The sequence below is a fragment of the Balaenoptera borealis genome (genome assembly GCF_965194805.1).
Source record: "Balaenoptera borealis genome assembly, chromosome: 2".
NCBI classification, from domain to species: Eukaryota; Metazoa; Chordata; class Mammalia; order Artiodactyla; family Balaenopteridae; genus Balaenoptera; species Balaenoptera borealis.
In genome coordinates, this window is record NC_138867.1 from 166,505,705 (window position 1) to 166,566,751 (window position 61,047).

A 61,047-nucleotide genomic window follows, 5' to 3' on the forward strand; every position below is an offset into this window, starting at 1 on the left:
GGAATTCATGGAAAAGACTCTGACAAGTACAGGTGTCTGTTAACTGACTATACTGCTGAACTGCATGCATAAGCATTTTCAGAACTCTAATGGAAAACTGCTGAATTCATAAAAGTGCTAACAAAAGATCAAGATGAATAAAAAATTAATTACATGGGACTGAGTGAACGGATGAGGATGATTATAATTTTTGTGACTTTCTGTTTGAATAAAAAAAAATCCCACAAGGACTCAGAGGCAAAAAATATACAAATCAATTTTCACTGCAAAGTAAAGGAGCTGTTACAGTGGAGGACTACTGGACTGAATGTCAATATTATGACATAGTATGAGTGTGTTTCGTGTTTGGTAATTGCAATCATTGTTGCTTTTGTTGTGGTCATCCATTTACAATGCTTGGTGTCAGTTTATTTATCTCTTGTAAAAATAGAACACAGTGTGTGTGTGTGTGTGTGTGTGTGTGTGTGTGAAAAAATAAAAATAAAAAATAAAATAAAATTTTTAAAAAGTTATAACTATGTTGAAGAATTTTAAAAGAAAAACAAACAAACACAATGAGCATGGAACGCAAAGATATATAAAAATATCAACTGGAATCCTGGAGCTAAAAATTATAATATCAGAAATGAAAAATTCATTGGAAGAGTTAAATAGCAAATTAGCAGAAGGAAAAACCAGGGATCTTGAAAAACAACAATAGAAACTATCCAACTGAAACATACTAGAAAAAAAGGCTAAAGGAAAAAAACCAACCCCAATTTTTAAAGTGGGCAAAAGACTTGAATAGACATTTCTCCAAAGATGTACAAATGACCAGTAAGTACAAGTAAAGATGCTCAGCATCACTAACCATGAGGGAACTGCAAATCACAATGACAAGAAGATACTATCTCACACCCATTAAGGATGGATAGTATCAGGGGGGAAAAAAGAAATAACAAGTGTAGACGAGGATGCAGAGAAATTGGAAGCCTTGTACACTGTTGGTAGGAGTGTAAAATGGTGCAGCTGCTATGGAAACAGTATGAAATTTCCTTTAAAAATTAAAAATAGAATTATCATAGGATCCAGCGATTCCTTTAGGAATTTAAATCAGCGACTCAAATATATATATATATATATCTTTGATATATATGATCCAGTGATCCCACTCCTGGACATATATCTGGACCAAACTATAATCCAAAAAGATACATGCACCCCAATGTTCATAGCAGCAGTATTTACAACAGCCAAGACATGGAAGCAACCTAAGTGTCCATCAGCAGATGAATGGTAGCAACAGGTAAAGAAGATGTGGTATATATATACAGTGGAATATTACTCAGCCATAAAAAAGAACAAACTAATGCTATTTTCAGCAACATGGATGGACCTAGAGATTATCATACTAAGTGAAGTAAGTCAGGCAGAGAAAGACAAATATCATATGATATCGCTTATAAATGGAATCTAAAAAAATGACACAAATGAACTTATTTACAAAACAGAAATAGACTCACAGACATAGAAAACAATATTAAGGTTACCAAGGGGAAAGGGGGGAGGAATAAATTAGGAGTTTAGGATTAAAATATACACACTACTATATATAAAATAAATAACCAACAAGGACCTACTGTACAACACAGGGAACTATACTCAATATCTTTTAATAACCTATAATGGAAAAGAATCTAAAAAAGAAAAAATATATATATATATAGATCACTTTGCTGTACACCTGAAACTAACACAACATGGTAAATCAACTATATTTCAATAAAAAAATTTTTTAATAAAAATTGAAAAAAATTCTAAATTTTCTGTTTAGTGTATTTTACCACAATTAAAAAAAATAAAATGGTTAAAAAATAATGAAGAGACTTTCAGGAAAGTATGGGATATTATCATGTTGTTAATATTCGTAATATTCATATCATCAAAGTCCCAGAATAGAGAAGAAGAAATAAAGACTTTCAGACATACCAAAGCTGAAAGAATTCATCACCAGTAAACCCAGAGTAAAAGAAATGTTAAAAGAAGTCCTCCAGGCAGAAGGGAATTGATACCTGATGATACCTGATGAAAATATGAGATCATAAATAATAAATATATAATATTTTTCTTTCTATTTAAATGTCTTTAAAAGATAAGTGACTAGCTTATACAAAAGTAATGACAATATATTGTGGGGTTTATGATATGTACAAATAAAATGAATGACAACAATAGCATAAAGGCTGCGAGGGAAGAATGGAGGTAAACTCTTGTAAGGTTTTTATATTGTACATGAAGTGGTATATTATCAGTTTAAGGTAGACTACTATGAGTTAAAGATGTATACCATAAACCCTAAAGTCAGAAAACAAAGAGATGCACAGCAATAATACCAAGAACAATAATAACCAGAACTGGCAAAGGACTCATACCCAGAATATATAAAGAACTACAAATAAATAAGAAAAAGGTAGTACTAAGAAGCAAAAGACTTGAAATCCAAATGGACCATTATAAAAATGTGCTCAAACGCAACATTAATTAAGGAAAAGCTAGCAAAAATCATAAAGAGATACCACTACAAACCAACTAGAATGGCTAAATTTAAAAATTAAAACTGACAATAAGTGTCAGTGAAGATGTGGAGAACAGGGAGCTAGTTATACTGCTGTGGGGTGCAAAATGGCACAAATAATGAAAAAAAATAGTTGGTACCATCTACAAAGTTGAAGATACATATACTATGACCTAATAGTGTCACTCCTAGACACATAACTTAGAGAAGAGGGCACATGTACACCAAGAAACATATAAAACTATGTTTGTAGCAGCAAAAGTTGGAAACTGGTAACAACTCAAACTTCCATCAACAGTAGATGGACAAGTGAACTATGCTGTATCACCCAGAAGACTATGCAGTAATGAAAATGAGTGAAGTATAGGTCTTCATAGCAGTATACATAAATCTCACAAAAGATGCTGAGCAAAAGAATATATGTGTGATGAATCCATTTAAATAAGGTTAAAAAACAAGCAAAACATATTTGGGCAATAAAATGATAAAGAAAAGCAGGGAAATGATAAAGCCAGGATTTGGGGGTTAGGGAGGGGAAAGGGAGGGCTTCTGGAAAGCTAGTGCGATTCTATATACCTTGATCTGGAGGGTTGAAACATAGGTGTTTGCTTTAAAATTTACATTTATAATACATTGATATATACTTTCCATATATTAAAACTAAACAAAAATTGAAAGAAAATCAATATATGGTTGAGGAAAAAAATCTAACTTTGTTTATTTGGTTGCTTACTTTCCCCAACATTACTTATTAAACCATCTATATGTGATTACAACTTAATATATTCCATTCTTACTTGCACTTGAGATTTGGTAACTGTTGTTATCAACAATAGTTTTTGGCAAGGATGAATGGACTTTTGCGGGGGGTGGGTGAAGGGGAGAGATAGTAAAAGTGTGAACTAAAAAGCAGGAGAGGGAGATAGTCATCCTCATGGGATTTGTTTTTAAATAGGAAAATTCTAGAGACAGAAACGAAAAGAGAGAGGAAGTCTGTGAGAGGTTTGCCAAGTCAGAGAGCAAAGTGTCACCTGATAAAAGGACTTATTTATGAATGAGCTCAGAGCAAAACTATTTGGAGGAAATCTAAAGAGGACATGCCTGCAGGATGGAGGTTGGTTATACTGGGTGCCTGGCCCAAGGGTACAGCCTCCATCTACACCACGTAGGCGGTAACATAAAGTTTGCTGAATGTTCTCAAATATTTGATATATTGCTATTTTTAAATATGTTTATTGCTCGCTTTTTCTTACTTTAAACATAGTATTTATTTTTTAACATCTTTATTGGAGTATAATTGCCCTACAATGGTGTGTTAGTTTCTGCTTTATAACAAAGTGAATCAGCTATACATATACATATGTCCCCATATCTCTTCCCTCTTGGTCTCCCTCCCTCCCACCCTCCGCATCCCACCCCTCTAGGTGGTCACAAAGCACGGCGCTGATCTCCCTGTGCTATGCGGCTGCGAGTGGCACGGACATATATACACGACCAAACGTAAAATAGATAGCTAGTGGTAAACACAGCATTTATTGATGGAAGAAAATTACAGAAAAATATGTAGTGCCACATTTTGTCCAACCTTGACGGCGGGATTCATTCCCTTTTTAGCGCACAATGAAGGACTGGCCGGAGCAGCCCCAGGGCCGGCCTGAAGGGCTGCGGTTGATTTGGAAGTGGGGCACGGACCAGCCTTCCCTCCACAGTGCAGAGCCAGCAACCCTCCTGTCTAGGCGGGAGTCTCCCTAGGTTGCAGGGCGGGACTGAGAGGTGCGAGGGCTGCTTTAGATGCCAGGCCCTTTCCCGGGAGCCCCGCCCAGGCCCCGCCCAGGCCCGGCCGAAGCCCCGCCCCGGCCCCGCCCGCGCCTTGCCGCGCGCCCACACTCAGAGCCCGAGCCGCGGTCGCTCATCTGACCCGAGCCACAGCGGCCGGAGATGCAGCGGGGTGCCGCGCTGTGCCTGCGCCTGTGGCTCTGCCTTGGACTGCTCGACAGCGAGCGTGGTGAGCCCTCCGCCTGCCCCAGTGTACAGCTGGCCACGAGGGGGGACGTTTTCCCTGGGCAAATGGTGGGACCTCACCGACGGGAGGCGGGCGGCGGACAGGGCCCGCGGGACCCTCCGGCACGAGACAGGGTCGGGAGCCAGGGATTCAGACACCGGAAGGAGCACGGCGAGTCGGGCCGGGCTTGCCGGGGTGAGGAAAGGGCGGGGACGGGGCGCGGGGCTGCACCGCAGCTTAGAGGTGGTGCCCAGTCCCCGACTGCGCTCCGCAGTCTGTGGCTCAGCTCCCTTGGGCCTGGGCCCCTTCGCGCTGCACCCTCAGCCTGGATCCTTCGCTTGCTTACACGCTTTCCCGCGGAGTCCAGGCACCGCACTGCTCTCCTCGGACCCGGGAGCACTGGGGATTGTCCCCCCGCGCAGAGGCTGCAATCCCCGCCGGGTCATAGACCTGGGTGCGCACTTCCCGACACCTCTAGTCTGCGCTCGAGATCGGTCCTCCAGAGGGAACTCTGGTTGGTGTCTACCTTCCCCAGGCCAAGGACTGCGGGGGTGGGGGCTCGGGATCGTGGGAGATAGGCGCCGTGGGGCGGATTGGGCGCAGGTGCCTGTTGGAACTTGAGGCGAATCTTGAGTCGGCCACTCGTAAGTGATCAGCATGGCAGAAGAGGCAGAAGGCCGGCCCTCGCCGTATTTGAGGGGGTAGGACCCTGGAAGGCCAAGCTAAGGATCTTGGATCATAAGGCAGGGACCGACAAGGACGGGTCTTAAACACAGGAGAGGCAAGGTCTGGTTTGTGATGGGAACATGACTGGAGGTTGCTGCTGAGGGATTGGAGGGAAGAGAGTGTGGGGGATGAGGGAGGGAGCAGAGGGGTATGGTTGTTTGGAGATGTCAGGATAAAGCATCAGGAATGAGGGGAGGATGAGCTGGAAGCCCATGCAAGATCTGGTGACCCTGGAAATCAGAGGGTGGAGGAGGGGTAATGGGTCCCCAGTGGTTGAGGGAGGAGTTCTGGGAGGTCTGAAGGGAGAGATGGGGACCTCGCTATTTTTAAACACCATGGGCATTGAATAGTGGCTTTACATGCTTCATTTCAAGGGAGTGTTAGACCCATTTTACAGATGGGAACAATTAGAGCATGGACACTTATAACTTCCCCCAAAGTCCCCGGGAAGCCAGTAGTAAGGGAAATGGTCAACCCAGGTCTTTGGAATAACAGAGCTCTGTTCTCTGTGCCTATATGGGCTGAAGAGCTGGGTATAGTGGAGGTGAGGAAGGCGTGTGTGAACCTAGGGGGAGGAAGACGTCTGTCTGGCCTCCAAGTCAGGGCAGGTCTGAGCAGAGGGGCTGCCACTTGGCCCTTCCTCTCTCCCCTGCACCCTGCCCAGGACCAGGCTGTCACAGGTGCTCAGCATGTGTTAAGTGACTGAATGAGTGTGGGGAAAGAAGTGAATGGCGCCATGGCTGGGCTTCGGGGCAGAGGAGTGGGAGATCCCACCTTGAGGCGACATCCAGCAAGCACTGGGTGTAGTGTCCAAGGCTCAGGAGAGAGGCTGGGTTGGAGAGCTGGAGAGGAAGCAGAGCAAAGGGTCTAGGATGGGACCCTCTCCCCCAAGGAGGGGACCAGAGAGGGAGAGCCTTCCAGGGAGACGGGAAACATTCTGCATGCAGGGTTTGCGGAAAACCAGGAGAGGCTTGTGTCCTGGTGCTCCTGAGTGGAGCAGAGTGGGAGGCGGAGGAGGGAGGGGGTATGAGGTAAGTCTTTCAGTGAGTGCAGGTGATTCTTACCAAAGTTGGGCAATGAAGGAGAAGAGAGAGAATGAAGCTAAGGGGCCCATGGAAGCGGGCTGGCCCAGGCTGGACCAGGGCATGGCTCACGGGGAGATGTCCCATGGAGAACAGACCATTGCCGCTGTCCCTGAGCCTTGCATTTGCACCACCCATTTCTGGGCTGAGGAGGACCCGAGGAGCTGCCAGCTAGATGGGGGATACTGGAGCAGAAGCATAAACACTCCAGTGCAGCCAAGTGTCAGTGCAGCCAGAGTAGGAGGCCAAGTGCTGGCAGGTGAGCAGCCTGGCCGTGAAGCTGACCCTCAAAGGTGTGATGTTGGTCCCAGAACGAGACTCTTGTCCTAGCTCTACCCCTAAATTCCTTGCTATATTACCTGGGCCCCTCTCTTCCTTTCCTTGTGCCTCAGTTATCCCATGCATAGGAGTGCAACAAGCTGGCAAGCACTGAGGGGCTGTGCTTGGGGGTGGGCTTTTTGCCCCAGTAGTGTCCCTGTAGAGAAGGTAGGTGGCAGAGGTCACCTCCAACAGACTTTGTCTCTCGGAGCTTAGTCTAGAGAGAGGCTGTTTCTGCCTCTGAACCTTGGGCAGTCAGCTCAGGGACATGTCAGGGAAGGAGACAACTGCTGGGAAGCTTGGTTGGCCCAGCCTGAGGATGCTGGCTCCTGCCATGGGCTGAGGCACACATGACCATCCCAGCTCTTCGCTGTCCCTGCTCCTCAGCCCTGAGCCAGACCCAGGTGTGGACAGAGGTGTGTGTGTGGGGGGGGGGGGGTTGGGGATGCAAGTCAGTGCAGGCAGAATGTGGGGGCTGGGCCCATCTTACTTGGTGCCTGTGGATCAGTGGCTCAGTGCTCTGGGGACTCAAGTGCAGGTGCTGCTCACATCCCCAGCATGCCGGAGGCACCGGGTCAGTGTAGCTGAAGGCTCTCTGCCTCCCCAGAGCCCAGTGCCCACATGGCCAGGCACCAGACTGGGCATGAGGTATAACAAGGGGACTGTCTGGCCAGTTCCTTGCTGTGCCATCCCCACCCTGACCCCCAGGCAGTGGCACCCCAACCCAGGGAAGGGGACTGCAGTTCTGTGCAAGTTGAAAGGTATAGTGTCTGCTCTGGGCAGTCTAGGGAGGATTTGGACCAAGCGCATCCTGCAGGGGTTTCCTGAGTGCCAGACTAGCAGGAACACAAACATGGTATCGTAGCCCAGGGGTGAAAGTGCTCAGTGACCCAGTGAGGCCCAGCTGGTGGCTGTGTGCTGCACGGGGTTGCTTCTAGCTTGGGGCTTCCTGGAGGGGTCTGCAGACTCCAGGGAAAAGGATTCCAGGTAGGGCAAAGACCCCCTCAAAGGCCCAGAGGCAGAAGAGTCAGATGGTGATCAGATGAGGCTAGACTCCTAGGGGCGGAGGGGTGAGATGGAGGAGACAGGCAAGTGGAGGTGGCAGGAGCCAGCAGCACACCTGGAAAGGGGAGGTCTGAGCAGGGAGTCACCTGGTCAGATTCCCCTGAAGGCATCACCAGAAGGGTAAGACCAGATGCAAGCCCACAGCAAGGAGGCTGTGGGTGAACCCAGGAGATACGCCAGGGAAGGAGGCAGCAGGGGATGGTGGAGAGAGAGGGACGAGTGCCAGTCTCTGGCTTAAACAACAGACAGGTCATGAAATTGTTTACCAGATGGGGACCCTGAGAAGAGGAGGAAATGTGGGGAAAGATGAGACACTCCACTAGGGAGGCAGGGCCTCAAGTCGAAGGCAGGGAAGAGGAAAGTTGGGAGCACCTGAGTGTGATGAGGCAGAGGGGAGTCAGGGAACCCAGGGAAATTAAGTGGGGTCTCAGCCATGAGGGGAAATTCTTCTCTATGTCTAGCTTACACCCCTCCCGCTGCCGCTTGGGTGTCCCCCCACCGCCCCGCCATTGTAGATTTCTCTCCACTAGGGCCTAGCCTGTGGCCCTGAGATACCCCTCAGAGAGGGGGGATGGGTAGGGAGAGGGGTCCGGAGAGCCTCTCACACTCCTTGCACCGACCTCTGAGCAAGACACAGCCGACGTGTCCAGCTGGAGCCAGGGATTCCTGAGTTTCGATCCTTTTCAGACACTTGCTTCCTCTGGGATCTCGGTTTTCCGGTCACGCCAAAGGGAGAAGTCTGGGAGCAGGAAGATGCGGGCTTTGGCGCTGGCTGCCGCTGAGGCTGGGTGTGGCCGACAGCAGGCACGCTGCTGCTGGCTGGCTCTGGTGCCCCAGGCCACCCCCATCCCCGAGGCCTGGCTGGGGTGTGGGTGGCCCAGTGAGCAGGCACAGGTTTCAGGGTGGCAAGTGGGGGAGCCCCGCCACGTGGCCAGCGAGGTCAGCATGGGTTCATGGGAAAGGACTTGTCAGCCACAGGAGAGGACATCCTGCCTGCATTTCCCTCTTCCTGCAGCAGGAGCCCATGGCCCAGATTTAGCAGCGCTGGGGGGCCACCTCTGAGCCAGCTGGGCTGTCTGATAACACCACCCGTCCTGCTGCCACAGAGCAGAGCCCTGATCCCAGAAAGGCCAGGGCTACTGCCTGGCACAGTTGGCTGCACCCACAGCTGTGCTGCACTGGGAGCTCCACATCTACCAGGGTGCCCTTCCTCCCCATCTCACCCCCAGGGGGTACTCAGGCAGCCCACGGTCCCACTCAGCCTCTCCAACACTCCCTGCTTCCCAAAATTGCCTCTATGCTGCTTCAGCAGGACCACTCTAAAACACAGATCTGAGCCTTCCTCGGGCCACCCGCCCCCGCCGGCCCCTCTTGGGCTGGTAGTACAGACCCTCCTGCTAGGGTCCCAAGGGCAGCCGTATGTAGCCCTACATCCACCTAGCCTGCACCCATCACATACCCCAGCCTCAGCACATGACCTTTCTCCTGCTCCAGATACGTGCAGAAAGCTGCTGAGAATTCCAGGCAGAAGGTGATGCTGCTCCAAGTGGGAGGGGCCTACTAGGGCGGGAGGGGGGCTTCATTCCCACTCCCTGTGTGCCCCAGGAGCACGGAATCTAGGCTTTCAGGTAGGTTCAGGGGAAGCTCTTATCCTTATCCAACCTAAAGCACCATCCTCAAAGCTACCCTGAATTCTACCAAATGGAGTTTCGTTTGTATGAGGCAGCACTTATGTGCACACAGGCACGCACACACACTTGGAGTGTCTACCACTGAGCCACACCTCGGTCTGAAATGGTTAATCAAATTTCTTCACACTAGGGTGTGTGAAGATTTTAACCTTGTGACGTAGGCTATTGTGCCCATTTTAGAGATTAGAAAATTAAGGCCAGAGGAATGAAATGGTTCCATAGATGCTAGAGCAGCTTTGAGGGAAGTGACAAGTGTCTGGTGCCTGGTGCCAGATGGCATAGGGACTGAGGGGCAAGAAGGGGCAGGCATGGCAGGTGTTGTCCACATTCCCCAGGGAAAGCACTAGAGAGGTGGGCATGTGGGGTCCTAAATTTCTGACCACCTCATGGACATTTTCACCTTGATGTCCTGTACAGCTTTCAAAAGCAGCATGCCACTAGACACATTGCTTTCCCCCAGGCCTACCCCTGGCAGATGTGCCTACTTCAGGGCAGGACATCTGCACCTCCATCCCTTGCCTCCACACCTGCCCACACACTGTGTGCTGTTGCTTTGTTCCCTGGATCCTCAAAGCCAGTCAAGAGCAATCCAGGGTCAAGTCCATGCTGGGGATGCCACCTTGAAAAGGCTCTCATCCTTGCACTGAGGAACTGTCATGTGCAGTGAGTCAAGGCGCTGCATGAAGCTGTGGAAACATGCAGAGAGGCCCCCAGGAGGGGACCTAAAATTGCTACCCTGGGGCTGGAGCAGGCACCAGGCAAGTGATGAGGGTGACTGGTGAGTCCCTTGAGAAGATCAGGTTCCATCCCTAAGCAGCGGAGAGGCAGGAAATTGTTTTAGGCAGAAGAGGGATTTGTGTTCTAGAAGGCTCCTCTGACCAGTGGGAAAGGCCTGGACCAGTGGGGAGACACTGGTGTGGTGAGCCAGAGGAGGGATTTTGAGGCTGGCCAGGCAGTGGGGTGACAAAGAAGGGGACTGGAAAGGGCAGCCCCAGAATGTCTAAGGGTGGCACTCGGGCTGGAAGGCATCTACTGCTAAGCGTCTGAGCTCTGCAAGTGCAAAGCACTTTGCCAAGTGGCAGGGAGAGGAGAGGGGCAGGCCTGGTGCTTCCAGCCACCCTGCCGTTGGTGCTGTTTCTGAGGAAGTATAGAGTAAGTAGCAGCTTCCCATAATCCTGTCCCCCAAAGATAACCTCTGACTAGCAAGTTAACCTCTGTGCCTTAGTTTTCTCATCTGCAAAATGGTAAGAATAGTACCCACCTCAGGGGGGCAATAGAGGGGTGTGGTATGCACAAATGCATAGGCTGTGCTGGCATACAGAAAATATTTGCTCTTGTCTGTTGTTGTAACAGGGTGTACTGGGGTAAGCAGAATTTGGGGGTCAAAGTATATGAGCATTTTTTTTTATTACTGTGAGTGCCTGTTTGTCCACATCCTTGCCAACACTGGGAATTCTCTATACTTTTAACACTTGCTCATCTGGGCTGGCGATACTTCTGTGCCCTGTGGCTCGTTGTCCTCCTCAGTGGGTGGTGTGGTATGAGGGCTGGGGGCGCCTGGCAGGAGACATCTGGGAAGCAGAGTCCCCTGGGGCTGGAGCTCAGGAGAGCTGCCAGGGAGGGTGGGGGGCTCAGAGGTAGGCTTGAAGCCCTGGGGCTGTGCCACCTCCAGGAGGAAAGAGCACACCTTGAGCAGCTCCAGTTAAATGAGCCACCAAGAGCCTAAGGCTGGGCCTGTGACCCAGGGCCCTTCTCTGGAGCCTCATTCCTCCACACCATGCTCCATCTGTTCCACCTACCTGACAGTCCAAGGTCACCCGCACTCTGGTCTTTGCACATGTCCCTCTGCCCTCTGTGCCCTCCTCCTGGACCAGCAAGCTCCTGTTCAGTCTACAAAGCCTATTTCAACTCACAGGAACACTCCTTCCCACTGGCAAGGCTTTCTCTGACCACCCCCCCACCTTGGCACTGTGACCAAAGCACAGAGTCACAGTGAGATGCAACTGCTGTGACATGCAAAAGAGTCGGCAGGCGGTGACAGCGAAGGTCTCAGTGTGCCTGAGCCAGCAACAGTTTATTCTTACAATGGTTCTTAGTGTGGTATTATAGTGGTCTGTGGTTCCCAATAAACTTGGGGACAATTCTCATTTCATAAGCTTGCAGCAGGGGAAGTGACTTGCCCAAGGTCATACAGTCAGAGTGACATTGTAGGGCGTGCAGCTGGGCTCACGGAGCTTCGGGCACTCTCTCTCAGAACAGCCCCTCCCATCTCAGCCCTCTCAGTCCTGCAGAGTGGGAGGTGGGAGGACTGATGGACTATTGACCTCACCCTTGACCTCTGGAGGCACAGCGGCTGCCATCCAGGTGGGGGTGGGGGGACTCCAAGACAGAACACCCCTGAGCCTTCTCCCAAGGTCTATGCACAAGCCTGGCCCCAAGAATGAAGGGAGAGGGCCTTAGAGCCAGCTCCCCAACTCGGCCCAGCCCTGGGACTGATGCATGGAGACCCCAACCTGGCCTCACCTGCCCCCAATGCTTTCCCCTCAGCTTGCCTTCAGTCTGCAGCCATGGGCCTGGCCCTGGCTTCCTCTGTCCTCCAGGGCACAGCTGCTAAGGAGAGTGTGGACCAGACTAGCAGGACTGCAGTACAGCCCCTGTCACCCACCAGGTGACCATGACATTTCCTTGAAATAAGGAATTGCAAATGCAAAAACCACTACTGCTACACTCTGCCAGGGTATGTAGGGGCACCCCTGAGCTTGCACACCATCCTGACATCATCCCTGGGTTGGTTGTGCTGGACCTGAGGACAGAGCCATGGGCCAATGACATCCTGGCCCCCAGGAGCCACCCAAAGGTACAAACCTTCCCCATGTGGTGGGTGAGGGCCTGGTGTGCTCAGCAGGTGGATACTGGGTGGTGTGGCTGGTGTCTTGACTGTGTGGCAGAAGCATTGGGAGGTGAAGCTGGTTAGAAGGGGGGCCTGTTGGGCAGGGCATCGGCCTGGAGGCCGGGCCAAGGGCATTCACAGCTCCAGAGGGCCACAGGGAGCCAGTGAGGGTGTCCGCTGGGCTGAGGGACAAATTGGAGGCCAGGAAGGAGACTGCTAGGGAGCAGAGAGGTAGGGAGACTGGCACTCGGGGTGGCAGTGGGAGAGAAGGAGATGGAGAGATGTGACGGCTGAGTCCCAGGCAGAGATGGGCCTGGACTTGGCCAGACTTGGGCTCCTGCACAGCTGCTGGTTATCACTAATGTGGAGCCTGGAGCCTCAGTTTCCTCATTGCTGACTGGACTCGTGATCCCTCCCTCCCTCCCAGGCTACGTGAGGATCAAATGAGGCAGTGACTGCTGGGCTGTGGTTCAGTGCCTAACCCACAGGACTTCCCACCCCTCCTGCCTGCCCCTCACCCAGGATCCTGGTGTGCTGCTTCCACAGCCAGCGCCTGTGGCTGACCCCAGGGTCTCACTGCCCAAGGCTGCTGACAGCACAGAGAAGAGGAGGTATGCTCTCTGGCCTCCCTGACCTCGGCCTGGCGCCTGCCCGGATTGCTCTGCTCAGGCTAGGGGGCCAGGGCTGCTGGCCAGGGGAAGGAAGAAGCCAGTTCCTGGGTCAGGAACAGGAAGGCAGGGGGAGTGCGGCAGAAGTCAGGATGACAGTGCTTCCTGCTTCGGGAAGGGAAGGACAGCGGGGACAGACAACAGCCAGGCAGGAAGGATGCGCCTTCTTTGGGGTTTCAGGTGGGGGCTGGGCAGCACGGAGCCTCTGGGCATGGCAAACTAGGCCTGAATCTGCCCCAGCTGCTGAGCAGCCTGGGGTACAGATGGTCACCAAGGACCCTGGCCTTTAAAACCAGAAACATCTTTTCCAAAGGAACAACAAGGTTTGACAAAGTTCCAACCCAAAGAAAGACCTCAGAGGTTTGTTTAGCCAACCAGTCAGCCACTCATCCCTCCTTCCATCCACGTACTCTTCCATCCATCCATCCACCCATTCTTCCATCCATCCATCCATTCATCCATCTATCCATCCTTCTGTCCATCTGTCTGTCCGTCCGTCTATCTGTCCTTCCATCTAGCCATTCTTTCTTTCTTCCAACTTTCCATCCTTCCATCCATCCATCCGTCTGTCCATTCAGCTAGCCATCTTTCCTTCCATCTTTCCACCCATCCATCCATCCACTCAACCTTCCATTCACCCACTCATCCATCCATCCATCCATTCGTCCATCTGTCAATTCGTTTATTCATTCAACAAGGATCTATGGAAACTTGACTCTCTGTCAGGTGAAGTGCTAGGCATGGAGTGGGGTAGAAAAGAGGACTGTTTGGGTCCTTACCCCATTGAAACTTACTGTCTAGTAGAGGAAATGAAAAAACATAACTTAAATAAAAAAGTAAATAACAAAATTACATATTGTGATAAGAAGAATGAAATAAGCAACCAGGAGGTTAAGGTGGAGCTTAAAGGAGGACTTTTAGGTTTTGGAGGGGGTGAGGAGGTCACGTCTAGGCTGAGGCCTGAAGACGAGAAGAAGCCAGCTGTGCAAGGCATGTGAGAGGAGACAAATCAGGAGGAGAGGTGTGTGTAAAGGCCCGGGGGTAGGAAGGAGCATAACATGTCATGGAACAGCCTGGAGGCCATGGTGGCTGGAGGACAAGAATAGGACGTGAGAGTGGACCAAGAGAGTGTGGAGAGGGGGGAGGGCCAGGCCACGGTCAGAAGTTTGGACTTTCTTCAAAGTGTAGTGGAAAGTCACTGACGAAATTTAAGCAGGAGCATGATTTGGCCCCTTTGTGTTATTAAACTATCACTATCAACTGTGTGAAGGATTGGAGGAGGGCAAGAGTGGGCCAGGGGGCCACGTTGGGGGCGAGTGCAGTTGGGTAGGCTCCAGCAGGAGAGTGGGGGCTGGCTCTGGGATGCTTTGGTGGTGGATGGATGGGCCGGGGTGGGAGAGGTGGGCATCCACAGGAGCTCCCATTTGGGGAGATGGGAGCTATCAAGGAGATAGCTTTGGCAGGGGTGGAGAGGATGTGAGTCTGGAGTTCAGCATCAGAAATGTGGAACTCAAGGTGTCTGTGGGGTGGCCAAGTGAAGTGGCAGCTGGATACTTAAGGCTGGAGTTGAGAGAAGGGGTCTGGGCTAGAGGTAGAGATTTCGGAAGTAAATGGACGCTTAGGAGAGAGACTGGTAGAGAAGAGAAAGTGAGGAGCAGCAGCACTTGGTGTTGGGCAGAGGGGACAGAAGACGAGGGGAGAGTGAGCTCACAGAAGCTAGCAGAAGAGGGAACAGCTCTGCCCCCTGCCCTGGAGGGCCTCCTACAGCAGCATGGAGGTCACAGGATACCTTGACCAGTGGCTCCATGAAACAGGGGAGGGGGCTGCACCCTGTGGGAAGATGAGCGAATGTGAGAGGAAGGAGTCAGCGAGCAGAGCTTTTGCTAGGAATGGGAGTAGAAAAGAGGAAGGCAATATAGGATCAAGGAATTGAGGAGTTTTTGTTTGTTTATAAGATGGGAGATGATTCCATAGAGAAAAATTGGTAATCAGGAAAGAAAGAAATTATCTACAGTGGTCAGATCTGGGGGGTTGGGATTCCTAGCTTGATGGAGGGCTTTGCCTGGGGAGCAGGAATGTCCGAGAGTTTCCAGGGCCTAGGGCAAGGATGTGGGATTTAGATGTGGGAAGATGAGGTGTCTCCATCTGATGGCTCTACTTCCTTAGTGCTGAGAGTGAGAGAGGAGGCAACACCCTGAACTGCAGCCCGGGGGTCATTTAGGGTCTGCCAAAAGGAAAAGAAAGGGGAGGCAGCAGCATGGGGCTCTGGCTTTGTGCTGCAAGCCGAGCCACTGAGGGACATGGGTGCTGCAGGGTTGTGGTGGAGAGCAGGGGCAAGGGAGCATTCAGAATGATGGGCCATGAGACATGCAGTGCCAAAAGAGAGGTGAGGCCAGGAGGAGGTAACAATGCAGAGGGGTCCTTGACCTCAGAGTTTTGACGAGGTTGAAGAACTTAGCAGTGGTGAGACAATGGCACCTGGCAGGAGGCAGAGGAGGCAAGGAGAGAAGTGCAAGAAGATTGGCACTCAGTGATGGCACAGCTTCTGATGGGGACCAGGTCCAGGGTATGCCCAGGAAGTGAGGGGCTGAGGGGAGGAGGGAGGGCAGTGGAGATGAGGACTGCAAAGGCCAGGGTGCTGGTGACTCACCTGTGTGGATGTCGAAGTTATGAGGAATGGCCTGAGTTGGGGTGGAGGGGCCTGAAGAGCCCGGAGCAGAGAATGAGGGGAAGTGACCAGGACAGCAGCTGATGACAGCTTTAGTGGGGAGTGGCTGGTGCTGCTGGAAAAGGGGAAGTGACCGCAAGGAGTTCTCCGACGTGTGCAATGGGAGCAGTAATCACCCCAGGGGCAGTGGTGTCCTCAGAAAGCCAGGTTTCAGTTAAGGCAGGAAGGATGGAGGAGGACAGTGATGTCTGCAGTGAAGACTACTGATCACACAGGGTCCAGTGGAAGTGACTGAAGAAAGAGAAGCACTGGGGAAATTCAGGGCACGTGGCAACAAAGGAAAGGCTCTCTCAGATGGGTGAAAGGGTTGGCAAACACTATAGATCCTCCCGTTTAGCACAGTGATGGAGATGCTTCCTTTGGTGATATGGTGGCCTCTAGGGAGGAAGCTCCTATAGGCTCCATCCCCCATCCATCCACTCAACCCACCCACCCTCCCACATATCCATCCATTTATTCATCTGACCATCCATCTTCCATCCTACCATTCTTTTTTTTTTTTAATTTTTATTTATGTATGTATTTATTTATTTATTTATTTATGGTTTTGTTGGGTCTTCGTTTCTGTGCGAGGGCTTTCTCTAGTTGCGGCAAGTGGGGGCCACTCTTCATCGCGGTGCGCGGGCCTCTCACTGTCGCGGCCTCTCTTGTTGCGGAGCACAGGCTCCAGGTGCGCAGGCTCAGTAATTGTGGCTCACGGGCCCAGCTGCTCCGCGGCATGTGGGATCTTCCCAGACCAGGGCTCGAACCCGTGTCCCCCGCATTGGCAGGCAGATTCTCAACCACTGAGCCACCAGGGAAGCCCCATCCTACCATTCTTGAATCCATCCCCTCAATCTTTGGTGTGCACCTCTTTTGTACTAAGGTTAGAAAGATGAATAAAATACAGCCTCTGTTCAGATGTGACCAGAAAACCACAGTTCAGTCCAATAAGTGTTCTAACAACATGAGCCTAGGAGGCCAACACTGCCTGAGTAACAGTGACTGCCCCATAGAGAAGGGACTCATGAACTAGACCCTAAAGAGGGAGCTCCACAGGAGGGAAGGAAGTACAAATGTCCAGGGCAAAAAAAATTAGCAGACAGAGACTTCAAGATATGAAAAGCCTGGCACCTTGGGACAATGGTGAGAGGTCTGTTCCTCTCAGATGTGTCAGGATTTGAAGCTGGAGAGAAGGGGAGTAGGCAGAAGGGAGAGGGCTGGGGTCCCCCACTTTATCTTGGAAGCAAAGAGGAGTTGCACAAGGAAGCTGGGCTGACAAACGCCATAGCTCTGTCGCCGGGGTGCCGGGTGTGTGCCCTGGAGGAGCACCCCAGACAAGGGGACCCTTGCTTGGCCTCCCCAGGGGCCCCAGGGCAACGCTGCAGGCCTCACCATGGGGCATACATAACCCAGGGCAGGTGGGTCCTGGCCGCTGCACCTCTCCTCTGGTGCCCACATGCCAGCCTTACGCCTGACCCCTGACTGGTCCACAGGGACAGCCAGTTCTTTCATCCCCTCACAGGTCCAAACCCAAGTCCATCATTCCCTTCTCCCCCTACTTACATAGCTCAGAGGCCAGTTTGCCTAGCATGGCTTTATTCACTTTCCACTGCCTGGAAAATTCTACTTCTCTTTCGAAGCCCATCTTAGTGGTGTCCGCCTCGGATTCCTTCCTGGCCCCTCACCACCAGAGGGGAGCCTCCCCACTGTGGGGCTCCTCCACCCCAGCAGCCCTGGGGGTACCTGGTGGGGAGGTGTGTTGGGGGGGCTGGTACCACCCTTCGGGAGGAGTGGACCTGGTGGCAGAGCCCAGGGCTACTTTCCCATCTCGGGGCCCCAGGGTGGGGCCACTGTCCTGAGTGCCAGGAGTGGGTGCACTGGATTCGAGTTAAGGAGAGACTTCACAGTGTTCACAGCAGCTGGCTAGATGAAGGGCTGCCTTCTTACGGCTGTGGTGTAGTCCAGCTGGAGGGTCTCAGTTTCCCTGGCTGTACTAGATACTAGTGTGATTAGATGCTGGATGAGGGCCTTCTGCCTCTGACCTACGGTGGTGTGGTACCTAGAAAAGTTTGGCCAGCAGAAGGCACAGAAGGGAGAGGCCAGCCAGGCCCTGGCAGCCAACTTGTCCAGGTGTTGCTGAAATGAGACCTTGGGGTGCAGAGTGTGCTGTCCTGGTGCCTCTTCCTAGGGCAGCTTGGGGTCAGGGTGGTGTAGAACCAACTATGGTGGGGATTCCCCCAGCCTCTGCCTCCCACCATTAGCTGCCAGGGCAAGACCCCAAGCCTCAGGGAGCTGGGCTGGGAAGGGCAGAGGAGCTGAACCTGTGGGACTGGGGGCTGGGGCAGGATAGTAGGCTGTGCCCCCCAGGAGGACAGGGACTTGGGGGAGGGACAGGACGCAGCCCTGGGCCTCCGGCCACACAGTCCTCTCTTCCTGTTGTCTCAGGATGGTCCTGGCAGGATGCATCTGCTAGAGTTCCAGGTCCAGACCTCCCCTGGGGCCTGCTCCCACCCTCCCCCAGGATCACACACACACACACACACACACACACACAAGTTCACATGCGTGCACACGCAGACATGTCAATGACACACACACAAAGTCACAACACTCACATATCAGTCCTATAAACACACGTCTATGCACACACGGAGACAACACACACACGCGCACGTGCACACACACATGCACACACTACACACACTATCCTGCTGGGAGGAGGATGCGGGGTAAGGAGCTGCGTGGGCAGCAGGGCCAAGGTCCTGGAGGGCCACAGGAGGGTGTTTAACCAGGCGAGGCAGTTATCTGTTTGGGGATTAGCCCTTTTGGAGGAATGGGGGGTTCAGGCAGGGGGAGCAGGGAGAGGAGAGCTGGGGCAGCCAGAGAGCGCCTTGGGGGTGAAGAGAAACTGATGGAACCAAGGACATGTGAGCTGGATTCCATGGGACATGGGAGAGGGCGAGGTCACAGGCAGAATTCCAGGGAGAAACCGAGGCCTGAGTTCTGGGCATATTTGGTGGTCTGCACTGTGCAGGTCTCCCTCACAAGCATAGCTGTGCATCTGGGGGGAGGAGCCTTCAGGCAGAAATGTGGGGGTCGCAATGCCGAGGAGATGTGCTCCAGGCCTCGCCCAATGTAGGATGAGGCCTGTGGTCTCCCCTATTGACTTCATGTTGGCAGCTCTGCTCATGCGGGGCTAGAGGTTCAGTCCAGGCCTCAATCAGGGCTCACTTGGGGCTGGGCCCAGTCTGCGGCCAGGGGGCAACCTGAGGTGGAGGTTACCAGTTGTCTTGGGGCCTTATAGGTACTGCTCAGGGCTGAGAGCCTAGGCAGCCCCTGCCCGGGGAGGGGCCCATCAGCACCGGATGCATGTCATCGTGTGAACTCATGACCCAGTCCCATGCTAACCCTATCTCCCACCCCAGGCCTGGCGAGTGGCTACTCCATGACCCCCCCAACCCTGAACATCACGGAGGAGACACACGTCATCGACTCCAGTGACAGCCTGTCCATCTCCTGCAGGTATTCAGCCCTCAGCCAGGAGGGCAGGGAACTGGGTCCCTCCTACCTGGCAGGCCAAGGAGACTACAGAAGGCCGAGCAGAGGATGGCGGAGCACCCAGAAGGCAGCCTCTCCCCAGGGCAGAGGCCTCGAGGCTTAGGGTTGCTTCCAAGTGGCTTGAGTTGTAGGTGCCTGGAGGCATAGACCATCCCCTGCTCTGCAGACACAGGCACCCTGCACCCACCCCCATTTCACCCATACCCACCCCTCATAATTTCATATGGACCACAGATCAGTCACCCTGCATCCACCCTTGGGTCACCCCACACTGACCCCAGGCCACCCCATGCCCATGCCCAGGTCATCCTGCATGGACCCCAGGTTGCCCGCACCCACCCTCAGCCACGCTTCACTGGCCCCAGGCCCACCCACACAGACCCCAGACCTGTTATCCTCCCTGCAGCCCCAGCTGTAATCTGAGGCTCAGGCTTCTCTGCAGGACAGCCTGCCACATGCAGGCCCAAGAGCCAGGCAGAGGCCCCAAGGGGCTCAGGGAGCACCCTGCCCCAGGTTCATGGTATGTGCCCAAACGCTGGTCTGCCCTGACCTCTGGGTGAGATAAGCTATGGGCCAGGCTTGGCTCCTGAGGAGGTTCCACAGGGACTGTCCCCCAGGGCTGCAGCCTGGGCCCCTCTTGATGTCCTGCATCCTCTGCCAGGGGGCAGCACCCCCTGGAGTGGGCCTGGCCAGGGGCTCAGGATGCACCAGTCACAGGGGAGAAGGACGGCGAGGACATGGGGATCGTGCGAGACTGTGAGGGCACAGACGCCCGGCCCTACTGCAAGGTTCTGCTGCTGCAGGAGGCCCACGCCAATGACACGGGCAGCTACCGCTGCTACTACAAGTATATCAAGGCTCGCATTGAGGGCACCACCGCAGCCAGCACCTACGTATTTGTGAGAGGTGAGAGGGGTCCAGCACTCACCCCTGTGGCCACTCAGGAGCCACAGGCAGGGTCCTGGGTCCTGGAGGGGTGGCTGGCACCTGCACCCCCACCCCCAGCCTTTGAACCCCACGGGGCTTCCCTGCGGCCCCAGACCTGGGCAGAGACCCCCTGAGCCCCGCCTTCCCCTCCCACAACATGCCCCCTCTCCTCAGACTTGGAGCAGCCATTCATCAACAAGCCGGACACACTCCTGGTCAACAGGAAGGACTCCATGTGGGTGCCCTGCCTGGTGTCCATCCCCGGCCTCAACGTCACGCTGCGCTCGGTACAACCCCATGCCAACACCCACCCTGGATCTGGCCCTCCAGTCCTGTCCCTGGGAAAACTGCTGCTTCTCTGGCCAAGAGGAAGGGGGCAGCTGGGTGCTGACAGCCGCCATGTCTCTACAGCAAAGCTCAGCACTGTGGCCTGATGGGCAGGAGGTAGTGTGGGACGACCGCCGGGGCATGCGTGTGCCCACTCCCCTGCTGCGTGATGCCCTGTACCTGCAGTGTGAGACCACTTGGGGCGGCCAGGCCTTCCTATCCAACCCCTTCCTCGTGCATATCACAGGTAGGGGCTGCCTAGGGCTGTAGGGCCCTCCCCCAGCAACCACTCCCCATGTCCTGGGAGGAGAACTGCAGGAAGAGGACAGGGACCCCCCAGTTCACAGTAATGAGGCTGTAGGTGCCATGGTTTGGCTGGTCTCAGTGGGTGCCCTGTACTCTGTGCACGTTGTCCTATGAGGGGCATGGGGGTCACTGTGTGTGTGTCACCAGGAAATGAGCTCTATGACATCCAGCTGTTCCCCAAGAAATCACTGGAGCTGCTGGTTGGGGAAAAGCTGGTCCTGAACTGCACTGTGTGGGCCGAGTTCAACTCGGGTGTCACCTTCGACTGGGACTATCCAGGAAAGCAGGTGAGGTCAGCAGCCCTGCCAGGGGCTGTGCCTGAATCATCCGCAGGAATCTCCATCACTACCCACACTCCCCCTGGTCAGGCACACACTTACCTCTGTGTAGAAGAGGTGCAGACTCAGGCCTGCCCCAGGAGCCCCTGTCTGATACAGAAGTTTTCCTATCCCGAGGAAAACTCTGGGTCTGGGTCCAAGGCTTCTGGAGCTATTGCTGGCTGGGCTGGGGTGTGTGCCTATGGGGGTTAGTTCTGTCAGAGTCAGCCTGCTCTGACGCTATGCTTCCCCTGGTCCTGGGCAGGCAGAGCGGGGTAAGTGGGTGCCAGAGCGGCGCTCCCAGCAGACTCACACAGAGCTCTCCAGCATCCTCACCATCCACAACGTCAGCCAGCACGACTTGGGCCCATATGTGTGCCTGGCCAACAATGGCATCCAGCAATTCCAGGAGAGCACTGAGGTCATTGTGCATGGTACGGCCTGTCAGGTCATTGTGCCCAGCATGGCCTGGGCTAGGTCAGTTGTCAAGCCTGGGGAACAAGGGTTCTTGTGCAGTGTGGGCCGAGGGTCATAGGTCATGGTGCACCTGAGCAGTGTGGAGTCCAGCCAGAGGGAAGGGAGGGCCGTGAGTGGACGGACTGCCCGGTTCCCACACCCCAGAAAGCAGAGCATCTGGCCACTGGGGGTGGCTGTGAATCCCTGGGTGGTGGTGGGTCAGCGATGCTGGCCCCAGCTTTACCCTGATGCCTCCCGTCTGGCAGAAAAGCCCTTCATCAGCGTCGAGTGGCTCAAGGGTCCCGTCCTGGAGGCCACGGCAGGAGACGAGCTGGTGAAACTGCCCGTGAAGCTGGCAGCATACCCGCCACCGGAGTTCCAATGGTACCTCCCTCGCTCCTGCCCCTCACTACCCACCAGGTCCAATGCAGGAAAGAACCACAGGGAGGGAAAGGCAACATTCTCCCCATCACGGCCTACTCCTTGAGACCTGGATGGGGAGCTGTCCCCACTATCAGGGCCTGCACCCTGGGCAGGGAACCCCTATGAAGATTCTAAGGAACATGCACATAATGAGATATTTTGGCTAGAGGAAAGGTTGGCCTGAATTGCTGCTAAACTGTGAAAGAGTGTAAATACCAGTCTCCTGTTATGTGTGGGTGTGGTGGGCACAGCATAATCTAACTGTTTCCTGCACCCACTCAGCCTCTCTGAGGGCCCCCACTGGAGGGTGTCATAGAGGGATGACTTCAGGTTTTCTCGGCCCCTCTCCAAATAGGTTGCCACCCCCAGGATCCTTCTAACCAGAATTTTGGAGATGTCAAAGGGGTTTCACAAATTATTATGGTGCTGGGCCCTGGGCTGGGCCTGATCTGTGTGGCAGTGAGCTAGAACTTCCGGAAGGCCTTCGGGCTCCAGATCCCCAGTTCTGGTGTGTGACCTGAGAGTGTGGTCTCCCTTGCAGGGTATGCCAAGGGTCAGTGAGGGGTCCCTCACTGGTGGTTTCACCCTCACCGGGCGCTCCCTGAGAGCTCCCAGAGAGCTCAGGAAGGCACAGCACCCCACCATGCACCCTTCGGCCATCTGAGCAGTCCACTTGGCCTGACCCTGGGAGGTCACACTCTAGCCTGACCCTTATCGTACACATGAGGCAAACAGGCCAGGAAAGGGGAAGGGCACTCCCGCCCAAGCCCTGAGCCTCCTGGGAGGGGTCTGCTCCATTCTTTCACAGTTGGCCAGAGGAGCCTTGCCTTCCCAGCCTGGAGCACCTCCCACCAGGCAGGACGATCTTTGCTGAAAGCCTGGAGCTGGGCAAGCAGAAGCCCAGACATTCTCAGCCAGCATCCCACTTCATTGGCCATAGGCTGGAAGCAGGCTTCTCCTGGGAGAGCCCCTGGATGTCCTGGGCCTGCGCCTTCTGTGACCCTACCTCTGAGGCCACAGGCTTTGGGGTCCATCAGGGGCATCTGGTGCAGGACCAGGACCCTTGAGACAGGGTCCGGAAGGGCGCTGATGCAGTCTGGAGCCTCCCTCACAGGTGCGGTCTCCTGGAGACACCTAGGGCCCAGTACCCTGCCCTCCAAGACCAGTAGTACTGACCCTGTCCAGGAGGGTGGCCAGCTCTGTTGCATCAGAGATCTGGCCCAGGCCTGATCCTCAGGCAGCTGACTGCCTCTCACCATTCCCACCACATCTGGCCTTTCTTTTCTCACTTGGCCAATACCTGCCTCCAAGAAGTGCTCAGCCGGGCCCACTGTTCACTGAGACACCTGCCCCAGGGCACTAATGGTGACCATAGCTCCACAGGGGCCAGTTCTTCCAGGTAATCGTGTGATGATTGGAGATCTAGTGGACAGACACACAGGCTGGTCCTGGTTCCCAAAGCAGCCTCTGTGTGTCCGGCATCACGCTGACCCTAAAGGCCATAACTTGGGTAGGCCGGACGACACCTGCAAGAAGGTTCATTTGGTTTCCCTGGTTTTCAGATGAGGACACAGGGGCTTGGGGCAGTGAAGCAGTTCACCTAGGATCACAAATGCGGCAGGTGGCAACCAGGGTTCTGCACCAGAGCCCAGCAGGCCTCACAGCCTGGGTCCTGCTCTGCCCTGCTGTGTGACTCCTGGCAAGTCACGTCTCTTCTGACTGGGCTGTGGTGTTGCAGCTGAGGGCCAGACCCCTGCGTCGCCCTCACTGTTACTCTCTGCCCCGAGGGCTGTGCTTCTCCTAGTGTCTCTCTGGCTTAGTAAACCAGGGTAAGGCACCTGCCTAAGGGAGGGCAGCTTCCAGGCAGAGGCCAGAGCTTGGGTTGCAGGAGCACTGCCTGCAGCACTCCCAGCTCAGTACTGGGGAGGAGTCTCCTTTGGGGTGTGAGTTTATTTATTCATTCACGTGTGCGTCGAGCACCTACGTGTGCTGGGTGCTGCTCTACGTGTAGGGGATATGGCAGTGAGGGGACAGTCCCTGTACAGCTCAGTAGGGGAGACGGACAGTCAACAGACATACGCGTGAACACTAGTGTGCAGATGAGCAGGCACAGGCCCGAGGGCCGGCTCCCAGTTCACACAGCTTCTCTGACGAGCGGGTGATATGAATATAGGAGAGAGGGAGACTTGCAGGTGTCTAGCATCCAAGCAAGGCAGGACAGTGAGTTGCATAGCCCTGGGGAGGGGGCAGGGCAACAAGAAGGCCCCGTATCTGGAGAGATCCAGAAAGGGCAGAGCCAGGGTCAGGGCTCCTGGACCCCCATGTGGTAAGGAGCTGTGCCCCTCGGGGACTGCACCTCCACCCCTTCACAGCACACACCGGTGAAGCCTATGAGAGACAGACAAGGCCCCCTGGGGACTGCAGTTGGTCCTGAGCCTATAGGTGTTGTGAGACCCAGTAGGCTGAGCCCGGAGACCATCCCCATAGCCTTTAGGCCATCTGTTCCCCAGTCCAGAGTCAGCTGCTGCAGCCCACACCCCTACTCCTCTTCCCAGCAGCCTGGTCTGGTGCAGGAGGGGCCTCTTGCTCCTGGCCTCTCCTGCCTCCTGACAGTATATCCCAGTTGTAGGGGCTGGGGTGCTTCATGGAAGGAGTGCCAGGACAGGGCCGGGGTGGGGTCCACACAGCCCCCTGAACTCCCTTCCTGGGCCAGGTACAAGGACAGAAAGGCAGTGTCAGGGCGCCATAGTCCACACGTTCTGGTGCTCAAGGAGGTGACGGAAGCCAGTGCGGGCACCTACACCCTTGCCCTGTGGAACTCCGCGGCCGGCCTGAGGCGCAACATCAGCCTGGAGCTGGTGGTAAATGGTATGTGTGGGCAGGACAGGAGAGGAGATGGTGGACAGGCGGGTGTGGTGGGGGAGGCTGACTGACTGGCTGTCTGCCTGTGTCCCCAGTGCCTCCCCACATCCACGAGAAGGAGGCCTCCTCCCCCAGCATCTACTCCCGCCATAGTCGCCAGGCCCTCACCTGTACTGCCTATGGGGTGCCCCCTCCTCTCAGCATCCAGTGGCACTGGCGGCCGTGGACCCCCTGCAAGACCTTCACCCAGCGTAGCCTGTAAGTGTGGCTCCACCCTGTCTCCCCTTGCTTCCCAGCCCAATCTCCAACCTCAGTCATAACCCCCACTTACTGTCCACAGCCCTCCCCAGACCCCTGCTCTAAACCCAAGCCCTATCGCGATTCAGGGATTGTAGCCAATCCCTGACCTCACCTCGCCTGAGCAAGGCTCACTTATATCAATCAGGCCGGGCTGGACACTGGGGATGGTCCAGCCCACCCACCTCCCTTGAAAGCAAAGCTCCCCAGACACACAACTGCATATCTGGAGAGGACCTCTGGGCACCAGGGAGGACACCTCTCACCAAACAGGCAGACCTAGGCTAGTTTTGTGAGACTTGTACCAAGCCCCAAGGCACACTAAGCGTGTCCAATGCTCATCAGCTCATCTGTGCAGCGCTCACCATGACCCCTTAGAGAGGAGAAAAGTGAGGTCAGAGAAGGGATGTGACTTTCCTAAGGTCACGGCAATAAGCAGCAGATCTTGCCCAACTGCTGGGCCACACTGCCCTACCTGACTGGTCGCCAACAGGACAGACAGTCTGGGAGAACAGAGAAAACTTGGACAAACAAGGGCCCGGAATGGAGGGGGCCAAGGTGGTCAGTGGTCTGGAAGGCACTAGAGAACCCGTGAATGGTGTTGAGCAGGGGAGTAACTAGTCACATTTGCCTTTTAGCAAGAGATCCTAATGGGCAGGGTGCAGGGTCACAGGCTGGGGAGAGACAGGAGCTGGGAACCCAAGGGAGACAGGGTGGCTATACCGGCAAAGGGGCTGTGGCCCTGGCATGGTCAGTTAGGAAGGTTCAGTCAGGGTGGCCAGCCCACAACATTCAAGGCTTATAAGAGATTCTTCTAGACCACAAGGCTGCAGGTTACTGGCACCTCCAAATGTGCTTCCCTCTTACGCTCTACCGTTATGCTCTGCATGATTACAGAACCCTGGGGCCAACTCTGCTCCATTAGCGGCAGACAAGAGCCTCCCTTGGGCCACCCCTTCCCCACAGACCCCCATCCCAGCAGGAGACCAAAGGTGCTGGGATGCACAGCCAGCCCAGGGAGGGGCTGCAGCTCTAGAAGGGGTAGGGAGGGAGAGGGCTTCCTGTAACAGGAGTGGTGACTTTGCTGCCCTAGGAGATCTGGGTGGACTTTGCAGGAAGGGACACATGCAGGTAGGAGCAGGAGGCACAACAGACTAGAGGATGACCGCAGAGCCACGGGCTTGTGGTGTTCTGCAGGCGCAGGTCCTGGCTTACTGGGGAAGGCTGTGTCTGGCAGCTCGTGCCATATGGGTCGCCAGGCCCTGAACAGTGTTCCAGAAACAAAGCCCCCGACCCCCTCTCTCACTTCAGCCCAAGGGCCAGCCTTACCCACCATGATGTGAGATGAATCTGAGTAGGAGAAAAGCTTGACCCTACCCCCAGTGTGGGCCCTCTCTGCCTGTATCCCTGACCTGCCCTTGCCCCTCCTTGTCTTCAGCAGCCAGCAGCGGCAGCAGCGAGACCAAATGCCACAGTGCCAGGACTGGAGGGAGGTGACCATGCAGGACGCTGTGAACCCCATTGAGAGCCTGGACACCTGGACTGAGTTTGTGGAGGGCAAAAATAAGGTATGGGCCAACCAGGCCACTGAGTGGCTGGGGGAGAAGAAGAAAGGAGGCAGGGTGGGGCCCTCTCCTGGCCTTCTAGGTTTCCACTGGGCTTGCAGAGCTCTTGCGATAGCAGCTGAGCGTCAGTAACCTTTCTGCAGTGTCTCTGGGCATCAGTTTCCCTGCCTGCATGTAGACTGTGGGGGCCAAACCTCCAACTGCTTCCCAGACAGGGAAGCTGAGATTCAAGGCCATGGGCGCAAGCCACCCAGGGCTGGGAGGGTTGGGGCTGGGGGCCGGCTCCATCCTTACCAAAGGCTGCTGAGCTGCTGGCTCAGGCTGGGGGCAATGCCTAGAAGAGGCCAGGCAGGGGAAGGACTGAACAAAGGCACCCACTTCCTACAGTCACTTCCTGTTTTCCTACACACCTCCAGAGCCTCTTCCTGTTCCAGGCTGGCCAGGAAGTGCCCGGCTTGGGGTTGGGGGGTGGGGTCTTTGGATGGTAGGCAGGGCCTATGGCCCTCTCTCCTCCTCTGCTTCCAAGCTTCCTACTCCCCCAGGCCAGAGTCCTTCCGGAGCCCTGGAACCCAGCCCCTCCCCTTGCCACGACCCAGGGCACTTGTGGGCACATCACAAAAGCCCTGGGGCATTTATGGGCACATCACAAGGATCTCACACAGTGACCAGCTGCTCCCCTTGGACCACAGGCTGACCCTTGATGTGACCAGAGCATGAATCCTAGCTCTGGCTTGGACCATCCCAGTGCTACCAGGCCCCTGTCCCCTCCTCGACATGGCCACAGCCTGAGCCCATCCACAGCCAGAGGTCTCTCTGGTCCTGCCTAATGCTGCCCTCTGACCTCAGCCACAGTTGAAGCCAACTGTCCATAGTGCTGTCCCTTGGGTTTTCTGGGGAGCCACCTCTTGCTGTGCCCTCACCACCTTCTCCCTGCCTCACCATTCCTGGTACTGTCTCTGAGCTTTGGTCATCTCCAGCTCAGAGCCTCAGTTTCCCTCATTACTCTGGTGGGCACAGCAACCTCCGTGCAGGAAAGGAGGTTGGGGTAGGGGAACTCATGCAGGAAATGGACCCTTATGCCTGACACATGTGCTGTCCAGACGGTGAGCAAGCTGGTGATCCAGGAGGCCGATGTGTCTGCCATGTACAAGTGCGTGGTCCTCAACAAAGTGGGCCAGGATGAGCGGCTCATCTACTTCTATGTGACCAGTGAGTGACTTGGGCAGGCCTGGATGGAGGTCAGGAGCCAGGTGGGCACAGGAGGAGAGCAGGCCTGGGAGAAGATGATATGCCTAGATTGGGGCCCATGGAGTTTCTGGTGACCTTGAGGCACCCAGGAGAGATATCCAGGGTCCACTGGGCCCCTGGGTCTGGGCAGGAGGGATAGATTTGGAGGTCATAGGCATATGGACTGGGGTGGTAATCCACTGGGATGGATTGGCACCATCTGCCCCCGGACCTGGAGTGCCTCCCCTATGGGTGCCCTCTTGTTCCCCACAGCTCCGCCTAACTCCACTTCCCTCCCACCCCCTTCCTAAGCCCTGGATCCTGCACAGCAGCTGGTTCCTATGTGCGTTTTGCCCTGGGGAGAAGGTCCATAGTTTCCTCAGATTTTCAAACTTGTTAGTGACCTCAGAAAAGCTAAGAAGATCATGGAAGGACAGTCACTGGGCCCAGAGGTGTAGACAAGGGCACGTGGAAGAAAGATGGAGCCAAAGAGAACACTTTGGAGGGGAGAGGAGCCCATAGGAGCTTGACAATGAACGGCCAGAGGGACAAAAGGAAATTGGGAGGCATTGCCAAAAGCTAATGAAACCAGATTGTTTCAAGGAGGGGACAGTGGTGGGGAGTGTGGTCAGCAGTGAGGGAGAATGGGGACTCAGGCCCCTGCTGAGGCTGGTAGCAAGGAACTCAGTGATGATCTGGGATCCTGGGAGAGGTAGCGGCAGCAGCCAGTTGGGGCTTGTCTAGGAAAAAGCTAGAGGGAGGCAAGGCCGGAGGAGACCCTGGTGGAAATGACTTCAGAGAGCTGGTCTCTTGTAAGTGAGAGGGAGAAGAGGGCTCCAGAGTGGTGTCCCTGCCCCAGATACATGTGATGTACACACTTAGTTGAGAGCTGAATGAGTCCAAAGGCCAATGAGAAAGGGAGAGAGAGGCCCTGGGCAGGGGGGTAAGTGAGCCAACACTGTGACACAGCTTCACAGTGGTTCCTCCTCCCTCCCCAGCCATCCCCGATGGCTTCAGCATAGAATCGGAGCCATCAGAAGATCCTCTAGAGGGACAGGCCGTGCACCTGAGCTGCCGGGCAGACAACTACACTTATCAGCATTTGCGCTGGTACCGCCTCAACCTGTCCACGTTGCATGACGCTCACGGGAACCCACTGCTGCTCGACTGCAAGAACGTGCACCTTTTCGCCACGCCGCTGGCCGCCAGCCTGGAAGAGGCAGCGCCCGGGGTGCGCCACGCCACGCTCAGCCTGACCATCCCCAGCGTGGCACCGGAACACGAAGGCGACTACGTGTGCGAGGTGCAGGACCGGCGCAGCCACGACAAGCACTGCCACAAGAAGTACCTGTCAGTGCAGGGTGAGGCGGGCAGGGCAGGGCGGCGCCTCCCAAGGAGCCTTCACCCCCAGCCCAGCACGCGCCTGGGCGGTCCATTCCCAAGCCCGAGCCTGCAAGAGCGTCACCCTCCCCAGCCCTTCTGTGGAGGTGCGCAGCCCGGCCCACCCCCGAGCTCAAACCCTGACCCTTCAGCTTCGAGAGTTCCCAGCCCTGGAGGGCCCCTGCCTGCAGTGCCCTCCCGCTTTCTGCAGCTCCACTTAGCTCCGTCTCCACCCCACCCCCAGCCCTGGAAGTCCCGCGGCTCACGCAGAACTTGACCGACCTCCTGGTGAACGTGAGCGATTCCTTGGAGATGAGGTGCCCGGTGGCCGGGGCGCACATGCCCAGCATCGTGTGGTACAAAGATGAGAGGCCGCTGGAGGAAGAGTCCGGTAGGGGGATGGACGTGGGTAAAGGGCGGGGTCCGGAAGCTGCTGAGGCCAAGGCCCCAGACCTACCTGAACTCGAACCTGTACCCCAACTCGCTGCAGGAATCGACCTGGCGGACTCGAACCAGAGGCTGAGCATCCAGCGCGTACGCGAGGAGGATGCCGGGCGCTATCTGTGCAGTGTGTGCAACGCCAAGGGCTGCGTCAACTCCTCCGCCAGCGTGGCCGTGGAAGGTCCGGCCTCCCCTTCGCGCCCCTCCACCCACCCTCCGCCTGCCCTTGGCGCCGTCTTCTCGTGGCCACCTCACTGCTAGTTGTGCACACCAGAAGGGGCACTTGCCTCAGGGTGCACCCTCTCCCCCCTCACAACACGCACACACTAGCCTCTTTCTGCCCACTCAGGCTCCGAGGATAAAGGCAACATGGAGATCGTGATCCTTATTGGCACCGGGGTCATCGCCGTCTTCTTCTGGGTCCTCCTCCTCCTCATCTTCTGTAACATGAGGAGGGTGAGCACTCCTTCCCCAGCTGAGTCTCTCCCCAGCTCCTCATGGGGTCTCTCTCCACCCTGACTAGCCCTTAAGTTAAGGAATATCGTTCCACGTGGAAGCCTTGTATCCTGGGAGGCCTCCCTGACCCCTCCATGCTGGGCTCTTACAGGACCAGAGGTTGTCTGTCCATCTGTCCCCTCCTATATTGAAAGTCCCTAAGGAGCTCCCATCTGCCCCAGGCAAAGTTTTACCCAAGCCAGGGTGGTATGGCCAAGTCAATGAGCTGTCCCCATCCACACCCCCAGCCAACCCACGCAGACATCAAGACCGGCTACTTGTCCATCATCATGGACCCTGGGGAAGTGCCTTTGGAGGAGCAGTGTGAATACCTGTCCTATGATGCCAGTCAGTGGGAGTTCCCCAGGGAACGGCTGCACCTTGGTGAGACCCCGCACCCAGCCTACTTCACCCACCCTGTACTGCTGGGCAGAGACAGCTTCAGCTGCTGTGGGGCTGGGCAAGCTAGAGCCTTGAAATCCCTCCATTCTCAGAACTCATGCCAGAAGGTCCCACCTAGCCCCCACCTGGCCCGACCTGTCCATCTAGGCATGCATCCCCAGAACAATGATTGGGGCTCTCAATTCCCAGGCCCCCGAGGTCACTTCCTGCTGCTCTAAGCAGGGTGGGCCCATCACACCTGCTGGGAGAGGATGCAGGCCTTCCTGTCTGCCTCTCCTCTCCCTCTCTTCCCACTCCCACTCCCCATGCACTTCCTGTTTGGCAGAGGGGAGCCCGACTTTCCTCCGCCTCCTGGGCCTTCCTTCCTGGCCCTCCACAGGGGTTGTCCCTTCTGCCCAATCCTCTCCACCCTCACCCCCATACAGCTCACCTGGAACCGGCTCCCTGCCCCTACAGGGAGAGTCCTCGGCCATGGGGCCTTCGGGAAGGTGGTGGAAGCCTCGGCCTTTGGCATCAACAAGGGCAGCAGCTGTGACACTGTGGCCGTGAAAATGCTGAAAGGTGTGGGGTCAGCTGGTAGAAGGGGTGGCTGAGCTGGTGGGGATCAGCAGCTCTGGGTGGGCTGGTGGGTCTGTGGTACAAGGAGGGGAAACAGGCTCAGAACAGACTCTTACCCTAGGTTCTACAGGGAGTCCGTGGGAATCAGAGCCGAGCCTGGGGCTCACATCTGAGTAATACTTACCAGTTCCACCTAAACCCTTTGCCTCAGAGAGGCAGGTGGGATGTGCTGGGCCCCCACCAGCAAGAGCACTGGCCATGCCTCAGCTAAGCTAGTGGCGCGGAAAGAGGGTCATGCAGGGGCTGGGTGATGGGCTGGGCACCACGCGAAGCCCCCATGTTCCCTCCAGAGGGCGCCACAGCCAGCGAGCACCGTGCCCTGATGTCAGAGCTCAAAATCCTAATCCACATCGGTAACCACCTCAACGTGGTCAACCTCCTGGGGGCGTGCACCAAGCCCAACGGTAAAGAGCTCAGGTGCCCTGGCGGGAGGGTGAGTCCCCCAGGGTGCTCTGTCTTTGTGGGTGCGAAGGGCCAGCTGGGCTGGGAATGGGCGGGGATGAGGAGGGGCACAGGAGGGCTTTGGGGCAGGGCCGTGGCTGTGGTGCTTGCCCTCCAGCGTGCCCTCAGTCACCAAGATCCTGGCTCCTGCCCTGCCCCAGGCCCCCTCATGGTGATCGTGGAGTTTTGCAAGTACGGCAACCTCTCCAACTTCTTGCGCACCAAGCGGGAGGCCTTCAACCCCTACGCGGTAGGTAGGCGCCCCACCAGGGGCCAGAGCTCTGCTGGTGAGCAGGCAAGGTGCTTAGATGGGCTGGGGAGGAGGCGCGGGGAGTGCTTTTGCAGTAGATGGCCAGCCTCCTCCCCCTCGGACCTGCTTTGTGCATCGCAGGAGAAGTCCCCTGAGCAGCGAAGGCGCTTCTGCTCCATGGTGGAGGGTGCCAAGGCTGACCGGAGGAGGCCAGGGAGCAGCGACAGGGCCCTCCTCACAAGGCTCCTGATGAGCAAGGGCGGGGCAGGACGAGCCCCTACGGTCCAAGAAGGTAAGAGTCTGGCTTCCCCTTGCCTGAGTTCGCTGGCACACTCATACCTCATGATCAGGGACCCTGGGATAAGCCAGCCTGGGACCCTCCTGGAGAGACTTATGTGGGAGAGCATGTAATGCACTCTGCCTTAGGAAGGGAGGACACCTCAGGAACAGTTTTCACAGAGACTTTTGATGTTTGATTTGGACATCTAGAGATGAACAGGAGTTTGCCCTGCAAACATGGTGGGGAACAGTCCGGGCAGAAGTAGCAGGGGCAGAGGTCTAGTGTGGCAACAGTATTCACTGCTCTGGAAGTGGTTAGCGGGTGTCACGGAGAGAATGGAGGCTGAGGGGCAGGAGAGGGGGCCAACATGCTTGTTAAGCCTGGCCAGGAGGGATGCAGCCAGGTTCAGTGAACAAATGCTCCCTTTGGGGCTGGGTGGAAGATGGGAGTCACGGACGAGGACCCTCCTGAGCCAGCCTTGCTTCTTTGTGCAGCTGAGGACCTGTGGCTGAGCCCACTGACCATGGAAGACCTTGTCTGCTACAGCTTCCAGGTGGCCCGAGGGATGGAGTTCCTGGCCTCTCGCAAGGTGACTGCCCCGGCAGGCTCTTCAGAGGGGAGAAAGGCCAAAACTCACCAGCATGTCAAGCTTGGTCCTAGCTCACCCCACAGCACAGCTGTGATCAAGGCGCATCTCTCCCACTTCGCAGAGCTATAAACTGAGCCCAAAGGGTGGAATTGAGTTCCCAAGATCTCCAGCTAGTCAGAGGCAGGGCTAGATATAGAATCAGTCTGTCCCACTGCATAGCCTCTTCTGCTGTCCGCACGGTTCCACAAGCTCTCTCCATGGCAAGTCCTGGGGGCACACAGAAATCTGTTCTCAAAAGAGCAGGGCTCAGGTGGGGCACCCTGGAGCTCTAGGTATGGGTGTGGCCCCAGGGGCCTGCACTGATCACTGCATTGCACCTCATTGCACCCCTAGTGCATCCACAGAGACCTGGCTGCTCGGAACATCTTGCTGTCAGAAAGTGATGTGGTGAAGATCTGTGACTTCGGCCTGGCCCGGGACATCTACAAAGACCCTGACTACGTGCGCAAGGGCAGCGTGAGTGCAGACCACAGAGGGAGGATGGGGGTTGGGGGCCGTGGAGCAGGGTGGTGGACTCACTGCCATCCACATGGAAGGTCTGAGGGCCTGCGCCTACGGGAATGCTGGCGACCTTGCTGAGGCACCTGGAGCAGGTGAGTGGAGACAGGAGCTGACAAACAGGGACCACAGCGCTCCAACTGGAGCTTGTGTTTGGCCCCGTCCCTTGGTCCATTAGGTGGGCACTGACTCCCCATGCCTGCCCACGAGGGGCTGGGCATCAGAGGTGGACCCTACATGGTGTCTGTCCTGGAGGTGGACAGACCTGGTGTAGCAGGGTCACAGCAAAGTACATGGGTGCTAGGTGCAACTTGTGTCTCGTTGGTGGTGCTCAGAGGCAGGCATCTGAGCATCCATAGCTGATTAGGGTTTTGCCCCAGGGGAGGAAGGAGGAGGCTTAGAGGGAGGTCAACAGGCAAAATGGGCCCAGGCTATGAGAGGCCCACCGTGAAGGCTTTTGTACTTCATTCTAACTGGCAGGTGTGTGGGGGCTGTGGAGGTAAGAGTCAGGTGTGCGGTCTAGAAGCCCCCCCTCTGCAGGCTGTGAGGAGAGGGGAGTGGGGGTGCTGGGGTGGAGGCAGAGGCAATTCTGGAAGGGCCATGGCCCTCGGGGCTCCCAGGTAGAAGCCGTAGGAGGAAAGGCACATCAGAAGCCCCAGGAGGAGGGTCAGGAATGATGCCATGCTTCCAGTCTGGGGGCCAAGTGAGTGGAGAAAGGTGGGGCTGGTGAGGTTGTGCAGGGATACAGGTGCTCCTCAGGATGCTGGGCTGAGGGGTCTGGAGCTGGAGGAGGGCTGCAAGTTTTCCCTGGGAGAGCACAGAGGAAGAGAGGGACCCAGATGGACCCAGGAGAACAGTAGCAGGGCAGAAGCCTTCAAGGGAGGAACGAAGGCTTCTGCATCCTACCTGCAGGATGGGGGAGTGGGAACAGGGCAAATTACAAGAGCCATCCGAATACACACAGGGTGGATGTGATCAAAAAGCCTTTCTTGGGATGTGACTCCACAGAGCCCTGGGGAGACTGGGGGCAGGAGGAGGGCTGCCCAAGGGTTTGGCCTCTTCCCTCTCTTCCCTCCCCCACTGGGGACACATGTTCCTCCCACAGGCCCGACTGCCTCTGAAGTGGATGGCCCCCGAGAGCATCTTCGACAAGGTGTACACCACACAGAGCGACGTGTGGTCCTTTGGGGTACTGCTCTGGGAGATCTTCTCCCTGGGTGAGTACAGGGCAGGGTGCAGGGGAGGGGGCAGGCAAGATCGCAGGTTCCAGGTCACTCCACCGGCCCCTCTGCGCAAGGAGCTGAGCAGCCCAGAGGTGCACACCTGGAGTGAACAGCCCAGGTCACTCTGAGGCAGGTGGTTGGAGAGCCCCCTACCTCTCCCCTTCACCTCCAGCCTGTGCCAGGGCAGAACCCTGTGTCCACTCAGCAGCTCCTGGGGTCAACACAGGTCACAGAGGGTAACACCATACGAGTTCCCCCGGATCTCTCCCTCCCTGGCTGAGCCCCTTCCTCACCTGCCACTGGGGGTGCTGCTCCTGCTTTTGCAGGGCTGGGAGCGGCTGGGAGGAGACTGGGTGCTCACTCAGTGACCACACCTGCGAGAACCTCACATGGGAACCTGGGCCCTGCTGGGACCAAGGTGAAGGCCCCCCCCCCACCAGGGTAGGGGTGAGGCAGTAAGCAAGTGGGAAAGTGAAAACACTGAATGGCAGCCATGACCGATGCTGTTACTAAAAATAAAAGAACATGGAAGAGCGCAGGAAGGACAGCACTGTGTGTGAGCCAGCGGGGCCAGGAGGGCCCAGGCTGATGAAGGTGGGTGGAGTAGAGGCAGGTGGGCCTGGGAAGACAGCAGTCCAGGATGAGGGGTTAGCCATGGCCATGGTCCCCGCCTGTTGGAGGTGGGCAGGGTGTAAGCAGGTGGCCTTGGGAGATGCAGTGAGAGCTAGGAGAGGTGGCTCGTGCAGCCTCTGCAGGCCCACTGGGATGAGAACCTGGAATTTAAGTCTACTGGGAGCCATGCAGGGTTTTGAGGGAAGGATAGAGCAGTCTGACTCTTGTCTTAAAAGGGTCGTTCCACTGCTGTATGGCTTGCAGGAGCTGTTTTTCCCCTGGTCAGGAGAGGCAAGGAGGGAGCTAGGAGGGGTTAGGTCCTGTTTGCTGGGACAGCCACAGGACTTAAAGAAGAATTAGAGAAAGCTTCTCCTAAGAGAGGTCATTGTGACAGGGCAGCTCAAATGGCTCATCGAAGCTCTACTGACCCTGATGATCCCAGGATGGGACATGTTTTCGCTAATGTGCCTGTGATAAGCGCTGATGCTCATGGCAGCTCTAGCAAGCGGGTGCCACCGTCCTCCTAACCCGATGAAGAACTAGCAGTTGGGGAGGGGAGCAGCAGGCCGAGCCCTGTGCCATGGAGGGCCAGGACAGAGGCGATTCGGGGTCTGGGCTGAACAGTAGTAGCCTGCTCCCCACCCACCCACCCATCCTGTTCCTGCCCTCAGGGGCCTCCCCATACCCTGGGGTGCAGATCAATGAGGAGTTCTGCCAACGGCTGAAAGAAGGCACCCGGATGAGGGCCCCAGAGCTGGCCACTCCTGCCATGTGAGTCTCTTGGGAAGCTGTGAGGCACTGGGGGACCAGAGGGGTGGGTGGGCACTGGGAAAGGGGAAGAGGGGTTGTGTACGGGCCTGGGAAGGGCGGCATGCAGGCAAGGGTGGGAGGTGGAAGGTTGTTCAGTCACAGGGGTGGAGGTGGAGGCCTGCAGACACAGTCTCTCACTCCACCACTGGTCCATTGACAACTCTCCTCCCTGCAGGCAGGAGGGACAGCCCTACCTAAGCCCTGGGGAGGGAGGGAGGCAGAGCAGGTGTGAGGGATCGTTAGGCAGGGGGCTTGGGGTCTGCTGGGGTAAGGTGAGGGGTGCACTCAGAACACAGTCCAGCATCTGGCTGTACCTGCAGACGGCGCGTCATGCTGAGCTGCTGGGCCGGAGACCCCAAAGAGAGGCCTGCGTTCTCAGATCTGGTGGAGATCCTGGGGGACCTGCTTCAGGGCAGGGGCCATCAGGTGAGCCCCCACTCTCCCTGTCGGGCTACAGCAACCTCTGGCCCCAACCCAGGGACCATCACGTGGATGGTCAGAGCCCAACTTTGCCCATGAAGAGCCCCAGGCTGGTCCTCAGGGAGCCTACAAGGAGCCCTGTCTCCCGGCAGAATAGTGGTGTGTTCCTCTACCTCCCTCTCTGTCCCTCTGCCCCCTTCACCTGCCTTTGACTTGTATCTCCCCCCACAGGGGTGGGGAACAAAGGCAGCTCAGGGCTGGCTCAGGGCAGCTCAGGGCCTCAGCAAGTGCCCTGGGACCTGGAGGAGGGAACAGGGAGCTGCCTGCTGCCCCAGCCTCAGGGGCTGGAGACAGGCACTTGGGGTCCACTTCTGCCCAAGAAGAGGGTGGGAAGCACTAGTGCTGGTTCTTGAGGCTGTGGGGCAGCCGGGGCTCTGGAGTGAGGATGGTCCTGTTGTGCCTACCTCCTCCTCAGATGGGGCGCCTGGGAGGGCTGTGGAGAGAACTTGCCTGCTCCTTTAGTCCTTGGAGCCCTTGAGCACGGCACTTGAAGGGTCAGGAGCTCCAGCAGTCCTGAGGGCAGGGGCGGGGCTAAGGGGGCACAGAGGCCTCTGACCCTGGCCATTTGTGCCATTCCTGCCAGGAAGAGGAGGACTGCGTGGTTTCCTGTGGCTCTCAGAGCTCAGAGGAGGGCAGCTTCTTGCAGGCGTCCACCACGGCCCTGCATGTCATGGAGACCGACGCTGACATGGAGGACAGCCCACCGAGCCTGCACCGGCACAGCCTGGCTGCCAGGTCAGCCGCCCTCTCCAGGTCCAGGGGTCCCCCAGGCAAGGGGGACATAGTTTGTTTTATCCTCATCAGTCATCAAGGAAAAGTGAACTACAAGGGCTTGAGAGGCCATTGTATGCCAACTCAACAAAGTGACATTCAATGACAGTGCCGGTTTCGGTGACACCCTGGTGGTCCTGGTCAGTCTCGGGGCCCCTCCAAGGCCATGTAGCCTTGCGACTTTGCTTTTCTCCACACCTCCTCAGTTCTTCCCTCTGGCATCCTCTGCTTGCCCACACTCCTAGCCCCTGAGAGGCCCTCCCCTTGCCAATTTCAAGGAAGTGCCCATCTCAGGCACAATGCCCTGGCCAGCTCCACACTGCAGGGAAAGAAAGCGGAGCGGGTGGGGAGAGGGGCGAGTCCCAAGGGCCACTGGTAGGGACCCTGGGAGCAGGGCAGGTCACTCCCTAACCTGTATTTAGGATTTAGAATGCAGCCTACGTTCCCAGAGTTCGGGGTCAGAGGTCTCTTACCAGTGTATTTCTATAGTCCAAGAAAGTCCATCCACATTCCCATTGGCGTTGCTGAGAGAAGGGCTCTGAGACTCCCCACCCCATCTTCCCCAGCATAGAGCAAAGCCAGGCCTGGGGGACAGGAACACCCAGCTGGTTCTTGCCAGGCTCCTTCCACCAGCCCCCAAACAGGCACTCGAATGTGCACACACATACACGCACGTGCAGGTCAGGCGGTAGCTTGCAGCACCGGGACTGCCTGCATTGTACAGAGTGGCCCATCCTGGGGCGAAGTCCTCCCCCAGTCTCTCTCCAGTTCCATGTCACACATAAGCTGGGTGCCCTCCACTCACCTTCCACACCCGCCCCAGTGGAGAGGGGTGCAGAATGAGAGGTGGAAAGAGCTTTCAGGAAGGGTGCTGGAGTGCGTTTCTCAGCACTTTACGTTTTCTCCCCACAGATATTATAATTGTGTGTCCTTTCCGGGCTGCCTTGCCAGGGGGACTCAGACCCAGGGTCCCTTCAGGATGAAAACTTTCGAAGAATTTCCCATGACCCTGACAACCTACAAGGCCTCAGTGGTAAGTGGGGTGGGTGCACCTGTGCGCCCCAGGTCAGGGCCACTGGGCTCTTTCCACAGGGAGTCAGATGTCAGGAAGTCCTGAGGCCAGCAGCAGAAACCAGCTTGAAAATGTCAAGTCCGGGTTGTGCCTCAGGCATGTTGGGTGCCACCGTGTCTCTGCTGCTTTCACCTGTGCCCTCCTCACTGACAGAGGGGCTCCCCTCTCTAGCACCCCAGCCTTTCTCTCCCAGCAAGGTAGAAACTCCAGTAGGAACCCAGCAGAAAGATGACTCCTTCTAGATGGTTCTCCTGGGATCAGCCTGAGTCAGGACCCCCCCTTTGGTGGCCATCAAGCCACATGGCCAGAGAGGAGGAGGTGGTGTCACTAGAGGAGGAGGCTGGGGTAAGGGGCACGGAAAACCACCTGTGTTCTCAGATGCAGTCAAGCAGAGTAGACCTCTTACAGCTCCGTGAGGCTGAAGGCACAGACAGCCTCCCAGCCTCCCTCCAGATGGGGTGGGTGAGTGAGCGCAGGTCCGGGGAGGCTGGGTGCAGAGGCGGCAGTGGGTGCCCTGGACCAGAGCCATGCAGACCCGGGCTCCCATTCCCAGGGCCAGATGAAAATGCTGGGGGGCCCCCATCTTTGACAAGAGTGCACTTCCCCTCCACGGAAATCAAAATGAAAACCATGCCAAGTCATGCTAAAGGTGACCTAGCCCCCCTAAACCTGGGATGTGTCTAAGGATCATTTTTCTATACTGTGAGCTGCCAGATCCTTTCGATACTTTCCCTGTTTCTCCTGGTGCTCCTGCTCTGCCTGTGCCTTGAGCATGTGTCTAGCCACCTTTTATGTCTCCCAGTGGGGTGTTCCAGTTTTGCCACCCTCCTGAGTAGTGAGGCATGGCCCTGCCAGGACTCAGTTTCTCCCTCTGTGGTGGGGGCATGTGACCCTAACCTACAGGCTCTGGCGATGGAACGGATGCCTGTTTCCCGCACTCTTCCCGTAGGATGAGTGTCAGGTTGGCAGCGGGGCAGGTCCTTGGGGCCCACAGCCTTGGCTTGTTTTCTCTGCACAGGATAGCCAGACGGACAGTGGGATGGTGCTGGCCTCCGAGGAATTTGAGCGGCTGGAGAGCAGGCACAGACAAGAAAGTGGGCTCAGGTAGGGCTTCTGGAGCCTCCTCTCCTGGAAGGGGCCAGGGAAGGGAGGCCAGGCCGGCATGTGCCTGTCACTCTCTTACCTGAAACCTTTCATGGCTCGATAGTGCCTTTCTGTGTGTTCAAGGCAGGCCACTCTGGGACTTGAGGCCTTTGTCCACCAGCCTTACCAAAGGCCCCCTCTCCCCCATCACCGTCCTGACCCAGTACACCTGGTGCTGGTCCCCAAACCTCCCTGCCATTCGACAGATACTCAGACAATATTCTTTGTGAAACCAGGAAAGATCCACCATGCCCAATGCGTGTAACACCCTTCCCCCAGCCAGGGGAGGCCACAGATCATGTGACCTAGAGATGGCTGGTGTCCTACTTTGATAAGAATATGGCTACAGAGAAATCCTCCTGTGTGCTTGCATAGGGGGGTGACCTGCATAAACAGTGACCTCCATTTGCCCAAGAAGATAGCCCCCGTCTCTAAAAAGAAAACCTGAATATTTAAACTTTTAAGGGTATATATAAAGTAGTTAAATGTCTACTTATCCACTTTACTAGTTGACTTGCTCATAGCTGTTTAAATGACAGGACTTACAATATTATATAAAACAGTGCTCTTTTCTGCTTTCTTCAGATCCTTGTGTTCAGAACGTTCACTTCTACCTTTGACACCTGTGTCTGTCAGGGTCCCCTTTCTGGGTCATCTGACACAGTTTTTCAGAGCAAATCTTGGCTTCTGCCTAGGCTGTTTTTGAATCAATAGATGTTGTCTCTGAATATTTTACCCTAGACCACAGGTGTTAATTTGTATCACATTAGGATAGTTGATGCCATTTTTCGCCTTTCTGATACGTATAGTTAAGACCTCTACAACTTAGCCAAATATCTGTTATTTTCCCAGAAGCTTACAAAGGGCATGTTTGCAACACTGTGGACACTGGTGGTTGTGGGGTCGTATGCCTAGGGATAATTACTGCATCTGTATCATGCATCTTGGCCTTTTTTGTTTTTATTGATTCGGGTGATCTCTATTAGTAACCTAGGTTTGGAAAATTAATGCTAATTTATTTGACAGAAATAGTTTCTGGCTGTTTCTTTACAGAACAGTTTTTTTATCTCCCCAAAAAGTAATTCAGTAAGAGGGTGAGCCAAAGGATGGTAGCTAGTTAAATTCAAATCTCCACAGATCTTCCTAAAAACAACACATGGAACAAGGCCTGTCAGAGCCCATGCCTATGATATAACCAGGGGAGAGACTTCAGCTATGTGTGGGTATAGAACTCAGCAACAGAACCAGCAGAGCCATGCCCAAGCCCTAGCAGAAGGAGGGCAGGATGGGGACTGCCCCGTGAGAAGGGAATGTAAAGGTCCTTGGGACGGTGGCCACAGAGACTGGGGAGACAACAGAGTATGAGCACTAGAACAACTGCTTGGGAAGGCACTGCTTCTGAAAGGGCAGTGAGCAGGAAGTGAGTGTACACCTCAGGTGCCTGGTGGTGAAGGAAAAAGAAAGTTGCAGAAGATTCTTATGGAAGCAAGATTGTATTAAGAATCCAGAAGACAGATACCCAAGGATCTGTTCATTACAGAAACTGCACCTCATGATAGGGGCAACAAAGTGCACTATTCTCTTCCCAGGTCCCCTTAGAAACACGTTGTGATGAGCCACAAAGAGGTGTAGCAGGTGACTTGGCAGGTGCCTTCACTTGGCATATGGAACATTCTCCAAACAGGTGCAAGGATGGAATGTGCCTTGGAGGCATCTGTCAGGGAGAAGGAGGGAGTTTATCTGCCCAGTTCTTTCCTATCTCCTCTTAACCACTGGTTAGTACTCACCCTATGGGAAGTTAACTCACCCTCACTTCCAGGTGGTTCACCCAGCCCTTTCAATGGCCGCTCAGGATGCCAGATCTCATTCCCTGTGGTGTGGCATTTCATCCAAGTCTGTAGGTGAAAGGAAGATCTGGAAACCCTGGGCTTGTGGTTGGTCAGTATGGATGAATGGCAGCAGCCAAGAGGGGGTCCAGCACTCCCTGCTAAGTGACTGGCTGGTCCCCAGTGGTGATAGAGCATGGGACACAAACGGAGCCTTTGGAAAGAGGGATGCAGTTGAAGGAATTCAAGGTGATATGGATCTGATACAGCACTCCTGAATGAAGAAAGCTAGGGAGACACCCACGTCCCTGGCCCCCCTTCCATAGGGTAATCTCAGCGTGAATAATCATGAACAGGAAAAATAAGCACTATCCGTAGAAGAATAAAAAAGAAAATTAGAATTAAAAGGTTTCAGTAGCTGTAAACACTCCAAAAAAAACAAACATGGAAAAACTGTGATACAACACATCAACATGAATTAAATTTATAATTAAATAAGCAGCTGCACAATGAATCATAAATTCAAAAATTCAGAATAGAAATGGATGAACAGTGTGAAGATATCAAATGGGGAGCGGACTAAATTCATGGAAGAAATTGAAATAAAAGACAAATCCTCTCAAAAATGCAAAGCAGAGTGCCCAAGGGACAATTAGATATGATCAGACTTACAGTGGAGGGCACATTTGATAGACCTGAAAAGAAGTCAAGAAATTAAAACTGAAATAAGTAAAGAGGTAAAGAAGTATCAGAAAGAACGTGAAAAATTTAGAAGTTGAGTAGAAAAGATCCAACATGTGTACAATTGGTGCCTCTGAGGAAGAAGAATGCCAACAGTGAAATAGAACTAATATTTTAAATATGTAATTCAAGATAACTCTTAAATAAAAGGAGACCTGAATCTACATATTGGAAGGGTACCTGGGAAAACTGGCCCAAGAAGAGTAAACTCTGAGGCATATCCTAGTTGACTTTAGACTTTAGACTTTAGAGATAAACATTCTGGAAATCCAGGCAAAAAGACCAAGTCACTTAAAAAAAAAAAGAGAGAGAGAGAGAGATTGGCATCAGGCTTTTCAAAAGCACCAAGCAAAGCAAAAACAGAAGCAAAAGCAAAGAAACAAATTTTCAAAAAAAATGAGTGCTAAGGAGGGAGAATCATAGGGCCATCAGTGAGGCAGGTGGGGACTGGAAGCGGCAAGGCCTCCTGGGCCAGGGGGAGAAGCTTGGATTTTATTCTGAGGGTGATGGGAAGCCACTGAAGGGTGTATCAAGAGGAGAAGGACACCATCTAATTTGAAGGATCTCTGAAGACTGGCCTATAGGGAGGCATGAGTGGGAGAAGAAAGATGTGCTAGGGCAGCCCAGAGCATGCAGTTATGGAAGCTCACTCTAAAGTAGGGGCAGAGCATGGATTGAGGGGCATGGATGCATTTTGGAATAGACAGGACAGGACTTCTGGGTGGGCTGGATATAAGGGATGAGGGAAAGGGAGGAAGAAAGGATGACACCCAGGTGCTTGAGTCATTGAATCAGCGTTGGTGTCATTTACAGAGACACAGGGGAGAGAAGCAGGTTTGGGGGAATGATGTTGGGCTTTCTCCATTGTCCCACACCCAGGCTTGGGACAAAGAAAGCTCTGGTGTTTGCCAACAGTCACATCGGTTTGTTTTTGTATTTAAGTCAAGTCTGCGTGTGTTTCCATTGGCTTTTCTTATTGCTCCGGTTGTGTCTGGTGATTCCTATCAGACCCAACATGGTTTCAATCACTCTTCTCTTCTTTTCTTACTGACGTCACCTTCTCTGTCTCAGCAGCTGTAAAGGACCAGGCAGGAATATGGACGTGACCATGGCACACCCTGACCCCCCAGGGAGGCGGCAGAGGCCAGACCCAGGGGCCCAGGGCCAGGTGTTCTACAACAGCGAGTATGGGGAGCTGGCAGGGCGACCAGAGGAGAGCGATGGCATCCCATCTGCCCAAGTGCCCTTCTTCACAGACAGCAGCTACTAAGGCAGCTTCGGGCAAGGCCCACTGGACCCTGGGCTCCAACAGTTGGTGGGGACCGTGCCTGGCCAGCGAGCAGAGGGCTGGAGGCCCAGGCTGGGAACTCATCTCATTCGGTCTGGAGAAGAGCAAAACCCAGGCTCCAGGGCTCTCTTGAACTCCATCACCATGCCTGCCCAGGACCACCCTGCTGATCCCTGGGGCCCTTCTCCCCTTCAGATTCAGATTCCGCTTAGCTCAACATCCACAGGGGCCAGCCCTGGGTCGGGCACTCTCATGGGAAATATCTCTTTGGGTGCCTCCTCTCATCATGGTGGGTGGTGTGATCCCTGATTTCTGATGAGGAATATGAGGGTCTGAGAATCACATAGTAATCAAGGTTCAGCTGTGGTCTCCCAGCACCCACCCAAAATGCTGCCCCCTCCATGCAGCCTCTCTTCCCGTGGGAATGGTTTCCTCACTTGCCACTCCAAGGCTCAAGGGAAGATGCATATGGCTCAAAGATGCATTCCAGCTCAAAGCAACAAATGAGAAATTTGTGGGGGGAACGGGGGTGTCCTCTCCTGAGCCTGGCCAAACAGCTCAGAGTAGCCATCTCCGCAGTGCCGAGCCAGTTACAGCAAGCCTTCTTCTCCTGCGTGTTGAGAAGTACTATTCAACATTGTTTTTTTCCTTAGAACTTCAGAGACTATTTGAGCTGCTGTGAAGAATTTACTTTTTAAAACTTCCGTCTGAAGGGAGCCCAGGGAAGGTTTTTCTGAATCTGGACGATCCTTGCCTCTGACACCCAGTCAAGTGCTGTCATAACAGACCCCACTGTGGCCACCTCTTTCTGGAGAAAGTCCCCAGCCTCACCTGCCTAGCCCAGAACTGGAAGAGTCACCCGATGGTCTAGAGCTGCCCCATTTGAGAATCACCTGGTTCTTCCCTCTGGGACCTAGATCTGCCACCCAAGGCACCATCCAAGCTGTGAACAACCTTATGAGAGGCAAGCACTGTGGGTTCCACCGAGGAAGGCTTTGGGGTTGGTCCAGAGGACCCACCAGCGTAGCTCTGTACCAGGAGGCAATCAGTGGATGTCCCTGTGGCCCCAGGGAGGCCCTGTCTTCTGCCCCCTGATCTGTACCTGACATCAGTGCCCTGGCAGGTCAAGCCTCTCTCACAGAACAGCAGAGGACCATCTGGAGGCTGGAGCCATTCTGCCCAGGGCACCCCCCTCCCCAGCCCAGTTCACACTCCCTAGCTACCCACACCCCTAGCAGGAGAAAGACCCTCATCCCAGTTAGCACCACAATGTTTGACACCCCACCCCCACCCCATGAGACGCTTGCAGGACAGGCGGCCGTGCAGCGAGCAGGGGCTTGCCCGGCAGGAACCCCCCCACATTGTGTATTGTTCCTTTACGATATGGTGAATGCAGGTATGACTGTCCCCAGTGGACCTCCTCCTCTGATGTCACCTGCCTGTGAGACTTGGGTCTCAGGTTTACCTGGTGGAAGTCCAGAGGCTGTTTTCAATCAGAGGAGCAACTCATGATTTGCGTGCAGGGGCCCAGGCCTGAGACCCCTCCCCACATGTGTACCACCTGTTTGTGTTTGTGTCACTTATTCTCCTGTCACATAACTGCACACACAAAAATGTACTGGGAAGAAAATCTACCCCCACCCCCCCTTGTAGAACATATGCTCCGAAAATATAAAATATTTAACAAAAGATAATAATAAATTTGATGCCAGTCCTGAGTTACAGTGAATGGATTCTCAGCTAAATCCCAGGTCTCTGTGATCAGCCTTCCTCCTGCTGATCATCAGCCCCACAAGGTCACAGGACTGGCCACGCAAAGGAAAGGGCAGCAGAGGCAGCTCAGCCCCCCTTCTCTGCCCAGTAGGCTGTGGAGTCTCCCAAAGCCACCAGCAGAGGGTGCTGGAAGCACCAGGATGCAGGGTTCCACTCAGCTGGGAAGCACCCAGCTTGGCTCCTGAGAGAGCTAGGAACGCACTCCCCTAATGTTTACTTTATGAATAAAGTGACAGTGCTTTGTCCCCACCTACTAGAACCAAATGCTGCCTCAGGCCCTAAGCACCGGTGGCCCATGGGCCTGAGAGCACAGCCCAGGCTGGGTCCCTGCCATCAGCTCCCCAAGTCTCACCCCCAACCCCAGAAAGAGCCTATGACCACCTCCATCACAGACCACAGACGGGGACAGGACAAGAGGGGTTCAGTGTGCACCCAGGGTCACCTCCATGACTGAGTGCACTCCTGGACTCCAAGATCAGGGGGTTCTGAGCTAGGACCCTTACTTCAAGCCCTACCCAGAGAGATGAGCTCCACCCAGGAGAGTGTGGCAGGGCCTTGCCCTGGGATGTTTGTATGCCTTCCCTTCACAAGTGAGTGGCTGGCATAGAGGTGGCTTTAGATTGAGGTGTGACACTGGCCCTCTGGATACGACCTCAGCAGGCTTCCCAGGAGGGCCTAGCCCAGGAGCAGTCCCAGGGACTCAGGAAGGAAATGAGGCCATGTCACGTGGACCCAGCTGTCAGCACAGCACAGTGGGCACCTCACCCAAGAGAGCAGACAGAAGCCCAGCAAAGATCAGGAGCCAGAGGCCACTTTGTGGCCAGGCCCTGTGCCTACCTGTTCAGGCCTGTCTCACTCCTCGGGCACCTGCTGTGTTGCCTATACCCTGCGGCTGCAATGCCCACTGTCCCGGCCTCGTTTTCACTTTCATGGGCAGAGTCCCTCCTGACAAAGGCAGCTTTTGGCGGTAGTGGGTTTGCTGTTATTTTTACCTCTATAATAATTCTAAATGTGAATACGGAAAAGACCCCCACTGAGTTTGGACATTTTAACTTTACAATATCACTGGTTGAATTTAACCACTTTCTGTTGGCGAATGTCTCAACCCAGGTGTCAGCCATCTGGATGCCTGCCTGTTCACCCAGCCCAAAGTGCACCCACATGTTGTGGGAACCAGTGCCCCCACTGTGCCCAGTTCCAAGTGGTGCTGCCCTTCTGGGCTACTCTGGTCCTGCCTGGGATGGATGCACAGGGCTGCACTGAATGTCCCCACCTGCCCTCACTCCCCAGAGCACCAGAGACTCCAGGTGTGAACAGGAACTCGGCCAGCGAGGGCACCATCCAGGAGCATCTTAACAGGCAACAGTGTATTCCCACCTCTGGGTCCCTCAGCCCCTCCCACGTCCCAGGAACCTTCTCTTCTCTCCTCCTCTCAGGCCCCAGCCCTTCACAGGGTGCCCACCCACCCCCTTGTCCCACCTCCCCTCCTCCCCAGTCTCACACTCCTATTCATTTCTACCAGAGAGCCATGAGTCGCCTCCTTTAGAAGGAATCAGGCCAAGGGAACACTTGAGTGTCCCTTGATTCTGTCCTAATGTCACCACTGCCCCTTGGCATCGGGCCCTGCTCTGAGCCACGCATTGTCCTAGGCCCTGGAACATGGCAGAGTCCCTGTCCCCACAATTCCCATTGTAAGGAGTGACATGTGGGTGGAGCTCTGTACAGGAGGAAGATTGGTGTGGAAGGCCTTGGGTCAGAAGGAAGGAGGGACCTGGTGGGGGGGTGGAGGTAAAGAGGAGGGGCTGGCAAGAGTCCTGGGAGCAAATTAGGAGTTGGTTTCTTGTTTTAAGGTGAAGCTTAGAGAAAGTGGTGATGAGCTCTGACTTACATTTATGCTCTGAGAAACACACCTCTTGAAGGAGCAGAACAGGACCTCCTGGGAGCTGGGTGAGGCCTGGGTGGGGAGAGTCTGGGCTGCACCAGGGTGGGCTGTGAGTCCCTGACCTTGATGTTCACTGTCAGTAGGGGGAACAGCTTCCAGCACAGACACTGGCCTCCCCCACCCCCATGGTGGATCCTCCAGGCCACTTGTCCCTAGGAGGCCTGGGCCAACTCTTGAGGCCGGGCACCTCAGCCCAGATAATCAGCTACAGAGAGTGTCCGAGGTGCTGGCCAGTGCCCATGTCATGGGGTCCACCCCACCAGATGTCCACATGCAAGTTCAAGTTCAGAGAGGGAACGGCAGCATCACCAAGAAGGAGGCCTGCCCTGTGGACCCCTGAGCGAGGCCTGGGTGCCGTGAGCCACCAGGAAGAGAGCCTGGGCCAGGCTGTGCTCTGAAGGCTGTTCGCAGCTGAGAGTGGAGAATGTGGCACCCTGAGGCTGGGTGGTGCTGGGCCAGGCACTGCCCCTTAGGGCCTTAGTTTCTCATTTGTGACTTGCCACCTTGCCACCTTGATTATGAGATAACAATTGAAATGCACCTAGGAGTGACCACACTAAGGAGGAAGCCCTGCCCTCACCAAGTCATGTCCTTCAAAAGCAACATTAAAAGTCAACTGGGAAAGACACTGTCTGCAGTGGTATCCAACCCCAACACCTCCCCTCCATGGACTCACCCACCTACCCATCCCCCAGATACCCACTGCTCCATCCACCCACACATCCATCCACCGACCTGTCCATCCATCCACCCACCCATGCATCCATCCATCTATCCATCCATACATCCATCCATTTCCCCACCCATCCATTCATCTGTGGCTGAATAAACAGGAACTCAACCCACCCACAAATGCCCCTTTTAGGAATCCCAGAGACCTTTTGGGGCTTCAGCCAGGGAGGATGGAGACAAAGTTATTCTCAGCTAATTGGTGAGGGCTTCAGTGAGGAGAACAGACAGGGGATTTGGAAAGCCTGGGGTTTTTTTTGTTTTTTTTGTTTTTTTTTTTAATTTTATTTATTTTTTATATTTTTATTTTTGGCTGTGTTGGGTCTTTGTTTCTGTGCAAGGGCTTTCTCTAGTTGCGGCAAGCGGGGGCCACTCTTCATTGCGGTGCGCGGGCCTCTTCACTATCGCGGCCTCTCTTGTTGCGGAGCACAGGCTCCAGACGCGCAGGCTCAGCAATTGTGACTCACGGGCCTAGTTGCTCCGCGGCATGTGGGATCTTCCCAGACCAGGGCTCGAACCCGTGTCCCCTGCATTAGCAGGCAGATTCTCAACCACTGCGCCACCAGGGAAGTCCGGAAAGCCTGTTTTTAGAAGGATTAGGGTCAACCTGATGTTGAAAGAAGAAAATGTATCCCTTGTATGAGACCAAACTGGGGAGTTCTAGAAGTCAATGAGCAGCCCCTGAAGATCTGCTGGAGCAACTGGCTGCAGGCACCACTGCAGGGCAAGTGAGTCGTTCCTGTTCTGGACCGCAGTGGAGTGGGTGCACCTCTGTCTCTTCAGAGCCAGATGGAAACCTCTTTACTTCCCAGCTGGAGCCATAGGTGGCAAAGTTTGTCATAAGCCAAATGTGGGAGGCAGGAGGGATAATGAAGGGGCTGAGGGAGGAACTCAGAGAGGTTGGGGACAGAGAATTGAGGGCTTTGGAAGGTGGTGGGGCAGCATCTTTGAAGGTCTTGGTCACCATCCATGGGACACGGGGTCCGGTTAGGCAGGTCAGAATGGCTCCCAAGGTGTTATCTCTGGGTTGCTCTGGGCTACTGCCAGAAGTCCATCAGAGCTGGTTTGACAGCCAGGTGTGGACCACCTGGAAGGAGGGTGCTCCCTCTCCCCAGAATGGAGGGCCTGGCCCCCTTGGGCACAGGAGGGTATCATGGTTCCCTCCATGGCCTGGAGAGATGGGAGTAACAGAAGGGATTGCTATTAAACCCTTGGGTTTTAAGCTGTTGAATCAGCTTCAAAGAGTCCTCACTTTAGGATGGCAGGGAGCACTTCTGTCTGTGGGTGGGGCCTTGATCTGGAGTCTGGGCCGGGACATCCCCTGGGGTTTGATCCGCCAGCTCCCATTCCTCACCTGGCAGGCAGCTGCTCCCAGTCCCAGTGTGTGGAGGCAGCACAAGGTGCTGGTCAATGGGGGACCTTCCAGTCCTGAGGGGCAGTAGAAGGCATGGGAAGAGAGCCAGGTGTGCAGACACACCTGGAACTGGCCTGGGAACCCCTGGCAGGTCACTGACTTTCTCTGAGTTGCCTTTCTTCTGACTCTTGAGGGTGATACCATTCCATTTAAGGAACGACTGCTGGCTACACCTTCAGTCCATGGATCGTAGGGCCCCACTCTAGCCCAGGCTGAAACAGGTGGACTGGACTTAATTATCTAGGACACAACTTGGCCACAGCCACTGCAGTCAGCACAGCCACTTAGAGCAGTGCAGCCTGGAGGAACCTCATGGGAGACCCCTGGGGATAAGTGGCTTGTCCCCCGAGCCTGAAACAGTGTTTGAGGTTTGGTACTGCTGGCTGCCGGCTTCTCACCCCAGGGGGACACCTATCTGAAAAACCAGAATTTCAGTCTTTGCTTAAGCCATCACTTTCACCAATGCCGGGAACCCACACAGCAAAACCACATGGATGGCAGCTGACCCTGTCCACCCTACCCACAGCAGGGTTTTGTGGGGAGGAGTGCCGTGGACAGGAAAGGGGAAGAAGGAAGTAGTCGAGGGAGCCCAATCAATACTGACCCAAGGGGAGCTGCCCATGCAGACGGGAATAGACATGTTGGTAACACAGCTCAGAGCCTCAGGGCCCAGATGACTGAGCTATGAGGAAGAGAAAGGAGCCCAAAGTGGGTTGTTGGGACAGATTCATGGCATGACCATGGGCAGGACACCACAGCTCTGAGCCCAGCAACCCTCCTGCTCTGGCCCTGCCTCCAGCCTGCTTATCTTCAACCACCCCGACTTGTATAAGAGAAAGCCCCGAAGCCTTGCTGGGATGGCCTCATCTGGGCTCCCAGGAGAGCCCTGGACAAGTCCACCTGAGTCATGGTGACTACTCGGGACAGGAGAAGGAGGGGTCTCCTGGTTGGCTGGTGTGGAAGTCCTGGCCCAGGAGGACTTCCCTGGGAGGGGACAGGGTGGCCATATGGACAGGGGGAGTCTCTGAGTCCAGGCTATGGCAAAGGGACCCCAGGATCCTGGGAAGCCCCTCAGGATTGCCCGTCCACGACCAGCCTCTGTGGGAAAGGAGCACAGAGGAATGAGGAAGGGCACCATGAGAGCTGTTTCCAGGCTTGTGTGTGCATCGACTTCAGAGACTGACAGAGGAGAAGTTTATACTTGAGGAACATCACAGATACAAGGAGAGTACACCATAGTGAGTTATCGTAAAAAAAAAAAAAAAAAAAAGTGGGCATTAAGGACCCTCCAGTGATGTGCAGTAACCAAGGCACCAGCTGCCCACTGATGTGAAAGGCGCAGCTGGGTCCGCCCACCCAGAGCGGCCACACTCCTCACTGAGAGGTGGAATTGGTGTCCACAGTCCTTTCCAGTTTGCTTAATAATTTACTTAGCCAGGTTCTCAGACAGGGCTCAGAAACACAGATGCTGGTCTGACAGAAAGAGAATGAGAAGAGAATAAGAGAGCTCCTGGGGCCTCACGGGAAGGGGTTGCCTTGCAAGGTGGCCCCAGCCCAACGTGAAGGGGCTGCGGGTCTTGCTGCCTGTGGCACAGCACAGCAACAACTGCCAGACACCCTCCCCAGGTGTTTGCTGAAGTCAGAGCCACAGGGGAGGCCCAGGCAGATGCTGATGGCTTCTGCTCGCCTCTGCACCCTCGCCCTGTGCCAAGTGGGCTCCAACATCCCTCTGGGACCCTCTACTGACCTGGTGGGGAGGAGGTCATGCAGATCTTGGAGGATGTGGTGGCTTGAGAAGTACCCCCAAACTATCCAGGTCCTAATTCCTGAACTTTTGAATGTTACCTTATATGGAAAGATAGTCTTAGCAGACGTGATGAAGTTAATTACCTTGAGATGAGGAGATTATCCTGGAATATCCAGTGAGCCCTGAATGCAATCACATGAAATCTTATAAGAGGGAGGCAGAGATTTCACACACACACACATATAAAAGGAGGAGGCAATGTGACCATGAGGCAGAGATTGGAGTGGTGTGGCCACAAGCCAAGGAATGCTGGCAGCCACCAGAAGCTGGGAGAGGCCCACAGAGCCTCTGTGACAATGTGCTACGTGTCCTCCAGTTACTTCTACTCAGGGTCGATGGCTTCTCCGTGAGCTACACGATGCCCAGAGCTGAGGACCAGCGATGTACTTAGGGCCATGGAAAGGTTTTCATTTTAATTTCTCTTTAAATCAAAAAAATGTCAGAGTAATGAATACGTATATATAAAATAATGTATCCAGCCAGGATTATATTTTTTTATTGAAGCATAGTTGATTTACAATGCTGTGTTAATTACTGCTGTATAACAAAGTGATTCAGTTATACATATATATACATTATTTTTTAAATATTCTTTTCCATTATGGTTTATCATAGGATATTGAATACAGTTCTCTGAGGTATACAGTAGGAACTTGTGGTTTATCCACTCTATATATATAAAAGCTTACATCTGCTAACCCCAAACTCCCACTCCATCCCTCCCCCAACCCTCTTCCCCTTGGCAACCACAAGTCTGTTCTCTATGTCTGTGATTCTGTTTCTATTTCATAGACAGGTTCATTTATGTCATATTTTACATTCCACATATAAGTGATATCATATGGTATTTGTCTTTTTCTTTCTGACTTCACTTAGTATGATAATCTCTAGGTGCATCCATGTTGCTGTAAGTGGCATTATTTCACTCTTTTTTATGGCTGAGTAGTATTCCATTGTATATATGTACCACATCTTCTTTATCCATTCATCTGTAGATGGACATTTATGTTGTTTCCATGTCTTGGTTATTGTGAATAGTGCTGCAATGAACATGGGGGTTCATGTATCTTTTTGAATTATAGTTTTGTCCAGATATATGCCCAGGAGTGGGATTGCTGGATCATATGGCAATTCTATTTTTAGTTTTCTGAGGAACCTTCATACTGTTTTCCACAATCAGCCTGGATTATATTCATCTTTATGCTAACACAGTCATAAACTGTATATTTTAAACAGTTTTTATGGAAGAAGACACCCACCTACTAAGGCAAAAGTGCCCGGGGCCCACAAAAGGCACAATGCAGGCCTTCTTCCTCTTATAAGTAATTGTCATGGGGGCTTCCCTGGTGGTGCAGTAGTTAAGAATCCGCCTGCCAATGCAGGGGACACAAGTTCAAGCCCTGGTCCGGGAAGATCCCACATGCCATGGAGCAACTAAGCCAGTGCACCACAACTACTGAACCTGTGCTCTAGAGCCCACAAGCCACAACAACTGAAGCCCGTGTGACACAACTGCTGAAGCCCACTCACCTAGAGCTCCTGTTGCTCTGCAAGAAGAGAAGCAACCACAATGAGAAGCCCATGCATTGCAACGAAGAGTAGCCCCCACTCACCGCAACTAGAGAAAGCCCGCATGCAGCAATGGAGACCCAACACAGCCAAAAATAAATAAAAATAAATGAATTTTTAAAAATTGTCATGGACGCTCCCATAGGGTATTTTTGTTGGCATGTCTGCTTATATTTGTAGGACTAATTTCTTTTTTTTTAATCACACACACACACTGTATTTTATTTTTACAAGAGATAAATAAACTGACACCAAGCATTGTAAATGGATGACCACAACAAAAGCAACAATGATTGCAATTACCAAACATGAAACACACTCATACTATGTCATAATATTGACATTCAGTCCAGTAATCCTCCACTGTAACAGCTCCTTTACCTTGCAGTGAAAATTGATTTGTATATTTTTTGCCTCTGAGTTCTTGTGAGATTTTTTTTTATTCAAACAGAAAGTCACAAAAATTATAATCATCCTCATCAGTTCACTCAATCACATGTAATTAATTTTCTTTTTCATCTTGATCTTTTGTTAGCACTTTTATGAATTCATCAGTTTTCCATTAGAGTTCTGAAAATGCTTATTCATTCAGTTCCGCAGTATAGTCAGTTAATAGACAACTGTACTTGTCAGAGTCTTTTCCATGAATTCCTTGAAGATGAAACCCTTTTATAGGAACATTTTTGCAAAAGCATCAGAGTACACCCAGAACTGTCTGTAAATGACAAAAGACTTAAAAATGACCATGGTTAAAGATTTAATAAAAGCTCATAATAATGCAACTGACAAGGAAATTTAGTTATTTCTGAGATATACATTTTAAAGTAATAACTAGAATTATGACTTATAACATTATACCAGAACATATAAGAGTTTTAGAAATTTCATGTAATGTCTGAAACATTTATATTAACATATTTCCATACAAATAACCCAAAGAAAGTTTAGTATTAGTTGTTTTTTTGTTTGTTTGGTTGGTTGGTTTTTATACTGCAGGTTCTTATTAGTCATCAATTTTATACACATCAGTGTATACATGTCAATCCCAATCGCCCAATTCAGCACACCACCATCCCCACCCCACCACGGTTTTCCCCCCTTGGTGTCCATACGTTTGTTCTCTACATCTGTGTCTCAACTTCTGCCCTGCAAACCGGTTCATCTGTACCATTTTTCTAGGTTCCACATACATGCCTTAATATACGATATTTGTTTTACTCTTTCTGACTTACTTCACTCTGTATGACAGTCTCTAGATCCAGCCACATCTCAACAAATGACTCAATTTCGTTCCTTTTATGGCTGAGTAATATTCCATTGTATATATGTACCACAACTTGTTTATCAATTTCTCTGTCAATGGGCATTTAGGTTGCTTCCATGACCTGGCTATTGTAAATAGTGCTGCAATGAACATTGGGGTGCATGTGTCTTTTTGAATTATGGTTTTCTCTGGGTATATGCCCAGTAGTGGGATTGCTGGATCATATGGTCATTCTCTTTTTAGTTTTTTAAGGAACCTCCATACTGTTCTCCATCGTGGCTGTATCAATTGACATTCTCACCAACAGTGCAGGAGGGTTCCCTTTTCTCCACACCCTCTCCAGCATTTGTTGTTTGTAGATTTGCTGATGATGCCCATTCTAACTGGTGTGAGGTGATAGCTCACTGTAGTTTTGATTTGCATTTCTCTAATAATTAGTGATGTTGAGCATCTTTTCATGTGCTTCTTGGCCATCTGTATGTCTTCTTTGGAGAAATGTCTATTTAGGTCTTCTGCCCATTTTTGGATTGGGTTGTTTGTTTTTTTAATATTGAGCTGAATGAAATGTTTATATATTTTGGAGATTAATCCTTTGTCCGTTGATTCGTTTGCAAATATTTTCTCCCATTCTGAGGGTTGTCTTTTCGTCTTCTTTATGGTTTCCTTTGCTGTGCAAAAGCTTTGAAGTTTCATTAGGTCCCATTAGCTTATTTTTCTTTTTATTTCCATTACTCTAGGAGGTGGGTCAAAAAAGATCTTGCTGTGATTTATGTCAAAGAGTGTTCTTCCTATGTTTTCCTCTAAGAGTTTTATAGTGTCCGGTCTTACATTTAGGTCTTTAATCCATTTTGAGTTTATTTTTGTGTATGGTGTTAGGGAGTGTTCTAATTTCATTCTTTTACATGTAGCTGTCCAGTTATCCCAGCACCACTTATTGAAGAGACTGTCTTTTCTCCGTTATATATCTTTGCCTCCTTTGTCATAGATTAGTTGACCATAGGTGCGTGGGTTTATCTCTGGGCTTTCTATCTTGTTCCATTGATCTATGTTTCTGTTTTTCTGCCAGTACTATATTGTCTTGATTACTGCAACTTTGTAGTATAGTCTGAAGTCAGAGAGTCTGATTCCTCCAGCTCCGTTTTTTGCCCTCAAGACTGCTTTGGCAATACGGGGTCTTTTGTGTCTCCATACAAATTTTGAGATGATTTGTTCTAGTTCCGTAAAAAATGCCATTGGTAATTTGATAGGGATTGCATTGAATCTGTAGATTGCTTTTGGTAGTATAGTCATTTTCACAATATTGATTCTTCCAATCGAAGAACATGGTATATCTCTCCATCTGTTGGTATCATCTTTAATTTCTTTCATCAGTGTCTTATAGTTTTCTGCATATAGGTCTTTTTTTCTATTATTCTATTATTCTATTATGTCATTTAAAGCTTCTGTTTCCTTATTTATTTTCATTTTGGATGATCTGTCCCTTGGTGTAAGTGAGGTGTTAAAGTCCCCCACTATTATTGTGTTACTGTCGATTTCCTCTTTTAGAGCTGTTAGCAGTTGCCTTATGTATTGAGGTGCTCCTATGTTGGGTGCATATATATTTATAATTGTTATATCTTCTTCTTGGGTTGATCCCTTGATCATTATGTAGTGTCCTTCCTTGTCTCTTGTAACATTCTTTATTTTAAAGTCTATTTGATCTGATATGAGTATAGCTCTTCCAGCTTTCTTTTGATTTCCATTTGCATGCAATATCTTTTTCCATCCCCTCACTTTCAGTCTGTATGTGTCCCTAGGTCTGAAGTGGGTCTCTTGTAGACAGCATATGTATGGATCTTGTTATTGTATCCATTCAGCAAACCTGTGTCTTTTGGTAGGAGCATTTAATCCATTCACGTTTAAGGTAATTATCGATATGTATGTTCCTGTGACCATTTTCTTAATTGTTTTGGGTTTCTTTTGTAGATCCTTTTCTTCTCTTGTGTTTCCCACTTAGAGAAGTTCCTTTAGCATTTGTTGTAGAGCTGGTTTGGTGGTGCTGAATTCTCTTAGCCTTTGCTTGTCTGTAAAGCTTTTGATTTCTCCATTGAATCTGAATGAGATCCTTGCGGGGTAGAGTAATCTTGGTTGTAGGTTCTTCCCATTCATCACTTTAAATATATCATGCCACTCCCTTCTGGCTTGTAGTGCTTCTGCTAAGAAATCAGCTGTTAACCATATGGGCGTTCCCTTGTATGTTATTTGTCATTTTTCCCTTGCTGCTTTCAATAATTTGTCTTTAATTTTTGTCAAAATGATTACTATGTGTCTCAGCGTGTTTCTCCTTGGGTTTATACTGTATGGGACTCTCTGCACTTCCTGGACTTGGGTGGCTCTTTCCTTTCCCATGGTAGAGAAGTTTTCGACTATAATCTCTTCAAATATTTTCTCTGGTCCTTTCTCTCTCTCTTCTCTTTCTGGGACCCCTATAATGCAAATGTTGTTGCGTTTAATGTTGTTGCAGAGGTCTCTTAGGCTGTCTTCATTTCTTTTCATTCTTTTTTCTTTATTCTGTTCCACAGCAGTGAATTCCACCATTCTGTCTTCCAGGTCACTTATCTGTTCTTCTGCCTCAGTTATTCTGCAATTGATTCCTTCTAGTGTAGTTTTCATCTCAGTTATTGTATTGTTCATCTCTGTTTGTTTGTTCTTTAATTCTTCTAGGTCTTTGTTAAACATTTCTTCCATCTTCTTGATCTTTGCTTCCATTGTTTTTCCGAGGTCCTGGATCATCTTCACTATCATTATTCGGAATTCTTTTTCTGGAAGGTTGCCTATCTCTACTTCATTTAGTTGTTTTTCTGGGTTTTTTTCTTGTTCTTTCATCTGGTACATAGCCCTCTGCCTTTTCATCTTGTCTATCTTTCTGTGAATGTGGTTTTTGTTCACAGGCTGCAGGATTGTAGTTCTTCTTGCTTCTGCTCTCTGCCTTCTGGTGGATGAGGCTATCTAAGAGGCTTGATGGGAGGGACTGGTGGTGGGTAGAGCTGACTGTTGCTCTGGTGGGCAGAACTCAGTAAAACTTTAATCCACTTGACTGTTGATGGGTGGGGCTGGGTTCCCTCCCTGTTGGTTGTTTGGCCTGAGGCAACCCAACACTGGAGCCTACCTGGGCTCTTTGGTGGGGCTAATGACAGACTCTGGGAGAGCTCAAGTCAAGGAGTACTTCCCAGAACTTCTGCTGCCAGTGTCCTTGTCCCCATGGTGAGCCACAGCCCACCCCCTGCCTCTGCAGGAGACCCTCCACACTAGCAGGTATGTCTGGTTCAGTCTCCCCTGGGGTCACTGCTCCTTCCCCTGGGTCCCAAATGAGCACACTACTTTGTGTGTGCCCTCCAGGAGTGGAGTCTCTGTTTCTCCCAGTCCTGTTGAAGTCCTGCAACCAATTCCTACTAGCCTTCAAAGTCTGATTCTCTAGGAATTCCTATTCCTGTTGCCAGACCCCCAGGGTGGCAAGCCTGACGTGGGGCTCAGAACCTTCACTCCAGTGGGTGGACTTCTGTGGTATAAGTGTTCTCCAGTTTTTGAGTCACCCACCCAGCAGTTATGGGATTTGATTTTATTGTGATTGTGCCCCTCCTACAATCTCATTGTGGCTTCTCCTTTGTCTTTGGATGTGGGGTATCTTTTCTGGTGAGTTCCAGTGTCTTCCTGTCGATGATTGTCCAGCAGCTAGTTGTGATTCTGGTGTTCTTGCAAGAGGGAGTGAGAGCACATCCTTCTACTTCGCCTTCTTGGTTCCTCCCCTAGGAGTAATTTCTTGAATTAGATTTGCACAGAGGGAGACTAACGAGGTCCAGATTTGAAGAGTTTAGACCCCTGAGGCCTCTTCAAATCCCACAAGGGATTTCTATTTTCTGAAGGCCTTTGTAAACTGGCAATTTTTTCCCCTAAAGTCTTTTCTTGTCTTCTATCAATAAATCATTGAAAATTTCAGAACAACTTTAGTCATTACTTGTTTGGGAAAACATGGGTCTTGCTTTATCTGTGCTTGATTTGACAGTGGTCATTAGAAGTGAAAAGCTTTGCTCCCATCAGTGAGAGGAGAGCAGGAGAATGGAGCTGCTAGGGAGACACCAGAGACCTTTTCAAATTTAATTCTTGTCATTTCCCGTTAAGCATAGTAAATTCAACACATGTATTCACTTTACTCTCTCCCAAAAATCTACTGAAAATGGACTTAACAATAATTTTTTTTAAGTTGTAAATCCACAAGGGCAAAGAAAATTGGAGATAAAACAGTGACAAAACATGCCAACAAATTCTTGAAAGATAAAAAGTGGATAGAGGTCTCTTCAATGAACTGATTATACACATGCAAAAGAATGAAGTTGGTCATATACGGACGTGCACTCACTCCCTCTTGCGAGATCACCGGAATTACAACTAACTGCTGAACATTTGTTGACAGGAAGACAGTGGAACTCACCAAAAAAGATACCCCACCTCCAAAGACAGAGGAGAAGTTACAATGAGACGGTATGAGGGGCACAATGAGAATAAAATCAAATCCCATAACCACTGGGGGGGTGTCTCACAAACTGGAGAACAATTATACCACTGAAGACCACCCACTGGAGTGAAGTTTCTTAGCCCCACCAGAGAATCAGACTTTGAAGGCTAGTGGGATTTGATTGCAGGACTTCAACAGGACTGGGGGAAACAGAGACTCCATTCCAGGAGGGCAAACACAATGTAGTGTGCACATCAGGACCCAGGGTGAAGGAGCAGTGACCCCATAGGAGACTGAACCAGACCTACCTGCTAGTGTTGGAGGGTCTCCTGCAGAGGTGAGGGGTGGCTGTGGCTCACCGTGGAGACAAGAACACTGGCAGCAGAAGTTCTGGGAAGTACTCCTTGACATGAGCCCTCCCAGAGTCTGCCATTAGCCCTACCAAAGAGCCTGTAGCCTCCAGTGCTGGGTCGCTTCAGGCAAAACAACCAACAGGGAGGAAACTCAGCCCCACCCATCAGCAAACAAGCGGATTAAAGTTTTACTGAGCTCTGCCAACCAGAGCAACACCCAGCTCTACCCCCCACCAGCCCCTCCCATCAGGAACCTTGCATAAGCCTCTTAGATAGCCTCATCCACCAGAGGGCAGACAGCAGAAACAAGAACTACAATCCTGCAGCGTGTGGAATGAAAACCACATTCACAGAAAGATAGACAAACTGAAAAGACAGAAGACTATGTACCAGATGAAGGAACAAGTTAAACACCAGACAAACAATTAAATGAAGTGGAGACAGGCAACCTTCCAGAAAAAGAATTCAGAGTGATGATAGTGAAGATAATCCAGGACCTCTGAAAAAGAATGGAGGCAAAGATCAAGAAGATGCAAGAAATGTTTAACAAAGACCTAGAAGAATTAAAGAGCAAACACCTTGAAGAATTAAAGAACAAACAAACAGAGATGAACAATACAATAACTGAAATGAAAAATACCCTAGAAGGAATCAATAGCAGAATAACTAAGGCAGTAGAATGGATCAGTGACCTGAAAGATAGAATGATGGAATTCACTGCCACAGAAGAGAATAAAGAAAAAAGAATGAAAAGAAATGAAGACAGCCTAAGAGACCTCTGGGACAACATTAAGTGCACCAACATTCTCATTATAGGGGTCCCAGAAGGAGAAGAGAGAGGGAAAGGACCGAGAAAATATTTGAAAAAGAGATTATAGTTGAAAACTTCCCGAATACGGGAAAGGAAATAACCACCCAAGTCCAGGAAGGGCAGAGAGTCCCAGGGAGGATAAACCCAAGGAGAAACATGCCGAGACACATAGTATTCAAATTGCCAAAAATTAAAGACGAAAAATTATTAAAAGCAACAAGGGAAAAATGACAAATAACATACAAGGGAACTCCCATAAGGTTAAGAGCTGATTTCTCAGCAGAAACTCTACAAGCCAGAAGGGAGTGGCACCATATATTTAAAGTGATGAAATGGAAGAACCTACAACCAAGATTACTCTACCCGGCAAGGATCTCGTTCAGATTCAACGGAGAAATCAAAAGCTTTACAGACAAGCAAAAGCTAAGAGAATTCAGCAACACCAAACCAGCTCTACAACAAATGCTAAAGAAACTTCTCTAAGTGGGAAACACAAGAGAAGAAAAGGGCCTACAAAAACAAACCCAGAGCTTCCCTGGTGGCACAGTGGTTAAGAATCTGCCTGCCAATGCAGGAGACACGGGTTTGAGCCCTGGTCCAGGAAGATCCCACATGCCACAGAGCAACTAAGCCCATGCACCACAACTACTGAGCCTGCGATCTGGAGCCCCAGCCACAACTACTGAGCCCACTTGCTACAACTACTGAAGCCCATGTGCCTAGAGCCCATGCTCCACAAGAAGAGAAGCCACTGCAATGAGTAGCCTGCTCACTGCAACAAAGTGTAGCCCCCACTCGCCACAACTAGAGAAAGCCCATGCACAGCAATGAAGACCCAATGCAGCCAAAAATGAATAAATAAAATAAATAAATTTATTTGTAAAAAAACCAAAACAATTAAGAAAATGGTAATAGGAACATACATATTGATAATTACCTTAAGTGTGAATGGATTAAATGCTCCAACCAAAAGACACAGGCTCACTGAATGGATACAAAAACAATACCCACTGTCTACAAGAGACCCACTTCAGACCTAGGGACACATACAGACTGAAAGTGAGGGGATGGAAAAAGATTTTCTATGCAAATGGAAACCAAAAGAAAGCTGGAGTAGCTATACTCATATCAGATAAAATAGACTTCAAAATAAAGAATGTTATAAGAGCAATCCAAGAAGAAGATATAACAATTATAAATATATATACACCAACATAGGACCACCTCAATACATACAGCAAATCCTAACAACTATAAAACAAGAAATTGAAAGTAAGACAATAATAGTGGGGGACTTTAAAACCTCACTTACACCAATGGACAGATCATCCAGACAGAAAATGAATAAGGAAACACAAGCTTTAAATGACACAATAGACGAGATATATTTAATTGATATTTATAGGACATTCCGTCTGTAAACAGCAGACTACACTTTCTTCTCAAGTGCACATGGAACGTTCTCCAGAATAGATCACATCTTGGGTCACAAATCAAGCCTT

General features: G+C 52.6%; 1 protein-coding gene across 3 annotated transcripts; it reads left to right on the top strand.

Moving 5' to 3' along the window:
- Window positions 1-4,443: 4,443 nt before the first annotated feature.
- Window positions 4,444-45,110, top strand: FLT4 (fms related receptor tyrosine kinase 4). Of its 3 annotated transcripts, none has more exons than XM_082381037.1 (30): window positions 4,444-4,559; window positions 19,132-19,228; window positions 19,926-20,170; window positions 20,366-20,478; window positions 20,603-20,765; window positions 20,972-21,111; window positions 21,407-21,575; window positions 21,864-21,981; window positions 24,734-24,888; window positions 24,978-25,140; window positions 26,618-26,747; window positions 27,845-27,953; window positions 28,970-29,332; window positions 29,596-29,742; window positions 29,842-29,973; window positions 30,142-30,248; window positions 30,536-30,671; window positions 31,146-31,250; window positions 31,598-31,711; window positions 31,910-31,998; window positions 32,140-32,290; window positions 32,773-32,867; window positions 33,261-33,383; window positions 34,531-34,642; window positions 35,932-36,031; window positions 36,391-36,496; window positions 37,134-37,285; window positions 38,234-38,354; window positions 39,412-39,497; window positions 43,175-45,110. In XM_082381037.1, exons 1-30 carry the CDS (start codon window positions 4,493-4,495, stop codon window positions 43,371-43,373), a joined length of 4,107 nt encoding a protein of 1,368 aa, XP_082237163.1. In that variant the 5' UTR covers window positions 4,444-4,492; the 3' UTR covers window positions 43,374-45,110. The 3 variants fall into 3 exon arrangements, with proteins under 3 accessions (XP_082237163.1, XP_082237164.1, XP_082237165.1); XM_082381038.1 differs by having other exon boundaries at window positions 43,178-45,110; XM_082381039.1 differs by lacking the exons at window positions 36,391-36,496; window positions 37,134-37,285; window positions 38,234-38,354; window positions 39,412-39,497; window positions 43,175-45,110 and having other exon boundaries at window positions 35,958-36,031.
- The last annotated feature ends 15,937 nt before the right edge of the window (window positions 45,111-61,047 follow it).

Excerpts from the sequence above, each read along its gene's own strand:
- FLT4 (XM_082381037.1), top strand. The coding sequence starts at position 4,493 with ATGCAGCGGGGTGCCGCGCTGTGCCTGCGCCTGTGGCTCTGCCTTGGA. Across the intron at positions 21,112-21,406 it reads GGGACTATCCAGGAAAGCAG|GCAGAGCGGGGTAAGTGGGT; the intron begins GTGAGGTCAGCA and ends GGTCCTGGGCAG. Across the intron at positions 39,498-43,174 it reads AGACAAGAAAGTGGGCTCAG|CAGCTGTAAAGGACCAGGCA; the intron begins GTAGGGCTTCTG and ends TCTCTGTCTCAG.